The sequence below is a fragment of the Nerophis ophidion genome, linkage group LG19 (genome assembly GCF_033978795.1).
Source record: "Nerophis ophidion isolate RoL-2023_Sa linkage group LG19, RoL_Noph_v1.0, whole genome shotgun sequence".
Classification (NCBI taxonomy): domain Eukaryota; kingdom Metazoa; phylum Chordata; class Actinopteri; order Syngnathiformes; family Syngnathidae; genus Nerophis; species Nerophis ophidion.
This window is the reverse complement of record NC_084629.1, coordinates 32740577-32812665: the sequence shown is the minus strand read 5'-3', so window position 1 is coordinate 32812665 and position 72089 is coordinate 32740577.

Below are 72089 nucleotides of genomic sequence, written 5' to 3'. Positions count from 1 at the left end.
TTCAATGGTTTGCAAATACAAAAATGAGGTTTTACTCAATATGACTGTATACTGTAACACTCAATATGACAGTTATTTAAACATAACTCCTACACCACACATGAAACATGGCTAATAATGCATGAAATAATGCATCTTTGGGAGTTTTACTCGAAACATATGCTTTTTTAAATCTTGCAAATGCAAAAAGTAGTTTTTTTACTCAATATGACTATAATAGTCTTAGAATCCTGAGATAATGCGAAAAAAGCAATAAAAATGTATTCAAACATAACTTCTAAACAACATATGCAAAATGGCTAATAATGCCTAGAGATATGTATTTTGGTTAGTTGTACTAGAAAAATGATCTTTTGTAAGGTTTGCAAAGACACAAGTTAGTTTTTTATTCAATATAACAGTGTAACTGTCATACTAAATATGAAAGGTTTATAATCATAACTCCAAAACCAAATATGAAATTTGTCTTAAAAAGCCTTTAATATTGAATTTATGTGAGTTTTAGCAGAATCAGGTATTTTGGAAAGAATCACAAATACAAATATTAGATTTTACTGGCCTCATATTGGTCACACTCAAAATGACAGTTTTTGAAACATAACTCCAAAAATACACATGCAAAATGTCTAATAATGCCTGAAGAAATGCATCTTCGAGAGTTTTCCAGAAAAAAACATTTGGTAAGGTTTGCAAAAACAAAATTTGATTTGTTACTCAATTTGACAGTAATGTACTTAGAATCCTGAGATAATCCGAAAAAAGCAATAAAAATGTATTCAAACATAATTCCCAATCCAAACGTGCAAAATGTCTAAAAATGCCTGTGATATTGAATACATGTGAGTTTTACTAGATACAGTTGTTTTTCAATGGTTTGCAAATACAAAAATGAGGTTTTACTCAATATGACTGTATACTGTAACACTCAATATGACAGTTTTTTAAACATAACTCCTACACCACACATGAAAAATGGTTAATAATAACTGAAATAATGCATCTTTGGGAGTTTTACTCGAAACATATGCTTTTTTAAATCTTGCAAATGCAAAAAGTAGTTTTTTACTCAATATGACTATAATAGTCTTAGAATCCTGAGATAATGCGAAAAAAGCAATAAAAATGTATTCAAATATAACTTCTAAACAACACATGCAAAATGGCTAATAATGCCTAGAGATATGTATTTTGGTTAGTTGTACTAGAAAAATGATCTTTTGTAAGGTTTGCAAAGACACAAGTTAGTTTTTTATTCAATATAACAGTGTAACTGTCATACTAAATAGGAAAGGTTTATAATCATAACTCCAAAACCAAATATGAAATTTGTCTTAAAAAGCCTTTAATATTGAATTTATGTGAGTTTTAGCAGAATCAGGTATTTTGGAAAGAATCACAAATACAAATATTAGATTTTACTGGCCTCATATTGGTCACACTCAAAATGACAGTTTTTGAAACATAACTCCAAAAATACACATGCAAAATGTCTAATAATGCCTGAAGAAATGCCTCTTCGAGAGTTTTCCAGAAAAAAAAATTTTGGTAAGGTTTGCAAAAACAAAATTTGATTTGTTACTCAATTTGACAGTAATGTACTTAGAATCCTGAGATAATGCGAAAAAAGCAATAAAAATGTACTCCAACATAATTCCTAATCCAAACGTGCAAAATGTCTAAAAATGCCTGTGATATTGAATGCATATAAGTTTTACTAGATACAGTTGTTTTTCAATGGTTTGCAAATACAAAAATGAGGTTTTACTCAATATGACTGTATACTGTAACACTCAATATGACAGTTATTTAAACACAACTCCTACACCACACATGAAAAATAGCTAATAATGCCTGAAATAATGCATCTTTGGGAGTTTTACTCGAAACATATGCTTTTTTAAATCTTGCAAATGCAAAAAGTATTTTTTTACTCAATATGACTATGATAGTCTTAGAATCCTGAGATAATGCGAAAAAAGCAATGAAAATGTATTCAAACATAACTTCTAAACAACAAATGCAAAATGGCTAATAATGCCTAGAGATATGTATTTTGGTTAGTTGTACTAGAAAAATGATCTTTTGTAAGGTTTGCAAAGACACAAGTTAGTTTTTTATTCAATATAACAGTGTAACTGTCATACTAAATATGAAAGGTTTATAATCATAACTCCAAAACCAAATATGAAATTTGTCTTAAAAAGCCTTTAATATTGAATTTATGTGAGTTTTAGCAGAATCAGGTATTTTGGAAAGAATCACAAATACAAATATTAGATTTTACTGGCCTCATATTGGTCACACTCAAAATGACAGTTTTTGAAACATAACTCCAAAAATACACATGCAAAATGTCTAATAATGCCTGAAGAAATGCATCTTCGAGAGTTTTCCAGAAAAAAACATTTGGTAAGGTTTGCAAAAACAAAATTTGATTTGTTACTCAATTTGACAGTAATGTACTTAGAATCCTGAGATAATCCGAAAAAAGCAATAAAAATGTATTCAAACATAATTCCCAATCCAAACGTGCAAAATGTCTAAAAATGCCTGTGATATTGAATACATGTGAGTTTTACTAGATACAGTTGTTTTTCAATGGTTTGCAAATACAAAAATGAGGTTTTACTCAATATGACTGTATACTGTAACACTCAATATGACAGTTTTTTAAACATAACTCCTACACCACACATGAAAAATGGTTAATAATAACTGAAATAATGCATCTTTGGGAGTTTTACTCGAAACATATGCTTTTTTAAATCTTGCAAATGCAAAAAGTAGTTTTTTACTCAATATGACTATAATAGTCTTAGAATCCTGAGATAATGCGAAAAAAGCAATAAAAATGTATTCAAATATAACTTCTAAACAACACATGCAAAATGGCTAATAATGCCTAGAGATATGTATTTTGGTTAGTTGTACTAGAAAAATGATCTTTTGTAAGGTTTGCAAAGACACAAGTTAGTTTTTTATTCAATATAACAGTGTAACTGTCATACTAAATAGGAAAGGTTTATAATCATAACTCCAAAACCAAATATGAAATTTGTCTTAAAAAGCCTTTAATATTGAATTTATGTGAGTTTTAGCAGAATCAGGTATTTTGGAAAGAATCACAAATACAAATATTAGATTTTACTGGCCTCATATTGGTCACACTCAAAATGACAGTTTTTGAAACATAACTCCAAAAATACACATGCAAAATGTCTAATAATGCCTGAAGAAATGCCTCTTCGAGAGTTTTCCAGAAAAAAAAATTTTGGTAAGGTTTGCAAAAACAAAATTTGATTTGTTACTCAATTTGACAGTAATGTACTTAGAATCCTGAGATAATGCGAAAAAAGCAATAAAAATGTACTCCAACATAATTCCTAATCCAAACGTGCAAAATGTCTAAAAATGCCTGTGATATTGAATGCATATAAGTTTTACTAGATACAGTTGTTTTTCAATGGTTTGCAAATACAAAAATGAGGTTTTACTCAATATGACTGTATACTGTAACACTCAATATGACAGTTATTTAAACACAACTCCTACACCACACATGAAAAATAGCTAATAATGCCTGAAATAATGCATCTTTGGGAGTTTTACTCGAAACATATGCTTTTTTAAATCTTGCAAATGCAAAAAGTATTTTTTTACTCAATATGACTATGATAGTCTTAGAATCCTGAGATAATGCGAAAAAAGCAATGAAAATGTATTCAAACATAACTTCTAAACAACAAATGCAAAATGGCTAATAATGCCTAGAGATATGTATTTTGGTTAGTTGTACTAGAAAACTGATCTTTTGTAAGGTTTGCAAAGACACAAGTTAGTTTTTTATTCAATATAACAGTGTAACTGTCATACTAAATATGAAAGGTTTATAATCATAACTCCAAAACCAAATATGAAATTTGTCTTAAAAAGCCTTTAATATTGAATTTATGTGAGTTTTAGCAGAATCAGGTATTTTGGAAAGAATCACAAATACAAATATTAGATTTTACTGGCCTCATATTGGTCACACTCAAAATGACAGTTTTTGAAACATAACTCCAAAAATACACATGCAAAATGTCTAATAATGCCTGAAGAAATGCATCTTCGAGAGTTGTCCTGAAAAAAAAAACATTTGGTAAGGTTTGCAAAAACAAAATTTGATTTGTTACTCAATTTGACAGTAATGTACTTAGAATCCTGAGATAATGCGAAAAAAGCAATAAAAATGTATTCAAACATAATTCCTAATCCAAACTTGCAAAATGTCTAAAAATGCCTGTGATATTGAATACATGTGAGTTTTACTGGATACAGTTGTTTTTCAATGGTTTGCAAATACAAAAATGAGGTTTTACTAAATATAACTGTGTACTGTAACACTCAATATGACAGTTATTTAAACATAACTCCTACACCACACATGAAAAATGGCTAATAATGCCTGAAATAATGCATCTTTGGGAGTTTTACTCGAAACATATGCTTTTTTAAATCTTGCAAATGCAAAAAGTAGTTTTTTACTCAATATGACTATAATAGTCTTAGAATCCTGAGATAATGCGAAAAAAGCAATAAAAATGTATTCAAATATAACTTCTAAACAACACATGCAAAATGGCTAATAATGCCTAGAGATATGTTTTTTTGTTAGTTGTACTAGAAAAAATATCTTTTGTAAGGTTTGCAAAGACACAAGTTAGTTTTTTAATTCAATATAACAGTGTAACTGTCATACTAAATATGAAAGGTTTATAATCATAACTCCAAAACCAAATATGAAATGTGTCTTAAAAAGCCTTTAATATTGAATTTATGTGAGTTTTAGCAGAATCAGGTATTTTGGAAAGAATCACAAATACAAATATTAGATTTTACTGGCCTCATATTGGTCACACTCAAAATGACAGTTTTTGAAACATAACTCCAAAAATACACATGCAAAATGTCTAATAATGCCTGAAGAAATGCATCTTCGAGAGTTTTCCAGAAAAAAACATTTGGTAAGGTTTGCAAAAACAAAATTTGATTTGTTACTCAATTTGACAGTAATGTACTTAGAATCCTGAGATAATCCGAAAAAAGCAATAAAAATGTATTCAAACATAATTCCCAATCCAAACGTGCAAAATGTCTAAAAATGCCTGTGATATTGAATACATGTGAGTTTTACTAGATACAGTTGTTTTTCAATGGTTTGCAAATACAAAAATGAGGTTTTACTCAATATGACTGTATACTGTAACACTCAATATGACAGTTTTTTAAACATAACTCCTACACCACACATGAAAAATGGTTAATAATAACTGAAATAATGCATCTTTGGGAGTTTTACTCGAAACATATGCTTTTTTAAATCTTGCAAATGCAAAAAGTAGTTTTTTACTCAATATGACTATAATAGTCTTAGAATCCTGAGATAATGCGAAAAAAGCAATAAAAATGTATTCAAATATAACTTCTAAACAACACATGCAAAATGGCTAATAATGCCTAGAGATATGTATTTTGGTTAGTTGTACTAGAAAAATGATCTTTTGTAAGGTTTGCAAAGACACAAGTTAGTTTTTTATTCAATATAACAGTGTAACTGTCATACTAAATAGGAAAGGTTTATAATCATAACTCCAAAACCAAATATGAAATTTGTCTTAAAAAGCCTTTAATATTGAATTTATGTGAGTTTTAGCAGAATCAGGTATTTTGGAAAGAATCACAAATACAAATATTAGATTTTACTGGCCTCATATTGGTCACACTCAAAATGACAGTTTTTGAAACATAACTCCAAAAATACACATGCAAAATGTCTAATAATGCCTGAAGAAATGCCTCTTCGAGAGTTTTCCAGAAAAAAAAATTTTGGTAAGGTTTGCAAAAACAAAATTTGATTTGTTACTCAATTTGACAGTAATGTACTTAGAATCCTGAGATAATGCGAAAAAAGCAATAAAAATGTACTCCAACATAATTCCTAATCCAAACGTGCAAAATGTCTAAAAATGCCTGTGATATTGAATGCATATAAGTTTTACTAGATACAGTTGTTTTTCAATGGTTTGCAAATACAAAAATGAGGTTTTACTCAATATGACTGTATACTGTAACACTCAATATGACAGTTATTTAAACACAACTCCTACACCACACATGAAAAATAGCTAATAATGCCTGAAATAATGCATCTTTGGGAGTTTTACTCGAAACATATGCTTTTTTAAATCTTGCAAATGCAAAAAGTATTTTTTTACTCAATATGACTATGATAGTCTTAGAATCCTGAGATAATGCGAAAAAAGCAATGAAAATGTATTCAAACATAACTTCTAAACAACAAATGCAAAATGGCTAATAATGCCTAGAGATATGTATTTTGGTTAGTTGTACTAGAAAACTGATCTTTTGTAAGGTTTGCAAAGACACAAGTTAGTTTTTTATTCAATATAACAGTGTAACTGTCATACTAAATATGAAAGGTTTATAATCATAACTCCAAAACCAAATATGAAATTTGTCTTAAAAAGCCTTTAATATTGAATTTATGTGAGTTTTAGCAGAATCAGGTATTTTGGAAAGAATCACAAATACAAATATTAGATTTTACTGGCCTCATATTGGTCACACTCAAAATGACAGTTTTTGAAACATAACTCCAAAAATACACATGCAAAATGTCTAATAATGCCTGAAGAAATGCATCTTCGAGAGTTGTCCTGAAAAAAAAAACATTTGGTAAGGTTTGCAAAAACAAAATTTGATTTGTTACTCAATTTGACAGTAATGTACTTAGAATCCTGAGATAATGCGAAAAAAGCAATAAAAATGTATTCAAACATAATTCCTAATCCAAACTTGCAAAATGTCTAAAAATGCCTGTGATATTGAATACATGTGAGTTTTACTGGATACAGTTGTTTTTCAATGGTTTGCAAATACAAAAATGAGGTTTTACTAAATATAACTGTGTACTGTAACACTCAATATGACAGTTATTTAAACATAACTCCTACACCACACATGAAAAATGGCTAATAATGCCTGAAATAATGCATCTTTGGGAGTTTTACTCGAAACATATGCTTTTTTAAATCTTGCAAATGCAAAAAGTAGTTTTTTTACTCAATATTATTATAATAGTCTTAGAATCCTGAGATAATGCGAAAAAAGCAATAAAAATGTATTCAAACATAACTTCTAAACAACACATGCAAAATGGCTAATAATGCCTAGAGATATGTTTTTTTGTTAGTTGTACTAGAAAAAATATCTTTTGTAAGGTTTGCAAAGACACAAGTTAGTTTTTTAATTCAATATAACAGTGTAACTGTCATACTAAATATGAAAGGTTTATAATCATAACTCCAAAACCAAATATGAAATGTGTCTTAAAAAGCCTTTAATATTGAATTTATGTGAGTTTTAGCAGAATCAGGTATTTTGGAAAGAATCACAAATACAAATATTAGATTTTACTGGCCTCATATTGGTCACACTCAAAATGACAGTTTTTGAAACATAACTCCAAAAATACACATGCAAAATGTCTAATAATGCCTGAAGAAATGCATCTTCGAGAGTTTTCCAGAAAAAAAACATTTGGTAAGGTTTGCAAATACAAAATTTGATTTGTTACTCAATTTGACAGTAATGTACTTAGAATCCTGAGATAATGCGAAAAAAGCAATAAAAATGTATTCAAACATAATTCCTAATCCAAACGTGCAAAATGTCTAAAAATGCCTGTGATATTGAATACATGTGAGTTTTACTAGATACAGTTGTTTTTCAATGGTTTGCAAATACAAAAATGAGGTTTTACTCTATATAACTGTATACTGTAACACTCAATATGACAGTTATTTAAACATAACTCCTACACCACACATGAAAAATGGCTAATAATAACTGAAATAATGCATCTTTGGGAGTTTTACTCGAAACATATGCTTTTTTAAATCTTGCAAATGCAAAAAGTAGTTTTTTTACTCAATATGACTATAATGGTCTTAGAATCCTGAGATAATGCGAAAAAAGCAATAAAAATGTATTCAAACATAACTTCTAAACAACACATGCAAAATGGCTAATAATGCCTAAAGATACGTTTTTTTGTTAGTTGTACTAGAAAAATGATCTTTTGTAAGGTTTGCAAAGACACAAGTTAGTTTTTTTATTCAATATAACAGTGTAACTGTCAAACTAAATATGAAAGGTTTATAATCATAACTCCAAAACCAAATATGAAATGTGTCTTAAAAAGCCTTTAATATTGAATTTATGTGAGTTTTAGCAGAATCAGGTATTTTGGAAAGAATCACAAATACAAATATTAGATTTTACTGGCCTCATATTGGTCACACTCAAAATGACAGTTTTTGAAAAATAACTCCAAAAATACACATGCAAAATGTCTAATAATGCCTGAAGAAATGCATCTTCGAGAGTTTTCCAGAAAAAAAACATTTGGTAAGGTTTGCAAATACAAAATTTGATTTGTTACTCAATTTGACAGTAATGTACTTAGAATCCTGAGATAATGCGAAAAAAGCAATAAAAATGTATTCAAACATAACTCCTAATCCAAATGTGCAAAATGTCTAAAAATGCCTGTGATATTTAATTCATATAAGTTTTACTAGATACAGTTGTTTTTCAATGGTTTTCAAATTCAAAAATGAGGTTTTACTCAATATGACTGTATACTGTAACACTCAATATGACAGTTATTTAAACATAACTCCTACACCACACATGAAAAATAGCTAATAATGCCTGAAATAATGCATCTTTGGGAGTTTTACTCGAAACATATGCTTTTTTAAATCTTGCAAATGCAAAAAGTAGTTTTTTACTCAATATGACTATAATAGTCTTAGAATCCTGAGATAATGCGAAAAAAGCAATACAAATGTATTCAAACATAACTTCTAAACAACAAATGCAAAATGGCTAATAATGCCTAGAGATATTTATTTCGGTTAGTTGTACTAGAAAAATGATCTTTTGTAAGGTTTGCAAAGACACAAGTTAGTTTTTTATTCAATATAACAGTGTAACTGTCATACTAAATATGAAAGGTTTATAATCATAACTCCAAAACCAAATATGAAATTTGTCTTAAAAAGCCTTTAATATTGAATTTATGTGAGTTTTAGCAGAATCAGGTATTTTGGAAAGAATCACAAATACAAATATTAGATTTTACTGGCCTCATATTGGTCACACTCAAAATGACAGTTTTTGAAACATAACTCCAAAAATACACATGCAAAATGTCTAATAATGCCTGAAGAAATGCATCTTCGAGAGTTGTCCTGAAAAAAAAAACATTAAGTAAGGTTTGCAAAAACAAAATTTGATTTGTTACTCAATTTGACAGTAATGTACTTAGAATCCTGAGATAATGCGAAAAAAGCAATAAAAATGTACTCCAACATAATTCCTAATCCAAACGTGCAAAATGTCTAAAAATGCCTGTGATATTGAATACATGTGAGTTTTACTAGATACAGTTGTTTTTCAATGGTTTGCAAATACAAAAATGAGGTTTTACTCAATATGACTGTATACTGTAACACTCAATATGACAGTTATTTAAACATAACTCCTACACCACACATGAAACATGGCTAATAATGCATGAAATAATGCATCTTTGGGAGTTTTACTCGAAACATATGCTTTTTTAAATCTTGCAAATGCAAAAAGTAGTTTTTTTACTCAATATGACTATAATAGTCTTAGAATCCTGAGATAATGCGAAAAAAGCAATAAAAATGTATTCAAACATAACTTCTAAACAACATATGCAAAATGGCTAATAATGCCTAGAGATATGTATTTTGGTTAGTTGTACTAGAAAAATGATCTTTTGTAAGGTTTGCAAAGACACAAGTTAGTTTTTTATTCAATATAACAGTGTAACTGTCATACTAAATATGAAAGGTTTATAATCATAACTCCAAAACCAAATATGAAATTTGTCTTAAAAAGCCTTTAATATTGAATTTATGTGAGTTTTAGCAGAATCAGGTATTTTGGAAAGAATCACAAATACAAATATTAGATTTTACTGGCCTCATATTGGTCACACTCAAAATGACAGTTTTTGAAACATAACTCCAAAAATACACATGCAAAATGTCTAATAATGCCTGAAGAAATGCATCTTCGAGAGTTGTCCTGAAAAAAAAAACATTAAGTAAGGTTTGCAAAAACAAAATTTGATTTGTTACTCAATTTGACAGTAATGTACTTAGAATCCTGAGATAATGCGAAAAAAGCAATAAAAATGTACTCCAACATAATTCCTAATCCAAACGTGCAAAATGTCTAAAAATGCCTGTGATATTGAATACATGTGAGTTTTACTAGATACAGTTGTTTTTCAATGGTTTGCAAATACAAAAATGAGGTTTTACTCAATATGACTGTATACTGTAACACTCAATATGACAGTTATTTAAACATAACTCCTACACCACACATGAAACATGGCTAATAATGCATGAAATAATGCATCTTTGGGAGTTTTACTCGAAACATATGCTTTTTTAAATCTTGCAAATGCAAAAAGTAGTTTTTTTACTCAATATGACTATAATAGTCTTAGAATCCTGAGATAATGCGAAAAAAACAATAAAAATGTATTCAAACATAACTTCTAAACAACATATGCAAAATGGCTAATAATGCCTAGAGATATGTATTTTGGTTAGTTGTACTAGAAAAATGATCTTTTGTAAGGTTTGCAAAGACACAAGTTAGTTTTTTATTCAATATAACAGTGTAACTGTCATACTAAATATGAAAGGTTTATAATCATAACTCCAAAACCAAATATGAAATTTGTCTTAAAAAGCCTTTAATATTGAATTTATGTGAGTTTTAGCAGAATCAGGTATTTTGGAAAGAATCACAAATACAAATATTAGATTTTACTGGCCTCATATTGGTCACACTCAAAATGACAGTTTTTGAAACATAACTCCAAAAATACACATGCAAAATGTCTAATAATGCCTGAAGAAATGCATCTTCGAGAGTTTTCCAGAAAAAAACATTTGGTAAGGTTTGCAAAAACAAAATTTGATTTGTTACTCAATTTGACAGTAATGTACTTAGAATCCTGAGATAATCCGAAAAAAGCAATAAAAATGTATTCAAACATAATTCCCAATCCAAACGTGCAAAATGTCTAAAAATGCCTGTGATATTGAATACATGTGAGTTTTACTAGATACAGTTGTTTTTCAATGGTTTGCAAATACAAAAATGAGGTTTTACTCAATATGACTGTATACTGTAACACTCAATATGACAGTTTTTTAAACATAACTCCTACACCACACATGAAAAATGGTTAATAATAACTGAAATAATGCATCTTTGGGAGTTTTACTCGAAACATATGCTTTTTTAAATCTTGCAAATGCAAAAAGTAGTTTTTTACTCAATATGACTATAATAGTCTTAGAATCCTGAGATAATGCGAAAAAAGCAATAAAAATGTATTCAAATATAACTTCTAAACAACACATGCAAAATGGCTAATAATGCCTAGAGATATGTATTTTGGTTAGTTGTACTAGAAAAATGATCTTTTGTAAGGTTTGCAAAGACACAAGTTAGTTTTTTATTCAATATAACAGTGTAACTGTCATACTAAATAGGAAAGGTTTATAATCATAACTCCAAAACCAAATATGAAATTTGTCTTAAAAAGCCTTTAATATTGAATTTATGTGAGTTTTAGCAGAATCAGGTATTTTGGAAAGAATCACAAATACAAATATTAGATTTTACTGGCCTCATATTGGTCACACTCAAAATGACAGTTTTTGAAACATAACTCCAAAAATACACATGCAAAATGTCTAATAATGCCTGAAGAAATGCATCTTCGAGAGTTGTCCTGAAAAAAAAAACATTTGGTAAGGTTTGCAAAAACAAAATTTGATTTGTTACTCAATTTGACAGTAATGTACTTAGAATCCTGAGATAATGCGAAAAAAGCAATAAAAATGTATTCCAACATAATTCCTAATCCAATCGTGCAAAATGTCTAAAAATGCCTGTGATATTGAATACATGTGAGTTTTACTAGATACAGTTGTTTTTCAATGGTTTGCAAATACAAAAATGAGGTTTTACTCAATATGACTGTATACTGTAACACTCAATATGACAGTTATTTAAACATAACTCCTACACCACACATGAAAAATGGCTAACAATGCCTGAAATAATGCATCTCTGGGAGTTTTACTCGAAACATATGCTTTTTTAAATCTTGCAAATGCAAAAAGTAGTTTTTTTACTCAATATGACTATAATAGTCTTAGAATCCTGAGATAATGCGAAAAAAGCAATAAAAATGTATTCAAACATAACTTCTAAACAACACATGCAAAATGGCTAATAATGCCTAGAGATATGTATTTTGGTTAGTTGTACTAGAAAAATGATCTTTTGTAAGGTTTGCAAAGACAAAAGTTAGTTTTTTTATTCAATATAACAGTGTAACTGTCATACTAAACATGAAAGGTTTATAATCATAACTCTAAAACCAAATATGAAATGTATCTTAAAAAGCCTTTAATATTGAATTCATGTGAGTTTTAGCAGAATCAGGTATTTTGGAAAGAATCACAAATACAAATATTAGATTTTACTGGCCTCTTATTGGTCACACTCAAAATGACACTTTTTGAAACATAACTCCAAAAATACACATGCAAAATGTCTAATAATGCCTGAAGAAATGCATCTTCGAGAGTTTTCCAGAAAAAAACATTTGGTAAGGTTTGCAAAAACAAAATTTGATTTGTTACTCAATTTGACAGTAATGTACTTAGAATCCTGAGATAATGCGAAAAAAGCAATAAAAATGTATTCAAACATAATTCCTAATCCAAACGTGCAAAATGTCTAAAAATGCCTGTGATATTGAATACATGTGAGTTTTACTAGATACAGTTGTTTTTCAATGGTTTGCAAATACAAAAATGAGGTTTTACTCAATATAACTGTATACTGTAACACTCAATATGACAGTTATTTAAACATAACTCCTACACCACACATGAAAAATGGCTAATAATGCATGAAATAATGCATCTTTGGGAGTTTTACTCGAAACATATGCTTTTTTAAATCTTGCAAATGCAAAAAGTAGTTTTTTTTACTCAATATGACTATAATAGTCTTAGAATCCTGAGATAATGCGAAAAAAGCAATTAAAATGTATTCAAACATAACTTCTAAACAACACATGCAAAATGGCTAATAATGCCTAGAGATATGTATTTTGGTTAGTTGTACTAGAAAAATGATCTTTTGTAAGGTTTGTAAAGACACAAGTTAGTTTTTTATTCAATATAACAGTGTAACTGTCATACTAAATATGAAAGGTTTATAATCATAACTCTAAAACCAAATATGAAATGTATCTTAAAAAGCCTTTAATATTGAATTCATGTGAGTTTTAGCAGAATCAGGTATTTTGGAAAGAATCACAAATACAAATATTAGATTTTACTGGCCTCATATTGGTCACACTCAAAATGACAGTTTTTGAAACATAACTCCAAAAATACACATGCAAAATGTCTAATAATGCCTGAAGAAATGCATCTTCGAGAGTTTTCCAGAAAAAAAAAATTTGGTAAGGTTTGCAAAAACAAAATTTGATTTGTTACTCAATTTGACAGTAATGTACTTAGAATCCTGAGATAATGCGAAAAAAGCAATAAAAATGTACTCCAACATAATTCCTAATCCAAACGTGCAAAATGTCTAAAAATGCCTGTGATATTGAATACATATAAGTTTTACTAGATACAGTTGTTTTTCAATGGTTTGCAAATACAAAAATGAGGTTTTACTCAATATAACTGTATACTGTAACACTCAATATGACAGTTATTTAAACATAACTCCTACACCACACATGAAAAATGGCTAATAATAACTGAAATAATGCATCTTTGGGAGTTTTACTCGAAACATATGCTTTTTTAAATCTTGCAAATGCAAAAAGTAGTTTTTTTACTCAATATGACTATAATAGTCTTAGAATCCTGAGATAATGCGAAAAAAGCAATAATAATGTATTCAAACATAACTTCTAAACAACAAATGCAAAATGGCTAATAATGCCTAGAGATATGTATTTTGGTTAGTTGTACTAGAAAAATGATCTTTTGTAAGGTTTGCAAAGACACAAGTTAGTTTTTTATTCAATATAACAGTGTAACTGTCATACTAAATATGACAGTTACACTCCAAAACCAAATATGAAATTTGTCTTAAAAAGCCTTTAATATTGAATTTATGTGAGTTTTAGCAGAATCAGGTATTTTGGAAAGAATCACAAATACAAATATTAGATTTTACTGGCCTCATATTGGTCACACTCAAAATGACAGTTTTTGAAACATAACTCCAAAAATACACATGCAAAATGTCTAATAATGCCTGAAGAAATGCCTCTTCGAGAGTTTTCCAGAAAAAAAAAATTTGGTAAGGTTTGCAAAAACAAAATTTGATTTGTTACTCAATTTGACAGTAATGTACTTAGAATCCTGAGATAATGCGAAAAAAGCAATAAAAATGTACTCCAACATAATTCCTAATCCAAACGTGCAAAATGTCTAAAAATGCCTGTGATATTGAATGCATATAAGTTTTACTAGATACAGTTGTTTTTCAATGGTTTGCAAATACAAAAATGAGGTTTTACTCAATATGACTGTATACTGTAACACTCAATATGACAGTTATTTAAACACAACTCCTACACCACACATGAAAAATAGCTAATAATGCCTGAAATAATGCAATATTTGGGAGTTTTACTCCAAACATATGCTTTTTTAAATCTTGCAAATGCAAAAAGTATTTTTTTACTCAATATGACTATGATAGTCTTAGAATCCTGAGATAATGCGAAAAAAGCAATGAAAATGTATTCAAACATAACTTCTAAAAAACAAATGCAAAATGGCTAATAATGCCTAGAGATATGTATTTTGGTTAGTTGTACTAGAAAACTGATCTTTTGTAAGGTTTGCAAAGACACAAGTTAGTTTTTTATTCAATATAACAGTGTAACTGTCATACTAAATATGAAAGGTTTATAATCATAACTCCAAAACCAAATATGAAATTTGTCTTAAAAAGCCTTTAATATTGAATTTATGTGAGTTTTAGCAGAATCAGGTATTTTGGAAAGAATCACAAATACAAATATTAGATTTTACTGGCCTCATATTGGTCACACTCAAAATGACAGTTTTTGAAACATAACTCCAAAAATACACATGCAAAATGTCTAATAATGCCTGAAGAAATGCATCTTCGAGGGTTGTCCTGAAAAAAAAAACATTTGGTAAGGTTTGCAAAAACAAAATTTGATTTGTTACTCAATTTGACAGTAATGTACTTAGAATCCTGAGATAATGCGAAAAAAGCAATAAAAATGTATTCAAACATAACTCCTAATCCAAACTTGCAAAATGTCTAAAAATGCCTGTGATATTGAATACATGTGAGTTCTACTGGATACAGTTGTTTTTCAATGGTTTGCAAATACAAAAATGAGGTTTTACTAAATATAACTGTATACTGTAACACTCAATATGACAGTTATTTAAACATAACTCCTACACCACACATGAAAAATGGCTAATAATGCCTGAAATAATGCATCTTTGGGAGTTTTACTCGAAACATATGCTTTTTTAAATCTTGCAAATGCAAAAAGTAGTTTTTTTACTCAATATTATTATAATAGTCTTAGAATCCTGAGATAATGCGAAAAAAGCAATAAAAATGTATTCAAACATAACTTCTAAACAACACATGCAAAATGGCTAATAATGCCTAGAGATATGTTTTTTTGTTAGTTGTACTAGAAAAAATATCTTTTGTAAGGTTTGCAAAGACACAAGTTAGTTTTTTAATTCAATATAACAGTGTAACTGTCATACTAAATATGAAAGGTTTATAATCATAACTCCAAAACCAAATATGAAATGTGTCTTAAAAAGCCTTTAATATTGAATTTATGTGAGTTTTAGCAGAATCAGGTATTTTGGAAAGAATCACAAATACAAATATTAGATTTTACTGGCCTCATATTGGTCACACTCAAAATGACAGTTTTTGAAACATAACTCCAAAAATACACATGCAAAATGTCTAATAATGCCTGAAGAAATGCATCTTCGAGAGTTTTCCAGAAAAAAAACATTTGGTAAGGTTTGCAAAAACAAAATTTGATTTGTTACTCAATTTGACAGTAATGTACTTAGAATCCTGAGATAATGCGAAAAAAGCAATAAAAATGTATTCAAACATAATTCCTAATCCAAACGTGCAAAAAGTCTAAAAATGCCTGTGATATTGAATACATGTGAGTTTTACTAGATACAGTTGTTTTTCAATGGTTTGCAAATACAAAAATGAGGTTTTACTCAATATAACTGTATACTGTAACACTCAATATGACAGTTATTTAAACATAACTCCTACACCACACATGAAAAATGGCTAATAATAACTGAAATAATGCATCTTTGGGAGTTTTACTCGAAACATATGCTTTTTTAAATCTTGCAAATGCAAAAAGTAGTTTTTTTACTCAATATGACTATAATGGTCTTAGAATCCTGAGATAATGCGAAAAAAGCAATAAAAATGTATTCAAACATAACTTCTAAACAACACATGCAAAATGGCTAATAATGCCTAAAGATACGTTTTTTTGTTAGTTGTACTAGAAAAATGATCTTTTGTAAGGTTTGCAAAGACACAAGTTAGTTTTTTTATTCAATATAACAGTGTAACTGTCATACTAAATATGAAAGGTTTATAATCATAACTCCAAAACCAAATATGAAATGTGTCTTAAAAAGCCTTTAATATTGAATTTATGTGAGTTTTAGCAGAATCAGGTATTTTGGAAAGAATCACAAATACAAATATTAGATTTTACTGGCCTCATATTGGTCACACTCAAAATGACAGTTTTTGAAAAATAACTCCAAAAATACACATGCAAAATGTCTAATAATGCCTGAAGAAATGCATCTTCGAGAGTTTTCCAGAAAAAAAACATTTGGTAAGGTTTGCAAAAACAAAATTTGATTTGTTACTCAATTTGACAGTAATGTACTTAGAATCCTGAGATAATGCGGAAAAAGCAATAAAAATGTATTCAAACATAATTCCCAATCCAAACGTGCAAAATGTCTAAAAATGCCTGTGATATTGAATACATGTGAGTTTTACTAGATACAGTTGTTTTTCAATGGTTTGCAAATACAAAAATGAGGTTTTACTCAATATGACTGTATACTGTAACACTCAATATGACAGTTTTTTAAACATAACTCCTACACCACACATGAAAAATGGTTAATAATAACTGAAATAATGCATCTTTGGGAGTTTTACTCGAAACATATGCTTTTTTAAATCTTGCAAATGCAAAAAGTAGTTTTTTACTCAATATGACTATAATAGTCTTAGAATCCTGAGATAATGCGAAAAAAGCAATAAAAATGTATTCAAATATAACTTCTAAACAACACATGCAAAATGGCTAATAATGCCTAGAGATATGTATTTTGGTTAGTTGTACTAGAAAAATGATCTTTTGTAAGGTTTGCAAAGACACAAGTTAGTTTTTTATTCAATATAACAGTGTAACTGTCATACTAAATATGAAAGGTTTATAATCATAACTCCAAAACCAAATATGAAATTTGTCTTAAAAAGCCTTTAATATTGAATTTATGTGAGTTTTAGCAGAATCAGGTATTTTGGAAAGAATCACAAATACAAATATTAGATTTTACTGGCCTCATATTGGTCACACTCAAAATGACAGTTTTTGAAACATAACTCCAAAAATACACATGCAAAATGTCTAATAATGCCTGAAGAAATGCCTCTTCGAGAGTTTTCCAGAAAAAAAAATTTTGGTAAGGTTTGCAAAAACAAAATTTGATTTGTTACTCAATTTGACAGTAATGTACTTAGAATCCTGAGATAATGCGAAAAAAGCAATAAAAATGTACTCCAACATAATTCCTAATCCAAACGTGCAAAATGTCTAAAAATGCCTGTGATATTGAATGCATATAAGTTTTACTAGATACAGTTGTTTTTCAATGGTTTGCAAATACAAAAATGAGGTTTTACTCAATATGACTGTATACTGTAACACTCAATATGACAGTTATTTAAACACAACTCCTACACCACACATGAAAAATAGCTAATAATGCCTGAAATAATGCATCTTTGGGAGTTTTACTCGAAACATATGCTTTTTTAAATCTTGCAAATGCAAAAAGTATTTTTTTACTCAATATGACTATGATAGTCTTAGAATCCTGAGATAATGCGAAAAAAGCAATGAAAATGTATTCAAACATAACTTCTAAACAACAAATGCAAAATGGCTAATAATGCCTAGAGATATGTATTTTGGTTAGTTGTACTAGAAAACTGATCTTTTGTAAGGTTTGCAAAGACACAAGTTAGTTTTTTTATTCAATATAACAGTGTAACTGTCATACTAAATATGAAAGGTTTATAATCATAACTCCAAAACCAAATATGAAATTTGTCTTAAAAAGCCTTTAATATTGAATTTATGTGAGTTTTAGCAGAATCAGGTATTTTGGAAAGAATCACAAATACAAATATTAGATTTTACTGGCCTCATATTGGTCACACTCAAAATGACAGTTTTTGAAACATAACTCCAAAAATACACATGCAAAATGTCTAATAATGCCTGAAGAAATGCATCTTCGAGAGTTGTCCTGAAAAAAAAAACATTTGGTAAGGTTTGCAAAAACAAAATTTGATTTGTTACTCAATTTGACAGTAATGTACTTAGAATCCTGAGATAATGCGAAAAAAGCAATAAAAATGTATTCAAACATAATTCCTAATCCAAACTTGCAAAATGTCTAAAAATGCCTGTGATATTGAATACATGTGAGTTTTACTGGATACAGTTGTTTTTCAATGGTTTGCAAATACAAAAATGAGGTTTTACTAAATATAACTGTGTACTGTAACACTCAATATGACAGTTATTTAAACATAACTCCTACACCACACATGAAAAATGGCTAATAATGCCTGAAATAATGCATCTTTGGGAGTTTTACTCGAAACATATGCTTTTTTAAATCTTGCAAATGCAAAAAGTAGTTTTTTTACTCAATATTATTATAATAGTCTTAGAATCCTGAGATAATGCGAAAAAAGCAATAAAAATGTATTCAAACATAACTTCTAAACAACACATGCAAAATGGCTAATAATGCCTAGAGATATGTTTTTTTGTTAGTTGTACTAGAAAAAATATCTTTTGTAAGGTTTGCAAAGACACAAGTTAGTTTTTTAATTCAATATAACAGTGTAACTGTCATACTAAATATGAAAGGTTTATAATCATAACTCCAAAACCAAATATGAAATTTGTCTTAAAAAGCCTTTAATATTGAATTTATGTGAGTTTTAGCAGAATCAGGTATTTTGGAAAGAATCACAAATACAAATATTAGATTTTACTGGCCTCATATTGGTCACACTCAAAATGACAGTTTTTGAAACATAACTCCAAAAATACACATGCAAAATGTCTAATAATGCCTGAAGAAATGCATCTTCGAGAGTTTTCCAGAAAAAAAACATTTGGTAAGGTTTGCAAAAACAAAATTTGATTTGTTACTCAATTTGACAGTAATGTACTTAGAATCCTGAGATAATGCGAAAAAAGCAATAAAAATGTATTCAAACATAATTCCTAATCCAAACGTGCAAAATGTCTAAAAATGCCTGTGATATTGAATACATGTGTGTTTTACTAGATACAGTTGTTTTTCAATGGTTTGCAAATACAAAAATGAGGTTTTACTCTATATAACTGTATACTGTAACACTCAATATGACAGTTATTTAAACATAACTCCTACACCACACATGAAAAATGGCTAATAATAACTGAAATAATGCATCTTTGGGAGTTTTACTCGAAACATATGCTTTTTTAAATCTTGCAAATGCAAAAAGTAGTTTTTTTACTCAATATGACTATAATGGTCTTAGAATCCTGAGATAATGCGAAAAAAGCAATAAAAATGTATTCAAACATAACTTCTAAACAACACATGCAAAATGGCTAATAATGCCTAAAGATACGTTTTTTTGTTAGTTGTACTAGAAAAATGATCTTTTGTAAGGTTTGCAAAGACACAAGTTAGTTTTTTTATTCAATATAACAGTGTAACTGTCATACTAAATATGAAAGGTTTATAATCATAACTCCAAAACCAAATATGAAATGTGTCTTAAAAAGCCTTTAATATTGAATTTATGTGAGTTTTAGCAGAATCAGGTATTTTGGAAAGAATCACAAATACAAATATTAGATTTTACTGGCCTCATATTGGTCACACTCAAAATGACAGTTTTTGAAAAATAACTCCAAAAATACACATGCAAAATGTCTAATAATGCCTGAAGAAATGCATCTTCGAGAGTTTTCCAGAAAAAAAACATTTGGTAAGGTTTGCAAATACAAAATTTGATTTGTTACTCAATTTGACAGTAATGTACTTAGAATCCTGAGATAATGCGAAAAAAGCAATAAAAATGTATTCAAACATAACTCCTAATCCAAATGTGCAAAATGTCTAAAAATGCCTGTGATATTTAATTCATATAAGTTTTACTAGATACAGTTGTTTTTCAATGGTTTTCAAATTCAAAAATGAGGTTTTACTCAATATGACTGTATACTGTAACACTCAATATGACAGTTATTTAAACATAACTCCTACACCACACATGAAAAATAGCTAATAATGCCTGAAATAATGCATCTTTGGGAGTTTTACTCGAAACATATGCTTTTTTAAATCTTGCAAATGCAAAAAGTAGTTTTTTACTCAATATGACTATAATAGTCTTAGAATCCTGAGATAATGCGAAAAAAGCAATACAAATGTATTCAAACATAACTTCTAAACAACAAATGCAAAATGGCTAATAATGCCTAGAGATATTTATTTCGGTTAGTTGTACTAGAAAAATGATCTTTTGTAAGGTTTGCAAAGACACAAGTTAGTTTTTTATTCAATATAACAGTGTAACTGTCATACTAAATATGAAAGGTTTATAATCATAATTCCAAAACCAAATATGAAATTTGTCTTAAAAAGCCTTTAATATTGAATTTATGTGAGTTTTAGCAGAATCAGGTATTTTGGAAAGAATCACAAATACAAATATTAGATTTTACTGGCCTCATATTGGTCACACTCAAAATGACAGTTTTTGAAACATAACTCCAAAAATACACATGCAAAATGTCTAATAATGCCTGAAGAAATGCATCTTCGAGAGTTGTCCTGAAAAAAAAAACATTAAGTAAGGTTTGCAAAAACAAAATTTGATTTGTTACTCAATTTGACAGTAATGTACTTAGAATCCTGAGATAATGCGAAAAAAGCAATAAAAATGTACTCCAACATAATTCCTAATCCAAACGTGCAAAATGTCTAAAAATGCCTGTGATATTGAATACATGTGAGTTTTACTAGATACCGTTGTTTTTCAATGGTTTGCAAATACAAAAATGAGGTTTTACTCAATATGACTGTATACTGTAACACTCAATATGACAGTTATTTAAACATAACTCCTACACCACACATGAAACATGGCTAATAATGCATGAAATAATGCATCTTTGGGAGTTTTACTCGAAACATATGCTTTTTTAAATCTTGCAAATGCAAAAAGTAGTTTTTTTACTCAATATGACTATAATAGTCTTAGAATCCTGAGATAATGCGAAAAAAGCAATAAAAATGTATTCAAACATAACTTCTAAACAACATATGCAAAATGGCTAATAATGCCTAGAGATATGTATTTTGGTTAGTTGTACTAGAAAAATGATCTTTTGTAAGGTTTGCAAAGACATAAGTTAGTTTTTTATTCAATATAACAGTGTAACTGTCATACTAAATATGAAAGGTTTATAATCATAACTCCAAAACCAAATATGACATTTGTCTTAAAAAGCCTTTAATATTGAATTTATGTGAGTTTTAGCAGAATCAGGTATTTTGGAAAGAATCACAAATACAAATATTAGATTTTACTGGCCTCATATTGGTCACACTCAAAATGACAGTTTTTGAAACATAACTCCAAAAATACACATGCAAAATGTCTAATAATGCCTGAAGAAATGCATCTTCGAGAGTTGTCCTGAAAAAAAAAACATTAAGTAAGGTTTGCAAAAACAAAATTTGATTTGTTACTCAATTTGACAGTAATGTACTTAGAATCCTGAGATAATGCGAAAAAAGCAATAAAAATGTACTCCAACATAATTCCTAATCCAAACGTGCAAAATGTCTAAAAATGCCTGTGATATTGAATACATGTGAGTTTTACTAGATACAGTTGTTTTTCAATGGTTTGCAAATACAAAAATGAGGTTTTACTCAATATGACTGTATACTGTAACACTCAATATGACAGTTATTTAAACATAACTCCTACACCACACATGAAACATGGCTAATAATGCATGAAATAATGCATCTTTGGGAGTTTTACTCGAAACATATGCTTTTTTAAATCTTGCAAATGCAAAAAGTAGTTTTTTTACTCAATATGACTATAATAGTCTTAGAATCCTGAGATAATGCGAAAAAAACAATAAAAATGTATTCAAACATAACTTCTAAACAACATATGCAAAATGGCTAATAATGCCTAGAGATATGTATTTTGGTTAGTTGTACTAGAAAAATGATCTTTTGTAAGGTTTGCAAAGACACAAGTTAGTTTTTTATTCAATATAACAGTGTAACTGTCATACTAAATATGAAAGGTTTATAATCATAACTCCAAAACCAAATATGAAATTTGTCTTAAAAAGCCTTTAATATTGAATTTATGTGAGTTTTAGCAGAATCAGGTATTTTGGAAAGAATCACAAATACAAATATTAGATTTTACTGGCCTCATATTGGTCACACTCAAAATGACAGTTTTTGAAACATAACTCCAAAAATACACATGCAAAATGTCTAATAATGCCTGAAGAAATGCATCTTCGAGAGTTTTCCAGAAAAAAACATTTGGTAAGGTTTGCAAAAACAAAATTTGATTTGTTACTCAATTTGACAGTAATGTACTTAGAATCCTGAGATAATCCGAAAAAAGCAATAAAAATGTATTCAAACATAATTCCCAATCCAAACGTGCAAAATGTCTAAAAATGCCTGTGATATTGAATACATGTGAGTTTTACTAGATACAGTTGTTTTTCAATGGTTTGCAAATACAAAAATGAGGTTTTACTCAATATGACTGTATACTGTAACACTCAATATGACAGTTTTTTAAACATAACTCCTACACCACACATGAAAAATGGTTAATAATAACTGAAATAATGCATCTTTGGGAGTTTTACTCGAAACATATGCTTTTTTAAATCTTGCAAATGCAAAAAGTAGTTTTTTACTCAATATGACTATAATAGTCTTAGAATCCTGAGATAATGCGAAAAAAGCAATAAAAATGTATTCAAATATAACTTCTAAACAACACATGCAAAATGGCTAATAATGCCTAGAGATATGTATTTTGGTTAGTTGTACTAGAAAAATGATCTTTTGTAAGGTTTGCAAAGACACAAGTTAGTTTTTTATTCAATATAACAGTGTAACTGTCATACTAAATAGGAAAGGTTTATAATCATAACTCCAAAACCAAATATGAAATTTGTCTTAAAAAGCCTTTAATATTGAATTTATGTGAGTTTTAGCAGAATCAGGTATTTTGGAAAGAATCACAAATACAAATATTAGATTTTACTGGCCTCATATTGGTCACACTCAAAATGACAGTTTTTGAAACATAACTCCAAAAATACACATGCAAAATGTCTAATAATGCCTGAAGAAATGCCTCTTCGAGAGTTTTCCAGAAAAAAAAATTTTGGTAAGGTTTGCAAAAACAAAATTTGATTTGTTACTCAATTTGACAGTAATGTACTTAGAATCCTGAGATAATGCGAAAAAAGCAATAAAAATGTACTCCAACATAATTCCTAATCCAAACGTGCAAAATGTCTAAAAATGCCTGTGATATTGAATGCATATAAGTTTTACTAGATACAGTTGTTTTTCAATGGTTTGCAAATACAAAAATGAGGTTTTACTCAATATGACTGTATACTGTAACACTCAATATGACAGTTTTTTAAACATAACTCCTACACCACACATGAAAAATGGTTAATAATAACTGAAATAATGCATCTTTGGGAGTTTTACTCGAAACATATGCTTTTTTAAATCTTGCAAATGCAAAAAGTAGTTTTTTTACTCAATATGACTATAATGGTCTTAGAATCCTGAGATAATGCGAAAAAAGCAATAAAAATGTATTCAAACATAACTTCTAAACAACACATGCAAAATGGCTAATAATGCCTAAAGATACGTTTTTTTGTTAGTTGTACTAGAAAAATGATCTTTTGTAAGGTTTGCAAAGACACAAGTTAGTTTTTTTATTCAATATAACAGTGTAACTGTCATACTAAATATGAAAGGTTTATAATCATAACTCCAAAACCAAATATGAAATGTGTCTTAAAAAGCCTTTAATATTGAATTTATGTGAGTTTTAGCAGAATCAGGTATTTTGGAAAGAATCACAAATACAAATATTAGATTTTACTGGCCTCATATTGGTCACACTCAAAATGACAGTTTTTGAAAAATAACTCCAAAAATACACATGCAAAATGTCTAATAATGCCTGAAGAAATGCATCTTCGAGAGTTTTCCAGAAAAAAAACATTTGGTAAGGTTTGCAAATACAAAATTTGATTTGTTACTCAATTTGACAGTAATGTACTTAGAATCCTGAGATAATGCGAAAAAAGCAATAAAAATGTATTCAAACATAACTCCTAATCCAAATGTGCAAAATGTCTAAAAATGCCTGTGATATTTAATTCATATAAGTTTTACTAGATACAGTTGTTTTTCAATGGTTTTCAAATTCAAAAATGAGGTTTTACTCAATATGACTGTATACTGTAACACTCAATATGACAGTTATTTAAACATAACTCCTACACCACACATGAAAAATAGCTAATAATGCCTGAAATAATGCATCTTTGGGAGTTTTACTCGAAACATATGCTTTTTTAAATCTTGCAAATGCAAAAAGTAGTTTTTTTACTCAATATGACTATAATAGTCTTAGAATCCTGAGATAATGCGAAAAAAGCAATAAAAATGTATTCAAACATAACTTCTAAACAACACATGCAAAATGGCTAATAATGCCTAGAGATATGTTTTTTTGTTAGTTGTACTAGAAAAATGATCTTTTGTAAGGTTTGCAAAGACACAAGTTAGTTTTTTAATTCAATATAACAGTGTAACTGTCATACTAAATATGAAAGGTTTATAATCATAACTCCAAAACCAAATATGAAATTTGTCTTAAAAAGCCTTTAATATTGAATTTATGTGAGTTTTAGCAGAATCAGGTATTTTGGAAAGAATCACAAATACAAATATTAGATTTTACTGGCCTCATATTGGTCACACTCAAAATGACAGTTTTTGAAACATAACTCCAAAAATACACATGCAAAATGTCTAATAATGCCTGAAGAAATGCATCTTCGAGAGTTGTCCTGAAAAAAAAAACATTTGGTAAGGTTTGCAAAAACAAAATTTGATTTGTTACTCAATTTGACAGTAATGTACTTAGAATCCTGAGATAATGCGAAAAAAGCAATAAAAATGTATTCAAACATAATTCCTAATCCAAACGTGCAAAATGTCTAAAAATGCCTGTGATATTGAATACATGTGAGTTTTACTAGATACAGTTGTTTTTCAATGGTTTGCAAATACAAAAATGAGGTTTTACTCAATATAACTGTATACTGTAACACTCAATATGACAGTTATTTAAACATAACTCCTACACCACACATGAAAAATGGCTAATAATAACTGAAATAATGCATCTTTGGGAGTTTTACTCGAAACATATGCTTTTTTAAATCTTGCAAATGCAAAAATTAGTTTTTTTTACTCAATATGACTATAATAGTCTTAGAATCCTGAGATAATGCGAAAAAAGCAATAATAATGTATTCAAACATAACTTCTAAACAACAAATGCAAAATGGCTAATAATGCCTAGAGATATGTATTTTGGTTAGTTGTACTAGAAAAATGATCTTTTGTAAGGTTTGCAAAGACACAAGTTAGTTTTTTATTCAATATAACAGTGTAACTGTCATACTAAATATGACAGTTACACTCCAAAACCAAATATGAAATTTGTCTTAAAAAGCCTTTAATATTGAATTTATGTGAGTTTTAGCAGAATCAGGTATTTTGGAAAGAATCACAAATACAAATATTAGATTTTACTGGCCTCTTATTGGTCACACTCAAAATGACAGTTTTTGAAACATAACTCCAAAAATACACATGCAAAATGTCTAATAATGCCTGAAGAAATGCATCTTCGAGAGTTTTCCAGAAAAAAACATTTGGTAAGGTTTGCAAAAACAAAATTTGATTTGTTACTCAATTTGACAGTAATGTACTTAGAATCCTGAGATAATGCGAAAAAAGCAATAAAAATGTATTCAAACATAATTCCTAATCCAAACGTGCAAAATGTCTAAAAATGCCTGTGATATTGAATACATGTGAGTTTTACTAGATACAGTTGTTTTTTCAATGGTTTGCAAATACAAAAATGAGGTTTTACTCAATATAACTGTATACTGTAACACTCAATATGACAGTTATTTAAACATAACTCCTACACCACACATGAAAAATGGCTAATAATGCATGAAATAATGCATCTTTGGGAGTTTTACTCGAAACATATGCTTTTTTAAATCTTGCAAATGCAAAAAGTAGTTTTTTTACTCAATATGACTATAATAGTCTTAGAATCCTGAGATAATGCGAAAAAAGCAATAAAAATGTATTCAAACATAACTTCTAAACAACACATGCAAAATGGCTAATAATGCCTAGAGATATGTATTTTGGTTAGTTGTACTAGAAAAATTATCTTTTGTAAGGTTTGCAAAGACACAAGTTAGTTTTTTATTCAATATAACAGTGTAACTGTCATACTAAATATGAAAGGTTTATAATCATAACTCCAAAACCAAATATGAAATGTGTCTTAAAAAGCCTTTAATATTGAATTTATGTGAGTTTTAGCAGAATCAGGTATTTTGGAAAGAATCACAAATACAGGTATTAGATTTTACTGGCCTCATATTGGTCACACTCAAAATGACAGTTTTTTAAACATAACTCCAAAAATACACATGCAAAATGTCTAATAATGCCTGAAGAAATGCATCTTCGAGAGTTTTCCAGAAAAAAAACATTAGGTAAGGTTTGCAAAAACAAAATTTGATTTGTTACTCAATTTGACAGTAATGTACTTAGAATCCTGAGATAATGCGAAAAAAGCAATAAAAATGTATTCCAACATAATTCCTAATCCAAACGTGCAAAATGTCTAAAAATGCCTGTGATATTGAATACATGTGAGTTTTACTAGATACAGTTGTTTTTCAATGGTTTGCAAATACAAAAATGAGGTTTTACTCAATATGACTGTATACTGTAACACTCAATATGACAGTTATTTAAACATAACTCCTACACCACACATGAAAAATGGCTAATAATAACTGAAATAATGCATCTTTGGGAGTTTTACTCGAAACATATGCTTTTTTAAATCTTGCAAATGCAAAAAGTAGTTTTTTACTCAATATGACTATAATAGTCTTAGAATCCTGAGATAATGCGAAAAAAGCAATAAAAATGTATTCAAACATAACTTCTAAACAACACATGCAAAATGGCTAATAATGCCTAGAGATATGTTTTTTTGTTAGCTGTACTAGAAAAATGATCTTTTGTAAGGTTTGCAAAGACAAAAGTTAGTTTTTTTATTCAATATAACAGTATAACTGTCATACTAAATATGAAAGGTTTATAATCATAACTCCATAACCAAATATGAAATTTGTCTTAAAAAGCCTTTAATATTGAATTTATGTAAGTTTTAGCAGAATCAGGTATTTTGGAAAGAATCACAAATACAAATATTAGATTTTACTGGCCTCATATTGGTCACACTCAAAATGACAGTTTTTGAAACATAACTCCAAAAATACACATGCAAAATGTCTAATAATGCCTGAAGAAATGCATCTTCGAGAGTGTTCCTGAAAAAAAAATATTTGGTAAGGTTTGCAAAAACAAAATTTCATTTGTTACTCAATTTGACAGTAATGTACTTAGAATCCTGTGATAATGCGAAAAAAGCAATAATAATGTATTCCAACATAATTCCTAATCCAAACGTGCAAAATGTCTAAAAATGCCTGTGATATTGAATACATGTGAGTTTTACTAGATACAGTTGTTTTTCAATGGTTTGCAAATACAAAAATGAGGTTTTACTCAATATAACTGTATACTGTAACACTCAATATGACAGTTATTTAAACATAACTCCTACACCACACATGAAAAATGGCTAATAATGCCTGAAATAATGCATCTTTGGGAGTTTTACTCGAAACATATGCTTTTTTAAATCTTGCAAATGCAAAAAGTAGTTTTTTTACTCAATATGACTATAATAGTCTTAGAATCCTGAGATAATGCGAAAAAAGCAATAAAAATGTATTCAAACATAACTTCTAAACAACACATGCAAAATGGCTAATAATGCCTAGAGATATGTTTTTTTGTTAGTTGTACTAGAAAAATGATCTTTTGTAAGGTTTGCAAAGACACAAGTTAGTTTTTTAATTCAATATAACAGTGTAACTGTCATACTAAATATGAAAGGTTTATAATCATAACTCCAAAACCAAATATGAAATTTGTCTTAAAAAGCCTTTAATATTGAATTTATGTAAGTTTTAGCAGAATCAGGTATTTGGGAAAGAATCACAAATACAAATATTAGATTTTACTGGCCTCATATTGGTCACACTCAAAATGACAGTTTTTTAAACATAACTCCAAAAATACACATGCAAAATGTCTAATAATGCCTGAAGAAATGCATCTTCGAGAGTTTTCCAGAAAAAAAAACATTTGGTAAGGTTTGCAAAAACAAAAATTTGATTTGTTACTCAATTTGACAGTAATGTACTTAGAATCCTGAGATAATGCGAAAAAAGCAATAAAAATGTATTCCAACATAATTCCTAATCCAAACGTGCAAAATGTCTAAAAATGCCTGTGATATTGTATACATATAAGTTTTACTAGATACAGTTGTTTTTCAATGGTTTGTAAATACAAAAATGAGGTTTTACTCAATATGACTGTATACTTTAACACTCAATATGACAGTTATTTAAACATAACTCCTACACCACACATGAAAAATAGCTAATAATGCCTGAAATAATGCATCTTTGGGAGTTTTACTCGAAACATATGCTTTTTTAAATCTTGCAAATGCAAAAAGTAGTTTTTTTACTCAATATGACTATAATAGTCTTAGAATCCTGAGATAATGCGAAAAAAGCAATAAAAATGTATTCAAACATAACTTCTAAACAACACATGCAAAATGGCTAATAATGCCTAGAGATATGTTTTTTTGTTAGTTGTACTAGAAAAATGATCTTTTGTAAGGTTTGCAAAGACACAAGTTAGTTTTTTAATTCAATATAACAGTGTAACTGTCATACTAAATATGAAAGGTTTATAATCATAACTCCAAAACCAAATATGAAATTTGTCTTAAAAAGCCTTTAATATTGAATTTATGTAAGTTTTAGCAGAATCAGGTATTTGGGAAAGAATCACAAATACAAATATTAGATTTTACTGGCCTCATATTGGTCACACTCAAAATGACAGTTTTTGAAACATAACTCCAAAAATACACATGCAAAATGTCTAATAATGCCTGAAGAAATGCATCTTCGAGAGTTTTCCAGAAAAAAAACATTTGGTAAGGTTTGCAAAAACAAAATTTGATTTGTTACTCAATTTGACAGTAATGTACTTAGAATCCTGAGATAATGCGAAAAAAGCAATAAAAATGTATTCCAACATAATTCCTAATCTAAACGTGCAAAATGTCTAAAAATGCCTGTGATATTGTATACATATAAGTTTTACTAGATACAGTTGTTTTTCAATGGTTTGCAAATACAAAAATGAGGTTTTACTCAATATGACTGTATACTGTAACACTCAATATGACAGTTATTTAAACATAACTCCTACACCACACATGAAAAATAGCTAATAATGCCTGAAATAATGCATCTTTGGGAGTTTTACTCGAAACATATGCTTTTTTAAATCTTGAAAATGCAAAAAGTAGTTTTTTACTCAATATGACTATAATAGTCTTAGAATCCTGAGATAATGCGAAAAAAGCAATAAAAATGTATTCAAACATAACTTCTAAACAACACATGCAAAATGGCTAATAATGCCTAGAGATATGTTTTTTTGTTAGTTGTACTAGAAAAATGATCTTTTGTAAGGTTTGCAAAGACAAAAGTTAGTTTTTTTATTCAATATAACAGTGTAACCGTCATACTAAATATGAAAGGTTTATAATCATAACTCCAAAACCAAATATGAAATTTGTCTTAAAAAGACTTTAATATTGAATTTATGTAAGTTTTAGCAGAATCAGGTTTTTTGGAAAGAATCACAAATACAAATATTAGATTTTACTGGCCTCATATTGGGCACACTCAAAATGACAGTTTTTGAAACATAACTCCAAAAACACACATGCAAAATGTCTAATAATGCCTGAAGAAATGCATCTTCGAGAGTTTTCCAGAAAAAAACATTTGGTAAGGTTTGCAAAAACAAAATTTGATTTGTTACTCAATTTGACAGTAATGTACTTAGAATCCTGAGATAATGCGAAAAAAGCAATAAAAATGTACTCCAACATAATTCCTAATCCAAACGTGCAAAATGTCTAAAAATGCTTGTGATATTGAATACATATAAGTTTTACTAGATACAGTTGTTTTTCAATGGTTTGCAAATACAAAAATGAGGTTTTACTCAATATGACTGTATACTGTAAAACTCAATATGACAGTTATTTAAACATAACTCCTACACCACACATGAAAAATAGCTAATAATGCCTGAAATATTGCATCTTTGGGAGTTTTACTCGAAACATATGCTTTTTTAAATCTTGCAAATGCAAAAAGTAGTTTTTTACTCAATATGACTATAATAGTCTTAGAATCCTGAGATAATGCGAAAAAAGCAATAAAAATGTATTCAAAAAAAACTTCTAAACAACACATGCAAAATGGCTAATAATGCCTAGAGATATGTTTTTTTGTTAATTGTACTAGAAAAATGATCTTTTGTAAGGTTTGCAAAGACACAAGTTAGTTTTTTTATTCAATATAACAGTGTAACTGTCATACTAAATATGAAAGGTTTATAATCATAACTCCAAAACCAAATATGAAATTTGTCTTAAAAAGCCTTTAATATTGAATTTATGTGAGTTTTAGCAGAATCAGGTATTTTGGAAAGAATCACAAATACAAATATTAGATTTTACTGGCCTCATATTGGTCACACTCAAAATGAGAGTTTTTGAAACATAACTCCAAAAATACACATGCAAAATGTCTAATAATGCCTGAAGAAATGCATCTTCGAGAGTTTTCCAGAAAAAAACATTTGGTAAGGTTTGCAAAAACAAAATTTGATTTGTTACTCAATTTGACAGTAATGTACTTAGAATCCTGAGATAATGCGAAAAAAGCAATAAAAATGTATTCAAACATAATTCCTAATCCAAACGTGCAAAATGTCTAAAAATGCCTGTGATATTGAATACATGTGAGTTTTACTAGATACAGTTGTTTTTCAATGGTTTGCAAATACAAAAATGAGGTTTTACTCAATATGACTGTATACTGTAACACTCAATATGACAGTTATTTAAACATAACTCCTACACCACACATGAAAAATGGCTAATAATGCCTGAAATAATGCATCTTTGGGAGTTTTACTCGAAACATATGCTTTTTTAAATCTTGCAAATGCAAAAAGTAGTTTTTTACTCAATATGACTATAATAGTCTTAGAATCCTGAGATAATGCGAAAAAAGCAATAAAAATGTATTCAAACATAACTTCTAAACAACACATGCAAAATGGCTAATAATGCCTAGAGATATGTTTTTTTGTTAGCTGTACTAGAAAAATGATCTTTTGTAAGGTTTGCAAAGACAAAAGTTAGTTTTTTTATTCAATATAACAGTATAACTGTCATACTAAATATGAAAGGTTTATAATCATAACTCCATAACCAAATATGAAATTTGTCTTAAAAAGCCTTTAATATTGAATTTATGTAAGTTTTAGCAGAATCAGGTATTTTGGAAAGAATCACAAATACAAATATTAGATTTTACTGGCCTCATATTGGTCACACTCAAAATGACAGTTTTTGAAACATAACTCCAAAAATACACATGCAAAATGTCTAATAATGCCTGAAGAAATGCATCTTCGAGAGTGTTCCTGAAAAAAAAATATTTGGTAAGGTTTGCAAAAACAAAATTTCATTTGTTACTCAATTTGACAGTAATGTACTTAGAATCCTGTGATAATGCGAAAAAAGCAATAATAATGTATTCCAACATAATTCCTAATCCAAACGTGCAAAATGTCTAAAAATGCCTGTGATATTGAATACATGTGAGTTTTACTAGATACAGTTGTTTTTCAATGGTTTGCAAATACAAAAATGAGGTTTTACTCAATATAACTGTATACTGTAACACTCAATATGACAGTTATTTAAACATAACTCCTACACCACACATGAAAAATGGCTAATAATGCCTGAAATAATGCATCTTTGGGAGTTTTACTCGAAACATATGCTTTTTTAAATCTTGCAAATGCAAAAAGTAGTTTTTTTACTCAATATGACTATAATAGTCTTAGAATCCTGAGATAATGCGAAAAAAGCAATAAAAATGTATTCAAACATAACTTCTAAACAACACATGCAAAATGGCTAATAATGCCTAGAGATATGTTTTTTTGTTAGTTGTACTAGAAAAATGATCTTTTGTAAGGTTTGCAAAGACACAAGTTAGTTTTTTAATTCAATATAACAGTGTAACTGTCATACTAAATATGAAAGGTTTATAATCATAACTCCAAAACCAAATATGAAATTTGTCTTAAAAAGCCTTTAATATTGAATTTATGTAAGTTTTAGCAGAATCAGGTATTTGGGAAAGAATCACAAATACAAATATTAGATTTTACTGGCCTCATATTGGTCACACTCAAAATGACAGTTTTTTAAACATAACTCCAAAAATACACATGCAAAATGTCTAATAATGCCTGAAGAAATGCATCTTCGAGAGTTTTCCAGAAAAAAAACATTTGGTAAGGTTTGCAAAAACAAAAATTTGATTTGTTACTCAATTTGACAGTAATGTACTTAGAATCCTGAGATAATGCGAAAAAAGCAATAAAAATGTATTCCAACATAATTCCTAATCCAAACGTGCAAAATGTCTAAAAATGCCTGTGATATTGTATACATATAAGTTTTACTAGATACAGTTGTTTTTCAATGGTTTGTAAATACAAAAATGAGGTTTTACTCAATATGACTGTATACTTTAACACTCAATATGACAGTTATTTAAACATAACTCCTACACCACACATGAAAAATAGCTAATAATGCCTGAAATAATGCATCTTTGGGAGTTTTACTCGAAACATATGCTTTTTTAAATCTTGCAAATGCAAAAAGTAGTTTTTTTACTCAATATGACTATAATAGTCTTAGAATCCTGAGATAATGCGAAAAAAGCAATAAAAATGTATTCAAACATAACTTCTAAACAACACATGCAAAATGGCTAATAATGCCTAGAGATATGTTTTTTTGTTAGTTGTACTAGAAAAATGATCTTTTGTAAGGTTTGCAAAGACACAAGTTAGTTTTTTAATTCAATATAACAGTGTAACTGTCATACTAAATATGAAAGGTTTATAATCATAACTCCAAAACCAAATATGAAATTTGTCTTAAAAAGCCTTTAATATTGAATTTATGTAAGTTTTAGCAGAATCAGGTATTTGGGAAAGAATCACAAATACAAATATTAGATTTTACTGGCCTCATATTGGTCACACTCAAAATGACAGTTTTTGAAACATAACTCCAAAAATACACATGCAAAATGTCTAATAATGCCTGAAGAAATGCATCTTCGAGAGTTTTCCAGAAAAAAAACATTTGGTAAGGTTTGCAAAAACAAAATTTGATTTGTTACTCAATTTGACAGTAATGTACTTAGAATCCTGAGATAATGCGAAAAAAGCAATACAAATGTATTCCAACATAATTCCTAATCTAAACGTGCAAAATGTCTAAAAATGCCTGTGATATTGTATACATATAAGTTTTACTAGATACAGTTGTTTTTCAATGGTTTGCAAATACAAAAATGAGGTTTTACTCAATATGACTGTATACTGTAACACTCAATATGACAGTTATTTAAACATAACTCCTACACCACACATGAAAAATAGCTAATAATGCCTGAAATAATGCATCTTTGGGAGTTTTACTCGAAACATATGCTTTTTTAAATCTTGAAAATGCAAAAAGTAGTTTTTTACTCAATATGACTATAATAGTCTTAGAATCCTGAGATAATGCGAAAAAAGCAATAAAAATGTATTCAAACATAACTTCTAAACAACACATGCAAAATGGCTAATAATGCCTAGAGATATGTTTTTTTGTTAGTTGTACTAGAAAAATGATCTTTTGTAAGGTTTGCAAAGACAAAAGTTAGTTTTTTTATTCAATATAACAGTGTAACCGTCATACTAAATATGAAAGGTTTATAATCATAACTCCAAAACCAAATATGAAATTTGTCTTAAAAAGACTTTAATATTGAATTTATGTAAGTTTTAGCAGAATCAGGTTTTTTGGAAAGAATCACAAATACAAATATTAGATTTTACTGGCCTCATATTGGGCACACTCAAAATGACAGTTTTTGAAACATAACTCCAAAAACACACATGCAAAATGTCTAATAATGCCTGAAGAAATGCATCTTCGAGAGTTTTCCAGAAAAAAACATTTGGTAAGGTTTGCAAAAACAAAATTTGATTTGTTACTCAATTTGACAGTAATGTACTTAGAATCCTGAGATAATGCGAAAAAAGCAATAAAAATGTACTCCAACATAATTCCTAATCCAAACGTGCAAAATGTCTAAAAATGCTTGTGATATTGAATACATATAAGTTTTACTAGATACAGTTGTTTTTCAATGGTTTGCAAATACAAAAATGAGGTTTTACTCAATATGACTGTATACTGTAAAACTCAATATGACAGTTATTTAAACATAACTCCTACACCACACATGAAAAATAGCTAATAATGCCTGAAATATTGCATCTTTGGGAGTTTTACTCGAAACATATGCTTTTTTAAATCTTGCAAATGCAAAAAGTAGTTTTTTACTCAATATGACTATAATAGTCTTAGAATCCTGAGATAATGCGAAAAAAGCAATAAAAATGTATTCAAAAAAAACTTCTAAACAACACATGCAAAATGGCTAATAATGCCTAGAGATATGTTTTTTTGTTAATTGTACTAGAAAAATGATCTTTTGTAAGGTTTGCAAAGACACAAGTTAGTTTTTTTATTCAATATAACAGTGTAACTGTCATACTAAATATGAAAGGTTTATAATCATAACTCCAAAACCAAATATGAAATTTGTCTTAAAAAGCCTTTAATATTGAATTTATGTGAGTTTTAGCAGAATCAGGTATTTTGGAAAGAATCACAAATACAAATATTAGATTTTACTGGCCTCATATTGGTCACACTCAAAATGAGAGTTTTTGAAACATAACTCCAAAAATACACATGCAAAATGTCTAATAATGCCTGAAGAAATGCATCTTCGAGAGTTTTCCAGAAAAAAACATTTGGTAAGGTTTGCAAAAACAAAATTTGATTTGTTACTCAATTTGACAGTAATGTACTTAGAATCCTGAGATAATGCGAAAAAAGCAATAAAAATGTATTCAAACATAATTCCTAATCCAAACGTGCAAAATGTCTAAAAATGCCTGTGATATTGAATACATGTGAGTTTTACTAGATACAGTTGTTTTTCAATGGTTTGCAAATACAAAAATGAGGTTTTACTCAATATGACTGTATACTGTAACACTCAATATGACAGTTATTTAAACATAACTCCTACACCACACATGAAAAATGGCTAATAATGCCTGAAATAATGCATCTTTGGGAGTTTTACTCGAAACATATGCTTTTTTAAATCTTGCAAATGCAAAAAGTAGTTTTTTTACTCAATATGACTATAATAGTCTTAGAATCCTGAGATAATGCGAAAAAAACAATAAAAATGTATTCAAAAAAAACTTCTAAACAACACATGCAAAATGGCTAATAATGCCTAGAGATATGTTTTTTTGTTAGTTGTACTAGAAAAATGATCTTTTGTAAGGTTTGCAAAGACACAAGTTAGTTTTTTTATTCAATATAACAGTGTAACTGTCATGCTAAATATGAAAGGTTTATAATCATAACTCCAAAACCAAATATGAAATTTGTCTTAAAAAGCCTTTAATATTGAATTTATGTGAGTTTTAGCAGAATCAGGTATTTTGGAAAGAATCACAAATACAAATATTAGATTTTACTGGCCTCTTATTGGTCACACTCAAAATGACAGTTTTTGAAACATAACTCCAAAAATACACATGCAAAATGTCTAATAATGCCTGAAGAAATGCATCTTCGAGAGTTTTCCAGAAAAAAAACATTTGGTAAGGTTTGCAAAAACAAAATTTGATTTGTTACTCAATTTGACAGTAATGTACTTAGAATCCTGAGATAATGCGAAAAAAGCAATAAAAATGTATTCAAACATAATTCCTAATCCAAACGTGCAAAATGTCTAAAAATGCCTGTGATATTGAATACATGTGAGTTTTACTAGATACAGTTGTTTTTCAATGGTTTGCAAATACAAAAATGAGGTTTTACTAAATATAACTGTATACTGTAACACTCAATATGACAGTTATTTAAACATAACTCCTACACCACACATGAAAAATGGCTAATAATGCCTGAAATAATGCATCTTTGGGAGTTTTACTCGAAACATATGCTTTTTTAAATCTTGCAAATGCAAAAAGTAGTTTTTTTACGCAATATGATTATAATAGTCTTAGAATCCTGAGATAATGCGAAAAAAGCAATAAAAATGTATTCAAACATAACTTCTAAACAACACATGCAAAATGGCTAATAATGCCTAGAGATATGTTTTTTTGTTAGTTGTACTAGAAAAAGTATCTTTTGTAAGGTTTGCAAAGACACAAGTTATTTTTTTTATTCAATATAACAGTGTAACTGTCATACTAAATATGAAAGGTTTATAATCATAACTCCAAAACCAAATATGAAATTTGTCTTAAAAAGCCTTTAATATTGAATTCATGTGAGTTTTAGCAGAATCAGGTATTTTGGAAAGAATCACAAATACAAATATTAGATTTGACTGGCCTCATATTGGTCGCACTCAAAATGACAGTTTTTGAAACATAACTCCAAAAATACACATGCAAAATGTCTAATAATGCCTGAAGAAATGCATCTTCGAGAGTTTTCCAGAAAAAAACATTTGGTAAGGTTTGCAAAAACAAAATTTGATTTGTTACTCAATTTGACAGTAATGTACTTAGAATCCTGAGATAATGCGAAAAAAGCAATAAAAATGTATTCAAACATAATTCCTAATCCAAACGTGCAAAATGTCTAAAAATGCCTGTGATATTGAATACATGTGAGTTTTACTAGATACAGTTGTTTTTCAATGGTTTGCAAATACAAAAATGAGGTTTTACTAAATATAACTGTATACTGTAACACTCAATATGACAGTTATTTAAACATAACTCCTACACCACACATGAAAAATGGCTAATAATGCCTGAAATAATGCATCTTTGGGAGTTTTACTCGAAACATATGCTTTTTTAAATCTTGCAAATGCAAAAAGTAGTTTTTTTACGCAATATGATTATAATAGTCTTAGAATCCTGAGATAATGCGAAAAAAGCAATAAAAATGTATTCAAACATAACTTCTAAACAACACATGCAAAATGGCTAATAATGCCTAGAGATATGTTTTTTTGTTAGTTGTACTAGAAAAAGTATCTTTTGTAAGGTTTGCAAAGACACAAGTTATTTTTTTTATTCAATATAACAGTGTAACTGTCATACTAAATATGAAAGGTTTATAATCATAACTCCAAAACCAAATATGAAATTTGTCTTAAAAAGCCTTTAATATTGAATTCATGTGAGTTTTAGCAGAATCAGGTATTTTGGAAAGAATCACAAATACAAATATTAGATTTGACTGGCCTCATATTGGTCGCACTCAAAATGACAGTTTTTGAAACATAACTCCAAAAACACACATGCAAAATGTCTAATAATGCCTGAAGAAATGCATCTTCGAGAGTTTTCCAGAAAAAAACATTTGGTAAGGTTTGCAAAAACAAAATTTGATTTGTTACTCAATTTGACAGTAATGTACTTAGAATCCTGAGATAATGCGAAAAAAGCAATAAAAATGTATTCAAACATAATTCCTAATCCAAACGTGCAAAATGTCTAAAAATGCCTGTGATATTGAATACATGTGAGTTTTACTAGATACAGTTGTTTTTCAATGGTTTGCAAATACAAAAATGAGGTTTTACTCAATATGACTGTATACTGTAACACTCAATATGACAGTTATTTAAACATAACTCCTACACCACACATGAAAAATGGCTAATAACTGAAATAATGCATCTTTGGGAGTTTTACTCGAAACATATGCTTTTTTAAATCTTGCAAATGCAAAAAGTAGTTTTTTACTCAATATGACTATAATAGTCTTAGAATCCTGGGATAATGCGAAAAAAGCAATAAAAATGTATTCAAACATAACTTCTAAACAACACATGCAAAATGGCTAATAATGCCTAGAGATATGTTTTTTTGTTAGTTGTACTAGAAAAATGATCTTTTGTAAGGTTTGCAAAGACACAAGTTAGTTTTTTTATTCAATATAACAGTGTAACTGTCATACTAAATATGAAAGGTTTATAATCATAACTCCAAAACCAAATATGAAATTTGTCTTAAAAAGCCTTTAATATTGAATTTATGTGAGTTTTAGCAGAATCAGGTATTTTGGAAAGAATCACAAATACAAATATTAGATTTTACTGGCCTCATATTGGTCACACTCAAAATGACAGTTTTTGAAACATAACTCCAAAAATACACATGCAAAATGTCTAATAATGCCTGAAGAAATGCATCTTCGAGAGTTTTCCAGAAAAAAACATTTGGTAAGGTTTGCAAAAACAAAATTGATTTGTTACTCAATTTGACAGTAATGTACTTAGAATCCTGAGATAATGCGAAAAAAGCAATAAAAATGTATTCAAACATAATTCCTAATCCAAACGTGCAAAATGTCTAAAAATGCCTGTGATATTGAATACATGTGAGTTTTACTAGATACAGTTGTTTTTCAATGGTTTGCAAATACAAAAATGAGGTTTTACTCAATATGACTGTATACTGTAACACTCAATATGACAGTTATTTAAACATAACTCCTACACCACACATGAAAAATGGCTAATAATGCCTGAAATAATGCATCTTTGGGAGTTTTACTCGAAACATATGCTTTTTTAAATTTTGCAAATGCAAAAAGTAGTTGTTTTACTCAATAAGACTATAATAGTCTTAGAATCCTGAGATAATGCGAAAAAAGCAATAAAAATGTATTAAAAAAAAACTTCTAAACAACACATGCAAAATGGCTAATAATGCCTAGAGATATGTTTTTTTGTTAGTTGTACTAGAAAAATGATCTTTTGTAAGGTTTGCAAAGACACAAGTTAGTTTTTTTATTCAATATAACAGTGTAACTGTCATACTAAATATGAAAGGTTTATAATCATAACTCCAAAACCAAATATGAAATTTGTCTTAAAAAGCCTTTAATATTGAATTTATGTGAGTTTTAGCAGAATCAGGTATTTTGGAAAGAATCACAAATACAAATATTAGATTTTACTGGCCTCTTATTGGTCACACTCAAAATGACAGTTTTTGAAACATAACTCCAAAAATACACATGCAAAATGTCTAATAATGCCTGAAGAAATGCATCTTCGAGAGTTCTCCAGAAAAAAACATTTGGTAAGGTTTGCAAAAACAAAATTTGATTTGTTACTCAATTTGACAGTAATGTACTTAGAATCCTGAGATAATGCGAAAAAAGCAATAAAAATGTATTCAAACATAATTCCTAATCCAAACGTGCAAAATGTCTAAAAATGCCTGTGATATTGAATACATGTGAGTGTTACTAGATACAGTTGTTTTTCAATGGTTTGCAAATACAAAAATGAGGTTTTACTAAATATAGCTGTATACTGTAACACTCAATATGACAGTTATTTAAACATAACTCCTACACCACACATGAAAAATGGCTAATAATGCCTGAAATAATGCATCTTTGGGAGTTTTACTCGAAACATATGCTTTTTTAAATCTTGCAAATGCAAAAAGTAGTTTTTTTACGCAATATGATTATAATAGTCTTAGAATCCTGAGATAATGCGAAAAAAGCAATAAAAATGTATTCAAACATAACTTCTAAACAACACATGCAAAATGGCTAATAATGCCTAGAGATATGTTTTTTTGTTAGTTGTCCTAGAAAAAGTATCTTTTGTAAGGTTTGCAAAGACACAAGTTCGTTTTTTTATTCAATATAACAGTGTAACTGTCATACTAAATATGAAAGGTTTATAATCATAACTCCAAAACCAAATATGAAATGTGTCTTAAAAAGCCTTTAATATTGAATTTATGTGAGTTTTAGCAGAATCAGGTATTTTGGAAAGGATCACAAATACAAATATTAGATTTTACTGGCCTCATATTGGTCACACTCAAAATGACAGTTTTTGAAACATAACTCCAAAAATACACATGCAAAATGTCTAATAATGCCTGAAGAAATGCATCTTCGAGAGTTTTCCAGAAAAAAAAACATTTGGTAAGGTTTGCAAAAACAACATTTGATTTGTTACTCAATTTGACAGTAAAGTACTTAGAATCCTGAGATAATGCAAAAAAAGCAATAAAAATGTATTCCAACATAATTCCTAATCCAAACGTGCAAAATGTCTAAAAATGCCTGTGATATTGAAAACATGTGAGTTTTACTAGATACAGTTGTTTTTCAATGGTTTGCAAATACAAAAATGAGGTTTTACTCAATATGACTGTATACTGTAACACTCAATATGACAGTTATTTAAACATAACTCCTACACCACACATGAAAAATGGCTAATAACTGAAATAATGCATCTTTGGGAGTTTTACTCGAAACATATGCTTTTTTAAATCTTGCAAATGCAAAAAGTAGTTTTTTACTCAATATGACTATAATAGTCTTAGAATCCTGGGATAATGCGAAAAAAGCAAAAAAAATGTATTCAAACATAACTTCTAAACAACACATGCAAAATGGCTAATAATGCCTAGAGATATGTTTTTTTGTTAGTTGTACTAGAAAAATGATCTTTTGTAAGGTTTGCAAAGACACAAGTTAGTTTTTTTATTCAATATAACAGTGTAACTGTCATACTAAATATGAAAGGTTTATAATCATAACTCCAAAACCAAATATGAAATTTGTCTTAAAAAGCCTTTAATATTGAATTTATGTGAGTTTTAGCAGAATCAGGTATTTTGGAAAGAATCACAAATACAAATATTAGATTTTACTGGCCTCATATTGGTCACACTCAAAATGACAGTTTTTGAAACATAACTCCAAAAATACACATGCAAAATGTCTAATAATGCCTGAAGAAATGCATCTTCGAGAGTTTTCCAGAAAAAAACATTTGGTAAGGTTTGCAAAAACAAAATTTGATTTGTTACTCAAATTGACAGTAATGTACTTAGAATCCTGAGATAATGCGAAAAAAGCAATAAAAATGTATTCAAACATAATTCCAAATCCAAACGTGCAAAATGTCTAAAAATGCCTGTGATATTGAATACATGTGAGTTTTACTAGATACAGTTGTTTTTCAATGGTTTGCAAATACAAAAATGAGGTTTTACTCAATATGACTGTATACTGTAACACTCAATATGACAGTTATTTAAACATAACTCCTACACCACACATGAAAAATGGCTAATAATGCCTGAAATAATGCATCTTTGGGAGTTTTACTCGAAACATATGCTTTTTTAAATCTTGCAAATGCAAAAAGTAGTTTTTTTACTCAATATGACTATAATAGTCCTAGAATCCTGAGATAATGCGAAAAAAGCAATAAAAATGTATTCAAAAAAAACTTCTAAACAACACATGCAAAATGGCTAATAATGCCTAGAGATATGTTTTTTTGTTAGTTGTACTAGAAAAAGTATCTTTTGTAAGGTTTGCAAAGACACAAGTTAGTTTTTTTTATTCAATATAACAGTGTAACTGTCATACTAAATATGAAAGGTTTATAATCATAACTCCAAAACCAAATATGAAATTTGTCTTAAAAAGCCTTTAATATTGAATTTATGTGAGTTTTAGCAGAATCAGGTATTTTGGAAAGAATCACAAATACAAATATTATATTTTACTGGCCTCTTATTGGTCACACTCAAAATGACAGTTTTTGAAACATAACTCCAAAAATACACATGCAAAATGTCTAATAATGCCTGAAGAAATGCATCTTCGAGAGTTTTCCAGAAAAAAAACATTTGGTAAGGTTTGCAAAAACAAAATTTGATTTGTTACTCAATTTGACAGTAATGTACTTAGAATCCTGAGATAATGCGAAAAAAGCAATAAAAATGTATTCAAACATAATTCCTAATCCAAACGTGCAACATGTCTAAAATGCCTGTGATATTGAATACATGTGAGTGTTACTAGATACAGTTGTTTTTCAATGGTTTGCAAATACAAAAATGAGGTTTTACTAAATATAACTGTATACTGTAACACTCAATATGACAGTTATTTAAACATAACTCCTACACCACACATGAAAAATGGCTAATAATGCCTGAAATAATGCATCTTTGGGAGTTTTACTCGAAACATATGCTTTTTTAAATCTTGCAAATGCAAAAAGTAGTTTTTTTACGCAATATGATTATAATAGTCTTAGAATCCTGAGATAATGCGAAAAAAGCAATAAAAATGTATTCAAACATAACTTCTAAACAACACATGCAAAATGGCTAATAATGCCTAGAGATATGTTTTTTTGTTAGTTGTACTAGAAAAAGTATCTTTTGTAAGGTTTGCAAAGACACAAGTTAGTTTTTTTATTCAATATAACAGTGTAACTGTCATACTAAATATGAAAGGTTTATAATCATAACTCCAAAACCAAATATGAAATGTGTCTTAAAAAGCCTTTAATATTGAATTTATGTGAGTTTTAGCAGAATCAGGTATTTTGGAAAGAATCACAAATACAAATATTAGATTTTACTGGCCTCATATTGGTCACACTCAAAATGACAGTTTTTGAAACATAACTCCAAAAATACACATGCAAAATGTCTAATAATGCCTGAAGAAATGCATCTTCGAGAGTTTTCCAGAAAAAAAACATTTGGTAAGGTTTGCAAAAACAAAATTTGATTTGTTACTCAATTTGACAGTAATGTACTTAGAATCCTGAGATAATGCAAAAAAAGCAATAAAAATGTATTCCAACATAATTCCTAATCCAAACGTGCAAAATGTCTAAAAATGCCTGTGATATTGAATACATGTGAGTTTTACTAGGTACAGTTGTTTTTCAATGGTTTGCAAATACAAAAATGAGGTTTTACTCAATATGACTGTATACTGTAACACTCAATATGACAGTTATTTAAACATAACTCCTACACCACACATGAAAAATGGCTAATAATGCCTGAAATAATGCATCTTTGGGAGTTTTACTCGAAACATATGCTTTTTTAAATCTTGCAAATGCAAAAAGTAGTTTTTTTACGCAATATGATTATAATAGTCTTAGAATCCTGAGATAATGCGAAAAAAGCAATAAAAATGTATTCAAACATAACTTCTAAACAACACATGCAAAATGGCTAATAATGCCTAGAGATATGTTTTTTTGTTAGTTGTACTAGAAAAAGTATCTTTTGTAAGGTTTGCAAAGACACAAGTTAGTTTTTTTATTCAATATAACAGTGTAACTGTCATACTAAATATGAAAGGTTTATAATCATAACTCCAAAACCAAATATGAAATGTGTCTTAAAAAGCCTTTAATATTGAATTTATGTGAGTTTTAGCAGAATCAGGTATTTTGGAAAGAATCACAAATACAAATATTAGATTTTACTGGCCTCATATTGGTCACACTCAAAATGACAGTTTTTGAAACATAACTCCAAAAATACACATGCAAAATGTCTAATAATGCCTGAAGAAATGCATCTTCGAGAGTTTTCCAGAAAAAAAACATTTGGTAAGGTTTGCAAAAACAAAATTTGATTTGTTACTCAATTTGACAGTAATGTACTTAGAATCCTGAGATAATGCAAAAAAAGCAATAAAAATGTATTCCAACATAATTCCTAATCCAAACGTGCAAAATGTCTAAAAATGCCTGTGATATTGAATACATGTGAGTTTTACTAGGTACAGTTGTTTTTCAATGGTTTGCAAATACAAAAATGAGGTTTTACTCAATATGACTGTATACTGTAACACTCAATATGACAGTTATTTAAACATAACTCCTACACCACACATGAAAAATGGCTAATAATAACTGAAATAATGCATCTTTGGGAGTTTTACTCGAAACATATGCTTTTTTAAATCTTGCAAATGCAAAAAGTAGTTTTTTACTCAATATGACTATAATAGTCTTAGAATCCTGAGATAATGCGAAAAAAGCAATAAAAATGTATTCAAACATAACTTCTAAACAACACATGCAAAATGGCTAATAATGCCTTGAGATATGTTTTTTTTGTTAGTTGTACTAGAAAAATGATCTTTTGTAAGGTTTGCAAAGACACAAGTTAGTTTTTTTATTCAATATAACAGTGTAACTGTCATACTAAATATGAAAGGTTTATAATCATAACTCCAAAACCAAATATGAAATGTGTCTTAAAAAGCCTTTAATATTGAATTTATGTGAGTTTTAGCAGAATCAGGTTTTGGGGAAAGAATCACAAATACAAATATTAGATTTTACTGGCCTCATATTGGTCAGACTCAAAATGAGAGTTTTTGAAACATAACTCCAAAAATACACATGGAAAATGTCTAATAATGCCTGAAATAATGCATCTTCGAGAGTTTTCCAGAAAAAAAAAATTGGTAAGGTTTGCAAAAACAAAATTTGATTTGTTACTCAATTTGACAGTAATGTACTTAGAATCCTGAGATAATGCGAAAAAAGCAATAAAAATGTACTCCAACATAATTCCTAATCCAAACGTGCAAAATGTCTAAAAATGCCTGTGATATTTAATTCATATAAGTTTTACTAGATACAGTTGTTTCTCAATGGTTTTCAAATTCAAAAATGAGGTTTTACTCAATATGACTGTATACTGTAACACTCAATATGACAGTTATTTAAACATAACTCCTACACCACACATGAAAAATAGCTAATAATAACTGAAATAATGCATCTTTGGGAGTTTTACTCGAAACATATGCTTTTTTAAATCTTGCAAATGCAAAAAGTAGTTTTTTACTCAATATGACTATAATAGTCTTAGAATCCTGAGATAATGCGAAAAAAGCAATACAAATGTATTCAAACATAACTTCTAAACAACAAATGCAAAATGGCTAATAATGCCTAGAGATATGTATTTTGGTTAGTTGTACTAGAAAAATGATCTTTTGTAAGGTTTGCAAAGACACAAGTTAGTTTTTTATTCAATATAACAGTGTAACTGTCATACTAAATATGAAAGGTTTATAATCAACTACAAAACCAAATATGAAATTTGTCTTAAAAAGCCTTTAATATTGAATTTATGTGAGTTTTAGCAGAATCAGGTATTTTGGAAAGAATCACAAATACAAATATTAGAATTTACTGGCCTCATATTGGTCACACTCAAAATGACAGTTTTTGAAACATAACTCCAAAAACACACATGCAAAATGTCTAAAAATGCCTGAAGAAATGCATCTTCGAGAGTTTTCCAGAAAAAAAACATTTGGTAAGGTTTGCAAAAACAAAATTTGATTTGTTACTCAATTTGACAGTAATGTACTTAGAATCCTGAGATAATGCGAAAAAAGCAATAAAAATGTATTCCAACATAATTCCTAATCCAAACGTGCAAAATGTCTAAAAATGCCTGTGATATTGAATACATGTGAGTTTTACTAGATACAGTTGTTTTTCAATGGTTTGCAAATACAAAAATGAGGTTTTACTCAATATGACTGTATACTGTAACACTCAATATGACAGTTATTTAAACATAACTCCTACACCACACATGAAAAATGGCTAATAATAACTGAAATAATGCATCTTTGGGAGTTTTACTCGAAACATATGCTTTTTTAAATCTTGCAAATGCAAAAAGTAGTTTTTTACTCAATATGACTATAATAGTCTTAGAATCCTGAGATAATGCGAAAAAAGCAATAAAAATGTATTCAAACATAACTTCTAAACAACACATGCAAAATGGCTAATAATGCCTAGAGATATGTTTTTTTGTTAGTTGTACTAGAAAAATAATCTTTTGTAAGGTTTGCAAAGACAAAAGTTAGTTTTTTTATTCAATATTACAGTATAACTGTCATACTAAATATGAAAGGTTTATAATCATAACTCCAAAACCAAATATGAAATGTGTCTTAAAAAGCCTTTAATATTGAATTTATGTAAGTTTTAGCAGAATCAGGTATTTTGGAAAGAATCACAAATACAAATATTAGATTTTACTGGCCTCATATTGGTCACACTCAAAATTACAGTTTTTGAAACATAACTCCAAAAATACACATGCAAAATGTCTAATAATGCCTGAAGAAATGCATCTTCGAGAGTGTTCCAGAAAAAAAAAAACATTTGGTAAGGTTTGCAAAAACAAAATTTGATTTGTTACTCAATTTGACAGTAATGTACTTAGAATCCTGAGATAATGCGAAAAAAGCAATAAAAATGTATTCCAACATAATTCCTAATCCAAACGTGCAAAATGTCTAAAAATGCCTGTGATATTGAATACATGTGAGTTTTACTAGATACAGTTGTTTTTCAATGGTTTGCAAATACAAAAATGAGGTTTTACTCAATATGACTGTATACTGTAACACTCAATATGACAGTTATTTAAACATAACTCCTACACCACACATGAAAAATGGCTAATAATGCCTGAAATAATGCATCTTTGTGAGTTTTACTCGAAACATATGCTTTTTTAAATCTTGCAAATGCAAAAAGTAGTTTTTTTACGCAATATGATTATAATAGTCTTAGAATCCTGAGATAATGCGAAAAAAGCAATAAAAATGTATTCAAACATAACTTCTAAACAACACATGCAAAATGGCTAATAATGCCTAGAGATATGTTTTTTTGTTAGTTGTACTAGAAAAAGTATCTTTTGTAAGGTTTGCAAAGACACAAGTTAGTTTTTTTATTCAATATAACAGTGTAACTGTCATACTAAATATGAAAGGTTTATAATCATAACTCCAAAACCAAATATGAAATGTGTCTTAAAAAGCCTTTAATATTGAATTTATGTGAGTTTTAGCAGAATCAGGTATTTTGGAAAGAATCACAAATACAAATATTAGATTTTACTGGCCTCATATTGGTCAGACTCAAAATGAGAGTTTTTGAAACATAACTCCAAAAATACACATGCAAAATGTCTAATAATGCCTGAAATAATGCATCTTCGAGAGTTTTCCAGAAAAAAAAATTGGTAAGGTTTGCAAAAACAAAATTTGATTTGTTACTCAATTTGACAGTAATGTACTTAGAATCCTGAGATAATGCGAAAAAAGCAATAAAAATGTACTCCAACATAATTCCTAATCCAAACGTGCAAAATGTCTAAAAATGCCTGTGATATTTAATTCATATAAGTTTTACTAGATACATTTGTATCTCAATGGTTTTCAAATTCAAAAATGAGGTTTTACTCAATATGACTGTATACTGTAACACTCAATATGACAGTTATTTAAACATAACTCCTACACCACACATGAAAAATAGCTAATAATGCCTGAAATAATGCATCTTTGGGAGTTTTACTCGAAACATATGCTTTTTTAAATCTTGCAAATGCAAAAAGTAGTTTTTTTACGCAATATGATTATAATAGTCTTAGAATCCTGAGATAATGCGAAAAAAGCAATAAAAATGTATTCAAACATAACTTCTAAACAACACATGCAAAATGGCTAATAATGCCTAGAGATATGTTTTTTTGTTAGTTGTACTAGAAAAAGTATCTTTTGTAAGGTTTGCAAAGACACAAGTTAGTTTTTTTATTCAATATAACAGTGTAACTGTCATACTAAATATGAAAGGTTTATAATCATAACTCCAAAACCAAATATGAAATGTGTCTTAAAAAGCCTTTAATATTGAATTTATGTGAGTTTTAGCAGAATCAGGTTTTTGGGAAAGAATCACAAATACAAATATTAGATTTTACTGGCCTCATATTGGTCAGACTCAAAATGAGAGTTTTTGAAACATAACTCCAAAAATACACATGCAAAATGTCTAATAATGCCTGAAATAATGCATCTTCGAGAGTTTTCCAGAAAAAAAAAATTGGTAAGGTTTGCAAAAACAAAATTTGATTTGTTACTCAATTTGACAGTAATGTACTTAGAATCCTGAGATAATGCGAAAAAAGCAATAAAAATGTACTCCAACATAATTCCTAATCCAAACGTGCAAAATGTCTAAAAATGCCTGTGATATTTAATTCATATAAGTTTTACTAGATACAGTTGTTTCTCAATGGTTTTCAAATTCAAAAATGAGGTTTTACTCAATATGACTGTATACTGTAACACTCAATATGACAGTTATTTAAACATAACTCCTACACCACACATGAAAAATAGCTAATAATGCCTGAAATAATGCATCTTTGGGAGTTTTACTCGAAACATATGCTTTTTTAAATCTTGCAAATGCAAAAAGTAGTTTTTTACTCAATATGACTATAATAGTCTTAGAATCCTGAGATAATGCGAAAAAAGCAATACAAATGTATTCAAACATAACTTCTAAACAACAAATGCAAAATTGCTAATAATGCCTAGAGATATGTATTTTGGTTAGTTGTACTAGAAAAATGATCTTTTGTAAGGTTTGCAAAGACACAAGTTAGTTTTTTATTCAATATAACAGTAAAACTGTCATACTAAATATGAAAGGTTTATAATCATAACTACAAAACCAAATATGAAATTTGTCTTAAAAAGCCTTTAATATTGAATTTATGTGAGTTTTAGCAGAATCAGGTATTTTGGAAAGAATCACAAATACAAATATTAGAATTTACTGGCCTCATATTGGTCACACTCAAAATGACAGTTTTTAAAACATAACTCCAAAAACACACATGCAAAATGTCTAATAATGCCTGAAGAAATGCATCTTCGAGAGTTTTCCAGAAAAAAACATTTGGTAAGGTTTGCAAAAACAAAATTTGATTTGTTACTCAATTTGACAGTAATGTACTTAGAATCCTGAGATAATGTGAAAAAAGCAATAAAAATGTACTCCAACATAATTCCTAATCCAAACGTGCAAAATGTCTAAAAATGCCTGTGATATTGAATACATGTGAGTTTTACTAGATACAGTTGTTTTTCAATGGTTTGCAAATACAAAAATGAGGTTTTACTCAATATGACTGTATACTGTAACACTCAATATGACAGTTATTTAAACATAACTCCTACACCACACATGAAAAATGGCTAATAACTGAAATAATGCATCTTTGGGAGTTTTACTCGAAACATATGCTTTTTTAAATCTTGCAAATGCAAAAAGTAGTTTTTTTACTCAATATGACTATAATAGTCTTAGAATCCTGAGATAATGCGAAAAAAGCAATAAAAATGTATTCAAACATAACTTCTAAACAACACATGCAAAATGGCTAATAATGCATAGAGATATGTATTTTGGTTAGTTGTACTAGAAAAATGATCTTTTGTAAGGTTTGCAAAGACACAAGTTAGTTTTTTATTCAATATAACAGTGTAACTGTCATACTAAATATGAAAGGTTTATAATCATAACTCCAAAACCAAATATGAAATTTGTCTTAAAAAGCCTTTAATATTGAATTTATGTGAGTTTTAGCAGAATCAGGTATTTTGGAAAGAATCACAAATACAAATATTAGATTTTACTGGCCTCATATTGGTCAGACTCAAAATGAGAGTTTTTGAAACATAACTCCAAAAATACACATGCAAAATGTCTAATAATGCCTGAAGAAATGCATCTTCGAGAGTTTTCCAGAAAAAAAACATTTGGTAAGGTTTGCAAAAACAAAATTTGATTTGTTACTCAATTTGACAGTAATGTACTTAGAATCCTGAGATAATGCAAAAAAAGCAATAAAAATGTATTCCAACATAATTCCTAATCCAAACGTGCAAAATGTCTAAAAATGCCTGTGATATTGAATACATGTGAGTTTTACTAGATACAGTTGTTTTTCAATGGTTTGCAAATACAAAAATGAGGTTTTACTCAATATGACTGTATACTGTAACACTCAATATGACAGTTATTTAAACATAACTCCTACACCACACATGAAAAATGGCTAATAATAACTGAAATAATGCATCTTTGGGAGTTTTACTCGAAACAAATGCTTTTTTAAATCTTGCAAATGCAAAAAGTAGTTTTTTACTCAATATGACTATAACAGTCTTAGAATCCTGAGATAATGCGAAAAAAGCAATAAAAATGTATTCAAACATAACTTCTAAACAACACATGCAAAATGGCTAATAATGCCTAGAGATATGTTTTTTTGTTAGTTGTCCTAGAAAAATTATCTTTTGTAAGGTTTGCAAAGACAAAAGTTAGTTTTTTTATTCAATATTACAGTATAACTGTCATACTAAATATGAAAGGTTTATAATCATAACTCCAAAACCAAATATGAAATGTGTCTTAAAAAGCCTTTAATATTGAATTTATGTAAGTTTTAGCAGAATCAGGTATTTTGGAAAGAATCACAAATACAAATATTAGATTTTACTGGCCTCATATTGGTCACACTCAAAATGACAGTTTTTGAAACATAACTCCAAAAATACACATGCAAAATGTCTAATAATGCCTGAAGAAATGCATCTTCGAGACTGTTCCAGAAAAAAAAAAAATTTGGTAAGGTTTGCAAAAACAAAATTTGATTTGTTACTCAATTTGACAGTAATGTACTTAGAATCCTGAGATAATGCGAAAAAAGCAATAAAAATGTATTCCAACATAATTCCTAATCCAAACGTGCAAAATGTCTAAAAATGCCTGTGATATTGAATACATGTGAGTTTTACTAGATACAGTTGTTTTTCAATGGTTTGCAAATACAAAAATGAGGTTTTACTCAATATGACTGTATACTGTAACACTCAATATGACAGTTATTTAAACATAACTCCTACACCACACATGAAAAATGGCTAATAATGCATGAAATAATGCATCTTTGGGAGTTTTACTCGAAACATATGCTTTTTTAAATCTTGCAAATGCAAAAAGTAGTTTTTTTACTCAATATGACTATAATAGTCTTAGAATCCTGAGATAATGCGAAAAAAGCAATAAAAATGTATTCAAACATAACTTCTAAACAACACATGCAAAATGGCTAATAATGCATAGAGATATGTATTTTGGTTAGTTGTACTAGAAAAATGATCTTTTGTAAGGTTTGCAAAGACACAAGTTAGTTTTCTAATTCAATATAACAGTGTAACTGTCATACTAAATATGAAAGGTTTATAATCATAACTCCAAAACCAAATATGAAATTTGTCTTAAAAAGCCTTTAATATTGAATTTATGTAAGTTTTAGCAGAATCAGGTATTTTGGAAAGAATCACAAATACAAATATTAGATTTTACTGGCCTCATATTGGTCACACTCAAAATGACAGTTTTTGAAACATAACTCCAAAAATACACATGCAAAATGTCTAATAATGCCTGAAGAAATGCATCTTCGAGAGTGTTCCTGAAAAAAAAAACATTCGGTAAGGTTTGCAAAAACAAAATTTGATTTGTTACTCAATTTGACAGTAATGTACTTAGAATCCTGAGATAATGCGAAAAAAGCAATAAAAATGTATTCCAACATAATTCCTAATCCAAACGTGCAAAATGTCTAAAAATGCCTGTGATATTTAATACATGTGAGTTTTACTAGATACAGTTGTTTTTCAATGGTTTGCAAATACAAAAATGAGGTTTTACTCAATATGACTGTATACTGTAACACTCAATATGACAGTTATAAAGTATTGTCCGATCATTACCTTATAAAATTCGAGGTTCAGACGCATGTTCGTCAAACTAATAATAATAATAACTGCTATAGCAGCCGCAACATTAATACGGCCACAACGACAACTCTTGCTGACCTACTGCCCTCGGTAATGGCACCATTCCCAAAGTATGTGGGCTCTATTGATAACCTCACTAACAATTTTAACGACGCCCTGCGCGAAACCATTGATAACATAGCACCGCTAAAGTTAAAAAAGGCTCCAAAAAAGCGCACCCCGTGGTTTACAGAAGAAACTAGAGCTCAGAAATTATTATGCAGAAAGCTGGAACGCAAATGGCGCACGACTAAACTTGAGGTGCACCATCAAGCATTTAGTGATGGTTTAATAACTTATAAACGCATGCTTACCTTAGCTAAAGCTAATTATTACTCAAATCTCATCCACCGTAATAAAAACGATCCTAAATTTTTGTTTAGTACGGTAGCATCGCTAACCCAACAAGGGACTCCTTCCAGTAGCTCCACCCACTCAGCTGATGACTTCATGCAATTCTTTAGTAAGAAAATTGAAGTCATTAGAAAGGAGATTAAAGACAATGCGTCCCAGCTACAACGGGGTTCTATTAACACTATACGGCGGATACTGCCCTCCAAAATAGTTTCTCTCGTTTTGAGGAAATAACATTAGAGGAATTGTTACAACGTGTAAATGGAATAAAACAAACAACATGTTTACTTGACCCTCTTCCTGGGAAACTGATCAAGGAGCTCTTTGTATTATTAGGTCCATCAGTGCTAAATATTATAAACTTATCACTTTCCTCGGGCACTGTTCCCCTAGCATTCAAAAAAGCGGTTATTCATCCTCTCCTTAAAAGACCTAACCTCGATCCTGACCTCATGGTAAACTACCGACCGGTGTCTCACCTTCCCTTCATTTCAAAAATCCTCGAAAAAATTGTTGCGGAGCAGTTAAATGAACACTTAGCGTCTAACAATCTATGTGAAACCTTTCAATCCGGTTTCAGGGCAAATCACTCGACGGAGACAGCCCTCGCAAAAATGACTAATGATCTATTGCTAACGATGGATTCTGATGCGTCATCTATGTTGCTGCTCCTCGATCTTAGCGCTGCTTTCGATACCGTCGATCATAATATTTTATTAGAACGTATCAAAACACGAATCGGTATGTCAGACTTAGCCCTGTCTTGGTTTAACTCTTATCTTACTGATAGGATGCAGTGTGTCTCCCATAACAATGTGACCTCGGACTACGTTAAGGTAACGTGTGGAGTTCCCCAGGGTTCGGTCCTTGGCCCTGCACTCTTCAGCATCTACATGCTGCCGCTAGGTGACATCACACGCAAATACGGTGTTAGCTTTCACTGTTATGCTGATGACACCCAACTCTACATGCCCCTAAAGCTGACCAACACGCCGGATTGTAGTCAGCTGGAGGCGTGTCTTAATGAAATTAAACAATGGATGTCCGCTAACTTTTTGCAACTCAACGCCAAAAAAACGGAAATGCTGATAATCGGTCCTGCTAGACACCGAACTCTATTTAATAATACAACTCTAACATTTGACAACCAAACAATTAAACAAGGCGACACGGTAAAGAATCTGGGTATTATCTTCGACCCAACTCTCTCCTTTGAGGCACACATTAAAAGCGTTACTAAAACGGCCTTCTTTCATCTCCGTAATATCGCTAAAATTCGCTCCATTCTGTCCACTAAAGACGCTGAGATCATTATCCATGCGTTTGTTACGTCTCGCCTCGACTACTGTAACGTATTATTTTCGGGTCTCCCCATGTCTAGCATTAAAAGATTACAGTTGGTACAAAATGCGGCTGCTAGACTTTTGACAAGAACAAGAAAGTTTGATCACATTACGCCTGTACTGGCTCACCTGCACTGGCTTCCTGTGCACTTAAGATGTGACTTTAAGGTTTTACTACTTACGTATAAAATACTACACGGTCTAGCTCCATCCTATCTTGCCGATTGTATTGTACCATATGTCCCGGCAAGAAATCTGCGTTCAAAGGACTCCGGCTTATTAGTGATTCCCAAAGCCCAAAAAAAGTCTGCGGGCTATAGAGCGTTTTCCGTTCGGGCTCCAGTACTCTGGAATGCCCTCCCGGTAACAGTTCGAGATGCCACCTCAGTAGAAGCATTTAAGTCTCACCTTAAAACTCATTTGTATACTGTAGCCTTTAAATAGACTCCCTTTTTAGACCAGTTGATCTGCTGTTTCTTTTCTTTTTCTTCTATGTCCCACTCTCCCTTGTGGAGGGGGTCCGGTCCGATCCGGTGGCCATGTACTGCTTGCCTGTGTATCGGCTGGGGACATCCCTGCGCTGCTGATCCGCCTCCGCTTGGGATGGTTTCCTGGTGGCTCCGCTGTGAACGGGACACTCTCTGCTGAGTTGGACCCGCTTTGGACTGGACTCTTGCGACTGTGTTGGATCCATTGTGGATTGAACTTTCACAGTATCATGTTAGACCCGCTCGACATCCATTGCTTTCCTCCTCTCTAAGGTTCTCATAGTCATTATTGTCACCGACGTCCCACTGGGTGTGAGTTTTCCTTGCCCTTATGTGGGCCTACCGAGGATGTCGTGGTGGTTTGTGCAGCCCTTTGAGACACTAGTGATTTAGGGCTATATAAGTAAACATTGATTGATTGATTGATATTTAAACATAACTCCTACACCACACATGAAAAATGGCCAATAATGCCTGAAATAATGCATCTTTGGGAGTTTTACTCGAAACATATGCTTTTTTAAATCTTGCAAATGCAAAAAGTAGTTTTTTACTCAATATGACTATACTAGTCTTAGAATCCTGAGATAATGCGAAAAAAGCAATACAAATGTATTCAAACATAACTTCTAAACAACACATGCAAAATGGCTAATACTACTAGAGATATGTTTTTTTGTTAGTTGTACTAGAGAAATGATCTTTTGTAATGTTTGCAAAGACACAAGTTAGTTTTTTTATTCAATATAACAGTGTAACTGTCATACTAAATATGAAAGGTTTATAATCATAACTCCAAAACCAAATATGAAATTTGTCTTAAAAAGCCTTTAATATTGAATTTATGTAAGTTTTAGCAGAATCAGGTATTTTGGAAAGAATCACAAATACATATATTAGATTGTACTGGCCTCATATTGGTCACACTCAAAATGACAGTTTTTGAAACATAACTCCAAAAACACACATGCAAAATGTCTAATAATGCCTGAAGAAATGCATCTTCGAGAGTTTTCCAGAAAAAAACATTTGGTAAGGTTTGCAAAAACAAAATTTGATTTGTTACTCAATTTGACAGTAACGTACTTAGAATCCTGAGATAATGCGAAAAAAGCAATAAAAATTTACTCCAACATAATTCCTAATCCAAAGTGCAAAATGACTAAAAATGCCTGTGATATTGAATACATGTGAGTTTTACTAGATACAGTTGTTTTTCAATGGTTTGCAAATACAAAAATGAGGTTTTACTCAATATGACTGTATACTGTAACACTCAATATGACAGTTATTTAAACATAACTCCTACACCACACATGAAAAATGGCTAATAATGCATGAAATAATGCATCTTTGGGAGTTTTACTCGAAACATATGCTTTTTTAAATCTTGAAAATGCAAAAAGTAGTTTTTTTACTCAATATGACTATAATAGTCTTAGAATCCTGAGATAATGCGAAAAAAGCAATAAAAATGTATTCAAACATAACTTCTAAACAACACATGCAAAATGGCTAATAATGCCTAGAGATATGTTTTTTTGTTAGTTGTACTAGAAAAATGATCTTTTGTAAGGTTTGCAAAGACACAAGTTAGTTTTTTATTCAATATAACAGTGTAACTGTCATACTAAATATGAAAGGTTTATAATCATAACTCCAAAACCAAATATGAAATTTGTCTTAAAAAGCCTTTAATATTGAATTTATGTGAGTTTTAGCAGAATCAGGTATTTTGGAAAGAATCACAAATACAAATATTAGATTTTACTGGCCTCATATTGGTCACACTCAAAATGACAGTTTTTGAAACATAACTCCAAAAATACACATGCAAAATGTCTAATAATGCCTGAAGAAATGCATCTTCGAGAGTTTTCCAGAAAAAAACATTTGGTAAGGTTTGCAAAAACAAAATTTGATTTGTTACTCAATTTGACAGTAATGTACTTAGAATCCTGAAATAATGCGAAAAAAGCAATAAAAATGTACTCCAACATAATTCCTAATCCAAACGTGCAAAATGTCTAAAAATGCCTGTGATATTGAATACATGTGAGTTTTACTAGATACAGTTGTTTTTCAATGGTTTGCAAATACAAAAATGAGGTTTTACTCAATATGACTGTATACTGTAACACTCAATATGACAGTTATTTAAACATAACTCCTACACCACACATGAAAAATGGCTAATAATAACTGAAATAATGCATCTTTGGGAGTTTTACTCGAAACATATGCTTTTTTAAATCTTGCAAATGCAAAAAGTAGTTTTTTACTCAATATGACTATAATAGTCTTCGAATCCTGAGATAATGCGAAAAAAGCAATAAAAATGTATTCAAACATAACTTCTAAACAACACATGCAAAATGGCTAATAATGCCTAGAGCTATGTTTTTTTGTTAGTTGAACTAGAAAAATGATCTTTTGTAAGGTTTGCAAAGACACAAGTTAGTTTTTTTATTCAATATAACAGTGTAACTGTCATACTAAATATGAAATGTTTATAATCATAACTCCAAAACCAAATATGAAATTTGTCTTAAAAAGCCTTTAATATTGAATTTATGTAAGTTTTAGCAGAATCAGGTATTTTGGAAAGAATCACAAATACAAATATTAGATTTTACTGGCCTCATATTGGTCACACTCAGAATTACAGTTTTTGAAACACAACTCCAAAAATACACACGCAAAATGTCTAATAATGCCCGAAAAAAAGCATCTTCGAGAGTTTTCCTGAAAAAAAACATTTGGTAAGGTTTGCAAAAACAAAATTTGATTTGTTACTCAATTTGACAGTAATGTACTTAGAATCCTGAGATAATGCGAAAAAAGCAATAAAAATGTATTCAAACATAATTCCTAATCCAAACGTGCAAAATGTCTAAAAATGCCTGTGATATTGAATACATGTGAGTTTTACTAGATACAGTTGTTTTTTAATGGTTTGCAAATACAAAAATGAGGTTTTACTCAATATGACTGTATACTGTAACACTCAATATGACAGTTATTTAAACATAACTCCTACACCACACATGAAAAATGGCTAATAATAACTGAAATAGTGCATCTTAAGGAGTTTTACTCGAAACATATGCTTTTTTAAATCTTGCAAATGCAAAAAGTAGTTTTTTACTCAATATGACTATAATAGTCTTAGAATCCTGAGATAATGCGAAAAAAGCAATAAAAATGTATTCAAACATAACTTCTAAACAACAAATGCAAAATGGCTAATAATGCCTAGAGATATGTATTTTGGTTAGTTGTACTAGAAAAATGATCTTTTGTAAGGTTTGCAAAGACACAGGTTAGTTTTTTATTCAATATAACAGTGTAACTGTCATACTAAATATGAAAAGTTTATAATCATAACTCCAAAACCAAATATGAAATTTGTCTTAAAAGGCCTTGAATATTGAATTTATGTGAGTTTTAGCAGAATCAGGTATTTTGGAAAGAATCACAAATACAAATATTAGATTTTACTGGCCTCATATTGGTCACACTCAAAATGACAGTTTTTGAAACATAACTCCAAAAATACACATGCAAAATGTCTAATAATGCCTGAAGGAATGCATCTTCGAGAGTTGTCCTGAAAAAAAAAATATTTGGTAAGGTTTGCAAAAACAAAATTTGATTTGTTACTCAATTTGACAGTAATGTACTTAGAATCCTGAGATAATGCGAAAAAAGCAATAAAAATGTATTCAAACATAATTCCTAATCCAAACGTGCAAAATGTCTAAAAATGCCTGTGATATTGAATACATGTGAGTTTTACTAGATACAGTTGTTTTTCAATGGTTTGCAAATACAAAAATGAGGTTTTACTCAATATAACTGTATACTGTAACACTCAATATGACAGTTATTTAAACATAACTCCTACACCACACATGAAAAATAGCTAATAATGCCTGAAATAATGCATCTTTGGGAGTTTTACTCGAAACATATGCTTTTTTAAATCTTGCAAATGCAAAAAGTAGTTTTTTACTCAATATGACTATAATAGTCTTCGAATCCTGAGATAATGCGAAAAAAGCAATAAAAATGTATTCAAACATAACTTCTAAACAACAAATGCAAAATGGCTAATAATGCCTAGAGATATGTATTTTGGTTAGTTGTACTAGAAAAATGATCTTTTGTAAAGTTTGCAAAGACACACGTTAGTTTTTTATTCAATATAACAGTGTAACTGTCATACTAAATATGAAAGGTTTATAATCATAACTCCAAAACCAAATATGAAATTTGTCTTAAAAAGCCTTTAATATTGAATTTAGGTGAGTTTTAGCAGAATCAGGTATTTTGGAAAGAATCACAAATACAAATATTAGATTTTACTGGCCTCATATTGGTCACACTCAAAATGACAGTTTTTGAAACATAACTCCAAAAATACACATGCAAAATGTCTAATAATGCCTGAAGAAATGCATCTTCGAGAGTTTTCCTGAAAAAAAAAAAATTGGTAAGGTATGCAAAAAAAAATTTGATTTGTTACTCAATTTGACACTAATGTACTTAGAATCCTGAGATAATGCGAAAAGAGCAATACAAATGTATTCAAACATAATTCCTAATCCAAACTTGCAAAATGTCTAAAAATGCCTGTGATATTTAATACATGTGAGTTTTACTAGATACAGTTGTTTTTCAATGGTTTGCAAATACAAAAATGAGGTTTTACTCAATATGACTGTATACTGTAACACTCAATATGACAGTTATTTCAACATAACACCTACACCACACATGAAAAATGGCTAATAATGCCTGAAATAATGCATCTTTTGCACGTTTGGATTAGGAATTATGTTGGAGTACATTTTTATGGCTTTTTTCGCATTATCTCAGGATTGAGTGTTACAGTATACAGTCATATTGAGTAAAACCTCATTTTTGTATTTTCAAACCATTGAAAAACAACTGTATCTAGTAAAACTCACATGTATTCAATATCACAGGCATTTTTAGACATTTTGCACGTTTGGATTAGGAGTTATGTTTGAATACATTTTTATTGCTTTTTTCGCATTATCTCAGGATTCTAAGAACATTACTGTCAAATTGAGTAACAAATCAAATTTTGTTTTTGCAAACCTTACCAAATGTTTTTTTTTCAGGAAAACTCTCGAAGATGCATTTCTTCAGGCATTATTAGACATTTTGCATGTGTATTTTTGGAGTTATGTTTCAAAAACTGTCATTTTGAGTGTGACCAATATGAGGCCAGTAAAATCTAATATTTGTATTTGTGATTCTTTCCCAAATACCTGATTCTGCTAAAACTCACATAAATTCAATATTAAAGGCTTTTTAAGACACATTTCATATTTGGTTTTGGAGTTATGATTATAAACCTTTCTTATTTAGTATGACAGTTACACTGTTATATTGAATAAAAAAACTAACTTGTGTCTTTGCAAACCTTACAAAAGATCATTTTTCTAGTACAACTACCAAAAAAACATATCTCTAGGCATTATTAGCCATTTTGCATGTGTTGTTAAGAAGTTATGTTTGAATACATTTTTATTGCTTTTTTCGCATTATCTCAGATTCTAAGACTATTATAGTCATATTGAGTAAAAAAACTACTTTTTGCATTTGCAAGATTTAAAAAAGCATATGTTTCGAGTAAAACTCCCAAAGATGCATTATTTCAGGCATTATTAGCCATTTTTCATGTGTGGTGTAGGAGTTATGTTTAAATAACTGTCATATTGAGTGTTACAGTATACAGTTATATTGAGTAAAACCTCATTTTTGTATTTGCAAACCATTGAAAAACAACCGTATCTAGTAAAACTCACATGTATTCAATATCACAGGCATTTTTAGACATTTTGCACGTTTGGATTAGGAATTATGTTTGAATACATTTTTATTGCTTTTTTCGCATTATCTCAGGATTCTAAGTACATTACTGTCAAATTGAGTAACAAATCAAATTTTGTTTTTGCAAACCTTACCAAATGTTTTTTTTTTCAGGAACACTCTCGAAGATGCATTTCTTCAGGCATTATTAGACATTTTGCATGTGTATTTTTGGAGTTATGTTTCAAAAACTGTCATTTTGACTGTCACCAATATGAGGCCAGTAAAATCTAATATTTGTATTTGTGATTCTTTCCAAAATACCTGATTCTGCTAAAACTTACATAAATTCAATATTAAAGGCTTTTTAAGACAAATTTCATATTTGGTTTTGGAGTTATGATTATAAACCTTTCATATTTAGTATGACAGTTACACTGTTATATTGAATAAAAAAACTAACTTTTGTCTTTGCAAACCTTACAAAAGATCATTTTTCTAGTACAACTAACAAAAAAACATATCTCTAGGCATTATTAGCCATTTTACATGTGTTGTTTAGAAGTTATGTTTGAATACATTTTTATTGCTTTTTTCGCATTATCTCAGGATTCTAAGACTATTATAGTCATATTGAGTAAAAAACTACTTTTTGCATTTGCAAGATTTAAAAAAGCATATGTTTCGAGTAAAACTCCCAAAGATGCATTATTTCAGGCATTATTAGCCATTTTTCATGTGTGGTGTAGGAGTTATGTTTAAATAACTGTCATATTGAGTGTTACAGTATACAGTCATATTGAGTAAAACCTCATTTTTGTATTTGCAAACCATTGAAAAACAACTGTATCTAGTAAAACTCACATGTATTCAATATCACAGGCATTTTTAGACATTTTGCACGTTTGGATTAGGAATTATGTTGGAATACATTTTTATTGCTTTTTTCGCATTATCTCAGGATTCTAAGTACATTACTGTCAAATTGAGTAACAAATCAAATTTTGTTTTTGCAAACCTTACCAAATGTTTTTTTTCTGGAAAACTCTCGAAGATGCATTTCTTCAGGCATTAATATACATTTTGCATGTGTATTTTTGGAGTTATGCTTCAAAAACTGTCATTTTGATTGTGACCAATATGAGGCCACTAAAATCTAATATTTGTATTTGTGATTCTTTCCAAAATACCTGATTCTGCTAAAACTCACATAAATTCAATATTAAAGGCTTTTTAAGACAAATTTCATATTTGGTTTTGGAGTTATGATTATAAACCTTTCATATTTAGTATGACAGTTACACTGTTATATTGAATAAAAAACTAACTTGTGTCTTTGAAAAGCTTACAAAAGATCATTTTTTTAGTACAACTAACCAAAATACATATCTCTAGGCATTATTAGCCATTTTGCATTTGTTGTTTAGAAGTTATGTTTGAATACATTTTTATTGCTTTTTTCGCATTATCTCAGGATTCTAAGACTATTATAGTCATATTGAGTAAAAAACTACTTTTTGCATTTGCAAGATTTAAAAAAGCATATGTTTCGAGTAAAACTCCCAAAGATGCATTATTTCAGGCATTTTTAGCCATTTTTCATGTGTGGTGTAGGAGTTATGTTTAAATAACTGTCATATTGAGTGTTACAGTATACAGTCATATTGAGTAAAACCTCATTTTTGTATTTGCAAACCATTGAAAAACAACTGTATCTAGTAAAACTCACATGTATTCAATATCACAGGCATTTTAGACATTTTGCACGTTTGGATTAGGAATTATGTTGGAGTACATTTTTATTGCTTTTTTCGCATTATCTCAGGATTCTAAGTACATTACTGTCAAATTGAGTAACAAATCAAATTTTGTTTTTGCAAACCTTACCAAATGTTTTTTTTTTCAGGACAACTCTCGAAGATGCATTTCTTCAGGCATTATTAGACATTTTGAATGTGTATTTTTGGAGTTATGTTTCAAAAACTGTCATTTTGAGTGTGACCAATATGAGGCCACTAAAATCTAATATTTGTATTTGTGATTCTTTCCAAAATACCTGATTCTGCTAAAACTCACATAAATCCAATATTAAAGGCTTTTTAAGACAAATTTCATATTTGGTTTTGGAGTTATGATTATAAACCTTTCATATTTAGTATGACAGTTACACTGTTATATTGAACAAAAAACTAACTTGTGTCTTTGCAAACCTTACAAAAGATCATTTTTTTAGTACAACTAACCAAAATACATATCTCTGGGCATTATTAGCCATTTTGCATTTGTTGTTTAGAAGTTATGTTTGAATACATTTTTATTGCTTTTTTCGCATTATCTCAGGATTCTAAGACTATTATAGTCATATTGAGTAAAAAAACTACTTTTTGCATTTGCAAGATTTAAAAAAGCATATGTTTCGAGTAAAACTCCCAAAGATGCATTATTTCAGGCATTATTAGCCATTTTTCATGTGTGGTGTAGGATTATGTTTAAATAACTGTCATATTGAGTGTTACTGTATACAGTTATATTGAGTAAAACCTCATTTTTGTATTTGCAAACCATTGAAAAACAACTGTATCTAGTAAAACTTATATGTATTAAATATCACAGGCATTTTTAGACATTTTGCACGTTTGGATTAGGAATTATGTTGGAGTACATTTTTATTGCTTTTTTCGCATTATCTCAGGATTCTAAGTACATTACTGTCAAATTAAGTAACAAATCAAATTTTGTTTTTGCAAACCCTACCAAATTTTTTTTTTCTGGCAAACTCTTGAAGATGCATTTCTTCAGGCATTATTAGACATTTTGCATGTGTATTTTTGGAGTTATGTTTCAAAAACTCTCATTTTGAGTCTGACCAATATGAGGCCAGTAAAATCTAATATTTGTATTTGTGATTCTTTCCCAAATACCTGATTCTGCTAAAACTCACATAAATTCAATATTAAAGGCTTTTTAAGACACATTTCATATTTGGTTTTGGAGTTATGATTATAAACCTTTCATATTTAGTATGAAAGTTACACTGTTATATTGAATAAAAAAACTAACGTGTGTCTTTGCAAACCTTACAAAAGATCATTTTTCTAGTACAACTAACAAAAAAACATATCTTTAGGCATTATTAGCCATTTTGCACGTGTTGTTTAGAAGTTATGTTTGAATACATTTTTATTGCTTTTTTCGCATTATCTCAGGATTCTAAGACTATTATAGTCATATTGAGTAAAAAAACTACTTTTTGCATTTGCAAGATTTAAAAAAGCATATGTTTCGAGTAAAACTCCCAAAGATGCATTATTTCAGGCATTATTAGCCATTTTTCATGTGTGGTGTAGGAGTTATGTTTAAATAACTGTCATATTGAGTGTTACTGTATACAGTTATATTGAGTAAAACCTCATTTTTGTATTTGCAAACCATTGAAAAACAACTCTATCTAGTAAAACTCACATGTATTCAATATCACAGGTATTTTTTTACATTTTGCACGTTTGGATTAGGAATTATGTTGGAATACATTTTTATTGCTTTTTTCGCATTATCTCAGGATTCTAAGTACATTACTGTCAAATTGAGTAACAAATCAAATTTTGTTTTTGCAAACCTTACCAAATGTTTTTTTTCTGGAAAACTCTCGAAGATGCTTTTTTTCGGGCATTATTAGACATTTTGCGTGTGTATTTTTGGAGTTGTGTTTCAAAAACTGTAATTCTGAGTGTGACCAATATGAGGCCAGTAAAATCTAATATTTGTATTTGTGATTCTTTCCAAAATACCTGATTCTGCTAAAACTTACATAAATTCAATATTAAAGGCTTTTTAAGACAGATTTCATATTTGGTTTTGGAGTTATGATTATAAACATTTCATATTTAGTATGACAGTTACACTGTTATATTGAATAAGAAAACTAACTTGTGTCTTTGCAAACCTTACAAAAGATCATTTTTCTAGTTCAACTAACAAAAAAACATATCTCTAGGCATTATTAGCCATTTTGCATGTGTTGTTTAGAAGTTATGTTTGAATACATTTTTATTGCTTTTTTCGCATTATCTCAGGATTCGAAGACTATTATAGTCATATTGAGTAAAAAACTACTTTTTGCATTTGCAAGATTTAAAAAAGCATATGTTTCGAGTAAAACTCCCAAAGATGCATTATTTCAGGCATTATTAGCTATTTTTCATGTGTGGTGTAGCAGTTATGTTTAAATAACTGTCATATTGAGTGTTACAGTATACAGTAATATTGAGTAAAACCTCATTTTTGTAATTGCAAACCATTGAAAAACAACTGTATCTAGTAAAACTTATATGTATTCAATATCACAGGCATTTTTAGACATTTTGCACGTTTGGATTAGGAATTATGTTGGAATACATTTTTATTGCTTTTTTCGCATTATCTCAGGATTCTAAGTACATTACTCTTAAATTGAGTAACAAATCAAATTTTGTTTTTGCAAACCTTACCAAATTTTTTTTTCTGGAAAACTCTCAAAGATGCATTTCTACAGATATTATTAGACATTTTGCATGTGTATTTTTGGAGTTATGTTTCAAAAACTGTCATTTTGAGTGTGACCAATCTGAGGCCAGTAAAATCTTATATTTGTATTTGTGATTCTTTCCAAAATACCAGATTCTGCTAAAACTTACATTAATTCAATATCAAAGGCTTTTTAAGACAAATTTCATATTTGGTTTTGGAGTTATGATTATAAACCTTTCATATTTAGTATGACAGTTACACTGTTATATTGAATAAAAAAACTAACTTGTGTCTTTGCAAACCTTACAAAAGATCATTTTTCTAGTACAACTAACAAAACAACATATCTCTAGTCATTATTAGCCATTTTGCATGTGTTGTGCATATGATGGTGACTGCAAGATATACTTGGTCAACAGCCACACAGGTCACACTGACGGTGGCTGCACAAACAACTTTAACACTGTTACAAATATGCACCACACTGTGAACCCACATTGAACAAGAATGATAAACACATTTCAGGAAAACATCCTCACTGTAATAAAACATAAACACAACATAACAAATACCCACAAAACCATGCAGCGCTATCTCTTCCGGGCTACATCCACGCTACCACCCAACACCGCGCCCCAAAACATCACCGCCCCCCTCCGTGCGTTGGTTGAGGTGGGCGGGTTTAGGTGGTGGGGGTGTGTATTGTAACACATGGAATTCTGGGTATTGTTTCTGTTGTGTTAATGTTGTGTTACGGTGAAGATGTTCTCCTGAAATGTATTTGTCAGTCTTGTTTGATGTGGCTCCACAGTGTGGCGCATATTTGTAACATTGTTAAAGTCGTTTGTACGGCCACCGTCAGTGTGGCTGTTGACTGTTGATTATGTATGTCATATTACAGGGAAAAAAATGTAATAGTTAGTTTGAGCATACATCTTTTATAAGAGGCTACATCTATTTTTTGCCTTGAATGTGAAAATACACATAAATATTAAAAAAAATTGATTTACCTTAAAATTACATACAAAACTTTTAGATTGTAAGTAGGGACAAATACTTTTATATAACGAGCTACATGTTTAATTAAAGTTAATTACTGTAATTTTACATGAAATTGAAAGTAATTTGAGAAAACAGAAAATAATATGTATAATTAATTTGGTATTTTTCTGTAAAAAAATAGGAATATACATAGTTCGTCATTACTGGTATATTATTCAAAATAACAGGCGGTTTGTTTATTTACTGATAATGTCATGAATTCTACAGTTTTATTACCAATCTAAAAAAATTGAAAAATTACAGTAGAAATTTAGAGTAAACTAACCATAAAAATTTGATTTTTTTTTTTACAGTGAACCTTACAAAAGATCATTTTTCTACTACAACTAACAAAGATATCTAGGCATTATTAGCCGTTTTGCATGTGTTGTTTAAAAGTTGTGTTTGAAAACTTTTTTATTGCTTTTTTCGCATTATCTCAGGATTCCAAGAACATTATTGTCATATTGAGTAAAACAACAATTTTTTGCATTGCACAGATTTAAAAAAGCAATCGTTTCGAGTAAAACTCCCAAAGATGCATTATTTCAGGCATTATTAGCCATGTGTGGTGTAGGAGTTATGTGTAAATAACTGTCATATTGAGTGTTACAGTATACAGTCATATTGAGTAAAACCTAATTTTTGGATTTGCAAACCATAGAAAATCAACTATATCTAGTAAAACTCACATGGATTCAATATCACAGGCATTTTAAGACATTTTGCACGTTTGGATTAGGAAATATGTTGTAATACATTTTTATTGCTCTTTTTGCATTATCTCTGGATTTTAAGTACATAACTGTCAAATTGGGTAAAACATTTCTTTTTGTTTTTGCAAACCTTACAAAATTTTTTTTTTCCAGTAAAACTCACAAAGATACATTTCTTCAGGCATTTTTTTGTAATTTTGCATGTGTATTTTTGGAGATATGGTTCAAAAACTGTCTTATTCAGTGTGACCAATGTGTGGCCAGTAAAACCAAATGTTTGTATTTGTGAACCTTTCCAAAATACTTAATTCAGGTAAAACTCACATAAAGTCAATATTACAGGCTTTTTTAGACAGATTTCATGTTTGGTTTTGGAGTTATGTTTATGAACCTTTCATATTTAGTATGACAGTTATACTGTTATATTAAATTAAAAAAAATTGTATCTTTGCAAACACTGTAAAAATAAATTCAGTAAAAAAAACGGGCATTTACTGGCTGCTACGGCTGCCAAACAAAAACCATAAAATTAAAGTAAAACATTGTAAACCAAATAATGATCAAAAACATTATATTTACAAAAATTTTCATGAAACGTTTTGGGGAGGAATATCATAATTTTACAGATTTTCACTAAATTATTAAGATCAACCACCTTTAATAAAGTGACGATGCAAACAGTTCCGCAGAAAAAAATACCTTTATTCTTCAGAGTTTTTCCAAATTATTACGATCAACCACCTTTAGTCAAGTGACAATGCTGGCGGTTCCACAGAAAAATACCATTGTTTAACAGATTTTTTCTGAATTGTTAGGATCAGGGGTGTCTCATTGACTTTAGCAGGGGGCCACTGGATGCAGGAAATTGATACAAAGTAGGTTAACCTTGCATGAATGGCTATCCCACCCTAGCTACATACTTACCATTCCTATCATTTCACCATGAGAATTTCACTGACCCTCATGTAGGGTTGACTCAAAGCTTGGCCGGGCGAATATGACACGTAATACCGTGGTGGGTTTTATTGAACGCTCATTCATCAAATCATCAGCGTGCCATCTGAGGCATGTGATGAGCACGGTTTTGTCGTTCATTTGAAAAGCGACTGCAAGATATACTTGGTCAACAGCCACACAGGTCACACTGACGGTGGCTGTACAAACAACTTTAACACTGTTACAAATATGCACCACACTGTGAACCCACATCGAACAAGAATGATAAACACATTTCAGGAATACATCCTCACTGTAATAAAACATAAACACAACATAACAAATACCCAGAAGCCCAAGCAGCGCTGACTCTTCCGGGCTACAATCCGCTACCGCCCAACCCCGTGCCCCAAAACCTCACCGCCCCCCTCCGTGCGTTGGTTGAGCTGGGCGGGGTTAGGTGGTGGGGGTGTGTATTGTAACACATGGAATTCTAGGAATTGTTTCTGTTGTGTTAATGTTGTGTTACGGTGACGATGTTCTCCTGAAATGTGTTTGTCAGTCTTGTTTGATGTGGCTCCACAGTGTGGAGCATATTTGTAACATTGTTAAAGTCGTTTGTACGGCCACCGTCAGTGTGATCTGTAAGGCTGTTGACTGTTGATTAAGTATGTCTTGCAGTCATTCATGTATGTCATATTACAGGGAAAAAAAATGTAATAGTTAGTTTGAGCATAAACCTTTTATAAGAGGCTACATATATTTTTCGCCTTGAATGTGAAAATACACATAAATATTAAAAAAATTTGATTTACCTTAAAATTACATATAAAACTTTTAGATTGTTAGTATGGACAAATACTTTTATATAACAAGCTACATATTTAATTAAAGTTAATTACTGTAATTTTACATGAAATTGAAAGTAATTTGAGAAAACAGAAAATAATATGTATAATTAATTTGGTATTTTTCTGTAAAAAAATAGGAATATACATAGTTCGTCATTACTGGTATATAATTCAAAATAACAGGCGGTTTGTTTATTTACAGATAATGTCATGAATTCTACAGTTTTATAACCTATCTAAAAAAATTGAAAAATTACAGTAGAAATTTAGAGTAAACTAACCATAAAAATTGGATTTTTTTTTTTTACAGTGAACTTTACAAAAGATCATTTTTCTACTACAACTAACAAAGATACACATCTCTAGGCATTATTAGCCGTTTTGCATGTGTTGTTTAAAAGTTGTGTTTGAAAACTTTTTTATTGCTTTTTTCGCATTATCTCAGGATTCCAAGAACATTATTGTCATATTGAGTAAAACAACAATTTTTTGCATTGCACAGATTTAAAAAAGCAATCGTTTCGAGTAAAACTCCCAAAGATGCATTATTTCAGGCATTATTAGCCATGTGTGGTGTAGGAGTTATGTTTAAATAACTGTCATATTGAGTGTTACAGTATACAGTCATACTGAGTAAAACCTAATTTTTGGATTTGCAAACCATAGAAAATCAACTATATCTAGTAAAACTCACATGGATTCAATATCACAGGCATTTTTAGACATTTTGCACGTTTGGATTAGGAATTATGTTGGAATACATTTTTATTTGCTCTCAGGATTTTAAGTATATTACTGTCAAATTGGGTAAAACATTTATTTTTGTTTTTGCAAACCTTCCAAAATGTTTTTTTTATTCAGTAAAACTCACAAAGATACATTTCTTCAGGCATTTTTTTGTAATTTTGCATGTGTATTTTTGGAGATAGGGTTCAAAAACTATCTTATTGAGTGTGACCAATGTGAGGCCAGTAAAACCAAATTTTTGTATTTGTAAACCTTTCCAAAATACCTAATTCAGGTAAAACTCACATAAAGTCAATATTACAGGCTTTTTTAGACAGATTTCATGTTTGGTTTTGGAGTTATGTTTATTAACCTTTCATATTTAGTATGACAGTTTTACTGTTATATTGATAAAAAAAAAATACTTTTATCTTTGCAAACAGTTTAAAAATAAATTTTGTAAAAAGAACGGTCATTTACTGGCAGCTACGGCTGCCAAACAAAAACCATACAACTAAAGTAAAACATTGTAAACCAAATAATGATCAAAAATATTATATTTACAGAAATTTTCATGAAACGTTTTGGGGTGAAATATCGTAATTTTACAGATTTTTACTAAATTATTAAGCTCAACCTCCTTTAATAAAGTGACGATGCAAACAGTTCTGCAGAAAAATACCTTTATTCTAAATAGTTTTTCCAAATTATTACGATCAACCACTTTTAGTGAAGTGACAATGCTGGCGGTTCCACAGAAAAATACCATTGTTTTACAGATTTTTTCTGAATTGTTCGGATCAGGGGTGTCTCATTGACTTTAGCGGGGGGCCACTGGATGCAGGAACTTGATGCAAAGTGGATTCACCTTGCATGAATGGCTACCCCACCCTAGCAACATACTTATCGATCCTACCATTTCGCAGTGAGAATTTTACTGACCGTCATGTAGGACTGACCCAAAGTCTGGCCGGTTGACTTTTTATACACTCATTCACCAAATCATCAGCATGCCTTCTGATGAGTGTGATGTGCATGGTATTGTCATGCACTTGATAGTGACTGCAAAACATACTGGGTCAACAGCCACACAGGTCACACTGCTGGTGGCTGTACAAACAACTTTAACACTGTTACAAAATATGCACCACACTGTGAATCCACATCGAACAAGAATGATAAACACATTTCAGGAAAACATCCTCACTGTAACAAAACATAAACACAACATAACATAACAAATACCCACAAGCCCATGCAGCGCTGACTCTTCCGGGCTACACCCCTGCTACCACCCAACCCCGCGCCCCAAAACATCACCGCCCCCCTCCGTGCGTTGGTTGAGGTGGGCGGGGTTAGGTGGTGGGGGTGTGTATTGTAACAGATGGAATTCTGGGTATTGTTTCTGTTGTGTTAATGTTGTGTTACGGTGAAGATGTTCTCCTGAAATGTGTTTGTCATTCTTGTTTGATGTGGCTCCACAATGTGGCGCATATTTGTAACATTGTTAAAGTTGTTTGTACGGCCACCGTCAGTGTGATCTGTAAGGCTGTTGACTGTTGATTAAGTATGTCTTGCAGTCACTCATGTATGTCATATTACAGGGAAAAAAATGTAAATGTTAGTTTGAGCCTAAACCTTTTATAAGAGGCTACATATATTTTTCGCCTTGAATGTGAAAATACACATAAATATTAAAAACATTTAATTTACCTTAAAATTACATTAACATTACAAAACATTTCTTTTTGTTTTTGCAACCCTTACAAAATGTTTTTTTTATCCAGTAAAACTCACAAAGATACATTTCTTCAGGCATTTTTTTGTAATTTTGCATGTGTATTTTTGGAGATAGGGTTCAAAAACTGTCTTATTGAGTGTGACCAATGTGAGGCCAGTAAAACCAAATTTTTGTATTTGTGAACCTTTCCAAAATACCTAATTCAGGTAAAACTCACATAAAGTCAATATTACAGTCTTTTTTTTAGACAGATTTCATGTTTGGTTTTGGAGTTATGATTATTAACCTTTCATATTTAGTATGACAGTTTTACTGTTATATTGAATAAAAAAAACTAACTTTTATCTTTGCAAACACTGTAAAAATACATTTTGTAAAGAAACGGTCATTTACTGGCAGCGACGGCTGCCAAACAAAAACCATAAAACTAAAGTAAAACATTGTAAACCAAATAATGATCAAAAATATTATATTTACAGACATTTTCATGAAACGTTTTGGGGTGAATATTGTTAAAGTTGTTTGTACGGCCACCGTCAGTATGATCTGTACGGCTG